Consider the following 71,168-nt stretch of genomic DNA (forward strand, 5'->3'; position numbering starts at 1 on the left):
CAGGTTGGATATAAAAACCAAACACGTGGGCCTTGGGGTGGCTCGCTATCGCTCGCCTCCTGGCTTCACCGCTCCTGGCTGGCGGCCAGCTCTCAGAGTGCCATTTTGGGATTCCTGATCAGCGGATCGGGTAGGACTCATTTAAAACTTTGTCTCCCACTTTTCTCCCTGAGCTGTACATTTCCTCATTTCCCCTTCCCCTGTAAATAAACCTTTTATTAACCTTTTGCGTGTGCCTGCAGTAGAGCACTGATAAGTCCTTTTAAGCGCGCGGGTGAGGACCCACAGTCAGGCACCCCGTTTTGTATCGGGGTTGCTCTACAACAGAGAGGACATGTGGAGACAAGCTTGAACCTACTCATAGATGAAATTGGAAACCCCACTCCCCACACATCTTCACCCCACCCACCAGGAGGAAGGTAGAGGTCATCTCTGCCCCTGCTTCCATGCACAGCTATGTCTTTTAAAGAGAAGTGGTTCTACACTCTCCACCAAGGACCACAAGTAGGCAGGAATTGTCCCCATCTTTCCAGACCCCCTCACTATTGTTCCCTCTTCTGTCTAACCCCGGGGTGATCATTCTAAAAGTCTGATTTGACTCTACCTAAAATTTTTCAGTGGCTTCCGATCAACTAGTAATATAGTCCAAGATCACTAGTGTGTCCCTCAGTACCTCATAATCCCACTCTGCTTCCTCTCCCACTTCTCCCACCACTCTGTTTGGGTTTAGTTGTTACTTTTAATACCAAGAATACCTCTCCACCCCTTCTTGCCTCCCTAGGTAAGCCAGGTTAACCCTAGGGGAGAGACAGTAGGAGAAATCACAAAAACAAAGTCCTGGATAACTCAGACTGAGCTGGGTTTTAGTGTTGGAAATGTAAATTGATACAAAAAGGAGCTCATGAAAGTTCTTGAGCAGGGTGGAAATTTGCTGAACACAGACAATGGTGGAGGGCTCCTCTAGAAACAATGGATTCACCTCTCCTTTCTCCCCTCAGTTTTCCTAAATTAATCCTCAGACAAAAGAAGCAGAAGCATTGGGTGGAGGAGGGTTAGGGGGTTAGTAAGGAGAAGGGAGAGGGGAGAAAAAGATAAAGACTTCTTTCTTGAACCAAGGAAGATCAGAAGAGGCGAGCACGAGATATCATCTACCTCCTCATCACCTTCTTGAGCAAAAAGTAGGAAAAAATAGAAATAGCAAATTTCCCAGAAAAGGTAAATTTCTTGTCCCTTTTAGAAGGGAAGAAAGCAAAAGAATACAGATACACTTGGCCCAGGAGGTAGACAAATGATTCCTTTAGAATACAAGGAATTTACAAAAATGAACAGAGACAAGTTTTCTTGGGCTTTCATCATGAATACCGTTTTTTCTCCAATGACTCTGGATCACTGAGGGAGAGGGAAGCCTCATGCAGTCATCAGGGTTCTTCCTCATTCCCCACACCTTCTTCTACCGCCAATTGAGAGTAAGCTCAACAGGAACCCCCCTTGCCTGACACCAGTTTACTCCACAGCCCCTCTGTCCCAGTTTCCAAGGATCAGGCACGTCCTAGGCACTGGGGGCATACATGATTAAGACATGCCCTTAGGGAGATTTTTGTGCTCTGACAATTGCAGTGCTGTATCAACAAAAAGTGCTCTAACTGTGATCATATTTTCTGAACCCCAAATTGTGACATGTATCCCAATTTGTATGGTATACTTATAGGGACCACAGAAGAGAAAGTTCAAATCAGATTTGAGCTGGAAATCCTGGGCCTGTGAGTTCTGGAGCTCTAACATCAGCATATTGAGAGTGAGAAGTTTCAACACTTACATCTAGATGTTTCCTTGTCACCCTTGATGAAGAGCGCAATATTTTATTCCTACTGTCATCTTTGTTATTATTATTATCCTTTGGCAGAAGAAGTCCTTTCCCCTAGAGTCCTTCCTACATCACATTCCTGGGGACAAAAAGGAAGATCCTGTTTATTTCCAATCAAGGGAGTTGATTCTGGGGTCGGCCAGAACCAAGGAAACAGGAACTGATTTCTTAAATCTCCCAACTGTTTTTTGTATCAGTAGCTGAGAAAAGGGCAGGGCCAGTTAACAAAGTTTTATGAGCATTCCCACCTATCCTTAGCCATAATGCTATTGAGCCTGGCATCCTTTCTTTCAGGCCCAGCCTCTGGGCAGGTTAAAATGTTGCTGTAATTAATCATGCCCCAGTCCCAAGTTCAGACTCACCACATTCAAATTTCAATTAAAAAAAAAAGCTGGATGCCTGCACACAAATGCTCTTTGTTGCTGAGGCAGCCTCCTTTCACCCCAAAGGAGTGGGTTTCTGTCCCTCTCGGCAGTTTTTGCGCACATGTAAGTGATAGAGGAAGATCTATATGCTAAAATACTGCCCCACCTCTGAAACAGAACACATTAAAATTTTAGATATATATATGTATCTAAATATACATATATATTTATATATATCTGCATTATATATATATATATATATATATATATATATATATATATAATGCAGTCACCATGCTTGGCATAAGTATTCCCTGCATAAATGTTAGTTTCTTGCTATTATTTAACAGTTATTATAATTGAACAATTAATTATAATTTAACTATTATTATTATTAACTCTCAGTGCCTCCAATTACCCTTCTTCTTAAAAGATTCTGTTGTTGTCTCCATTAAAATGCAAACATTAACAGGGAGTAGGGAAGGGAGCAGGTTTGGGGATGGTGAGTGGGAAAGGGGCCTCTATTTTTTACTCCATTTTTTCTGCAATTTTTGCAAAATGCATATATCGCTTTGGCCATGAAGAACAAGAAGGGACGAGACTGCGATGGAGTGAGCAGCAAAAGAAAATTGACAACTGAAATTGTTATGTGCTAATCTCTCAGTATTATTTTCACAAACCCTGAGAAGAGCAACGAGACACAAGTTGTATTCCCCTTTTGGTCTGGACCTTGCTGAACACTCTGCATCCTCACCTGGATTCCAGAAGGAATCATCTCTGATATGGGGAAAGGGACCCATATTCGACCTATGAAACAGAAAGGGAACACTGACCAAAAGAACCCGCTCAACCCGATATTATTCAGTGGGGGAGAGGGGAGCAGCTTATCAGGCCCTCCCAGGCCCTCCCCTTCCAGAATCCCAAAGGGCTCTGAAAGGTTCCACAATTTCGAGGTTGAGGAACCGCCCCCCCCATCTTAATTTAAATATGTGAAAGGCAGAATGATCCTGATTCATTCTGTAGGTGGTGCCTTCACATTTAAATTTTTCTCCCAAGTAACCCCCATCCAAACTCACTGCTTTAGAAATCTACACCAACTACTGAGGAAACTGAGGCCTGAAAGAGTAAAAAGGATTTGCCCAAGGTCATAGAGGAAATAAGCAGCTGCCCCCAGACCTGTCTCCAATCTCCTGAAGAAAAGAAAACAGCATTCCTCCTACACCCCAGTAAGGACAGTGGAGAGATTAGGAAGGAGACCAGAAAAATGCCATTCCCATCTAATCGCTTCTTGTCACGTTGTCACCATTTCCCTCATATGGAGCCCCACACTGATGGATCAGAAATAACATTTTCAAAGTTATATCTGCGAGGAAATGGCTATTAATGTTCTTCCTCTCCTTTTAGAGCACTGAGAAATACATATTAATTTTCTCTCTACTTATATTGCCTATTTGCAAATTGTATTCACTACCCAGTGTTCCAATTTGTCCTACCCCTGAAGAGATTATGATGAATAAATGTGTTCCTGGAAATAAAATAAAATAAAAAATTTGTCAGTGAGATTTATTTTTATAATTATTTACAGGAATTATTTTAGAATATATGGGGGGCAATAATAATAATGTGCACATGAGGGTTCTGGCGTGATTTACCAATATTAATTCAGCGTCTTCCCACTTCAAAAGGAGCCCCAGCTCTCTCTGCAGCTGTGAGCCAGGGGCAGATCAAATGTCATTGGCACCTGGCACCACCAGTGCCAGACGCTGAGGGTCAGTTGAAGGGATGGCCCAGCCTCATAGTGGCCAGTGCCCTGATCTAGGAGTGCTGGAGTCAAGGCCTAGCTTCCTTACTAACCAGCTGGGAGCCCAGGGATGAATCTTTTTACTCCTGAGGTCCTCAGTTTTCTTCAATCTAAACTAAATGATCTAAGAAGCTATGTATTACTAAAATAAAAGCATGATTAAATATGCATATCTTCCCAAAATAAAGAGAAAGAATGTACCCAGTTTAAATACTGAGCACCTACTATGTCCCAGGCACTGGGAGGACAACAAGGAATAGGACAGAGATAACTTTTATTCCTACAAGGCTTACCTTCTGGTGGGAGGACACAGGTAACAGTAGATAAATATTTCGATTATGTGAAGCACATAATTTCAAGGAAAACTGACAGATGGTATGATGACAAAAGCAGACAATGTGGGGGGGGGGTGATGCTGACTTAAATATAATGCCCAAGGTCTCTGCTAGTCCTTCAGAAACTTTCTCATGCAACATTCTTGATGAGCAGAGTGTGGGCGACTTTGGCCTAGTCACGGCACTTTTGTGATAAAGAAACTGCATAGCCCAGCATAGCTGTGGGATGTTCTGGGAAGATTCTCCAGGGGAGCAACATTTGAGCAGAAGTCTCAATGATACAAAGGAGCCAATTCATGAGAAGACCTTGGAGAAGGGTTTTCCAGACATAGAAGGGTTTTCCAGCAAATGCAAAAGCTATGAATGTTCTCTTAGTTTCTAGTTGCCACCTTGCTTATGCTTGAGGGGTAAGCGTGAACTTCAGTGTTTCCAAGGGCATATTCTGGTAGAGCTGCCCCCGGCTTTGGATTGTTCCTCAGCTCCAAAGTTAGAGCCTTGTGATACAGCAGCTGGAGGCAGAGGAATCAGGGGCACACAAAGGTTCAAAAGCCCTATAAATATCTGTAGTTTTCTTGAAGAGGAAAAGATAGAAGGATTGCTAACCCTTGTACAGAACCGGTAGACTCTCACAGATACAGAAAAGTAAACAAAAATACATGTAAATGCAAAGACACACAAGACATGCCAACATTAGATTGATAGGTTCCATCTCAGGGCTACCATCTGAATCCTAACCCCAAATTCAAGGCATACCCTAGTCTTTCATCTACTATAATCACTAACAGTGGCCAGTAGAGAATATAGGCATTTTAGACCACCAGCACTTACTTAGAAGCCAGAGAGTTTATAGCTTATGCTGAGGTATTAGAAATTCATTCATTTAATGTGCTTATTCAAAAAATATATATATATGTATTGTGTGCCTGCTGTATACCTGACACTAATCTAAACTCTTGGGTACAGAGCACTAAAGAAAACAAAGTTTATGTCCTTGTAGAGCTTATTCTCAGTCCGGGGTAGATAATAAGTAAATACAGAATATGTCAGGTAGTGGTAAGTGTTATGGAGAACAATGCAGGACAGAAAGGGGATAAGAAGTGCCAGGGGTAGATAGGATGATCAGGGAAGATCCCACTAAGAAGTCATATTTAAGTCAAGACCTGCAGGAAGAGAGGGAGAGCCAGGTAAACATCTAAGGTGGATATGCTCCAGGCAGCATTAACAGCAAGTGCAAAGGCCCAGAGGCAGACGTGTACCTGGCAGGTTTGGGAAGGAGGTTGTAGGGTAAAAATGGAAGGCAGATCATCGAGGACCTAAGATACTGAAGTTAGGGCTTCAGCATGTTCTCCAGATGAGATGGGGGTCCTTGAGCAGAGGATCCACATTTTGCAAACATTGTTCTGGCTGCTATTATTGCCAGAATGAACCATGAACAGGGAAGGTTAGAAGTAGGGAAAGCAGATGGCAGGCTATCCCAGGAATTCTGGAAACAGTGAACAAGGCCTGAATGTATCCTGAAGAATTTTCTGATGGATTTGACATCAAGAATATGAGAAACAGGGCCTCCCTGGTGGCGCAGGCGGTTGAGCACAGCACTATGAAGCTGTCCACAGCCTCTGCAGTGCCGGTTCGATCCCCACAGGCCACGGAGCAACCCACAAGGCGCAGTAGACCTCTCCTGTCTCACCCGCTGCTCCCCTCAGCAATGTGTTTCAGCCAATCTGCCTGTTCTGTTCCCCACTCTGTCTCTGGTGAATCCTCTCACCCTCCCGCATATCTTGCCTGTACCCCAGTTCTTGTATAAATACATCTTTAAAAAAAAAAAAAAAAGAGTATGAGAACCAGAAGAGTCAAGGCTAATTCCAAGATTTTGGCCTGAGCAACTAGAAGGATGGAGTTGTCACAATGAAATGAATGAGAAAATTGGAGGATCCCTTTTGGACCTGAGAAGTTTGAGATGATTTTGAGACATATGAGCAGAAAAGAAAGAGTTGGATACACCAGTATAGAGTTAAGAAAACAGATCAGGACTTACATTAGAAATTTTGAGCCTTAAGCTTTTAGATGACATTTAAGAACAACAACAACAAAAAAAAAAAAAACAGGATAAAAAGTCCTAAGAGTGCTAAAAGTTAGAGGTCAAGGAGGAGGGGAGGACCAAAAAAGACTGAGAATGAGCAGCTGGAAAGGTCAAAAAGAAACAAAGGAAAGCCATGCCCTGGAAACCAAGAAAAAGAAAGTAATCCAAAAAAAACAGGATTGCAATGTAATGACCAGGGATCATCCAGGATGTTGAAAGCACTAGGTGAGAGAAAATTCACATGATCTCAAAGCAGCATTCCACAGATAGCCCATAAATTACAAAGGGGAACTCTTACCTTTAGTGGAAAGATTTAGTGATCACAACCCTACCCAAGAGCTCAAAGGGCTCTTTGAGCATCTCCAAGGGCTAGACAACTTGACAATATGGCCTGTGATGTGACAAAATGGGAAGGACATTCCACCCACATGCTGTTCTTGCCAAAATGTTTAACCAGAATCTACTAGTGAGGAAATGACAACTCCAGAAAATGGAATAGTCTTCAAAGCAGTTGGGTTACACTATCCAAAATGTCAATATCGTGATGGGGAAGGGGAGGGCAGGGAAGAATATTCTATATAGAAATGGGCTAAAGAGACCTGACAGCCAAATGCAATGCATGATCCTTTATTGGATACTGGAACTGGGAGTGGGGGGTAGGGTGGGTAACAGCTAAAAAGACATTTTAGGTATAATTGGGAACATTTAAATTTGAACCATTTGATGACATCAAATTAATGTTACTTTTCTTAGATGTGCTAATTGTATTGTAGTTTCATAAAAGAATATTCTTTTCCTTAAGAGATGCAAGCTGGAGAAGCTAGGGGTAAAAATTAAGATACCAACAGCTTTCCAATGCTTCAAGGAAAAAAAAAAGCAGGTGCATATGAAAGAGAAAGTTCACAAACATGGTAACATTAGCAGCTGATGAGTCTGGGTGAAGGGAATTGTGCACTCATTATCCTGTTCTTTAAATTTTTTCCTGTTTGAAAAATGTTATAAATAAAATGTTAAGAAATTAAAGAAAGAGGGAGGGAGCAATGTGTCCAGTACTATTTAGAGTCAAGAAAATCAAGGACAGAGAATTAACCATTGGATTTAACAACATGGCCGTCATTGGTAAGATGGTAAAAACACAAAGAGGGAGGTCTAGGGACGATCACAAAGAGTTCTGTAGGCCTCAACTTTGAGCACAATTGCAGTAAAGTGGTTTTTAGAGCAAGTGGTCTAGCAGTTTTGGGGAACATGGGTTAGGAGGGAAGGTAGGATCAGGAAAATGTCTGCAAGAGCATCCAACCCCCATGAAGGCTGGTGAGGGCCTGGAGGGAGAGATTGCTCCCAGCTACCAGGATATGTTGTTTGGGAGCTGAGGATGCAGGAACCAAGATGGTACCATTCACTAAAATTGCAGATGGAGGGGGGGATTTGATACATTTTAAAAGTGTACATGCCTTTACCCCTCCAACCCTATGAGTCATTCTGAACCTCGCTTCCTATACCTGCCGCTCCTTTTTGTGCTGGGGATCCTGACTTAGGGTATGAAGGTGACCCAGCAATGCTATTGTTTATGAAGTCTCCTCATCCTGGGAATCCCCCTTCCCACAACCCATTCCAGGTGTTTGTTGACAAGCTTTTTCCAGTGCTCCAGTCCTCCATGACTACTATGGGGTCATCTGTAAAACCTCTAGGCTTCACAATGTGCCCAGCGCTGATGCCTGCTATATGGTGTCGTTATGTAATGTTATGTCTGTCTTAACTTCCCAACTAGGTGGTCAGCTCCTTGAATTAGGAAAACCCATTTTATATCTCAAAATAGTCCCAGTGTTGCCCAGAATAGGTGAGTTATGAACTGGAAAAGAAGGGGGAGAGAGGAAGGAGAACATGGGTCATAGTTTAACACTCCCCCTAGAAGCTGACTGAGCTGACTCCAAGTCCTGGGGACCACTCTCTGCTTCAATGGATGGGGTGGAGTTATTTAGAGACCATTGCTGTGAGACCACTCCACCCCCTCATCCTGAGTTAGAATCCCTGGTAGCAAGCCTCCCAGAAACAGCCCACAGTGCTTTCTCCAGAAGCTGTTTGCAGTAAGTGACTCACCCAATTAAGAGCATCTACATAACAAAGACTCACCGGGCTGCAGAGGTCACAGAGACTGTGAAGTGTGTCTTTAGTGTGTGCAGCAGAGAAGGTTCACTAATTACCAGTCATTTCCACCCCTCAAGAGCCTGTCAGCCTTTGAGATGCAGGGGATAAAAGAATCCCCAAATTCCCACCCCACACCAATCACTTCTCCCTCCCCAGCCCTCCCCTGCATTTCAAACCTGTGACTAATAAGTGCCAGGGATGGGCCTCTGCCCACCTGGCTCAGAGCCGAAAGGAGGGAAGGAGTAGAAAATCGGTGGTCTCTATTAGGAGCCTTTTTTTTTTTTTTTTGGTAAAAAGGCAACTGGGAGGGGCAAGTAAGGAAAGAGAGTTCTGAAGACAAACCAACCTCTGTTAAACTACCAAACAAAACTTGTACTGTTTTCTCTCTGTTTATAAAGGTAATAAATGTTTGCAGGAGAACTATAGGTGTGCAAAAGAGAGTTAAAATCACCCATGACTCCACCCCCTACTATGCCCAGTGGCTGGACACATAAATACCTTTGCAGTCTACCTTCTAGTATTAAGTTTGGGTATGTGATGTCCCTGCTCTTTCATAACCAGTTGTTTTTTTGTTTTTTGTTTTTCATTTAATAATGTATCACCAACATCTCTCCCCACAGGTACATGGAAAGGATGTTAGAGCTAGCAGGAATACTGAACTGCGCTAGCAAAGAAGGGGCATTTGGGCATTAGAGCATAATAGAGAGGAATTAACAGGATTTCTGAAAGTTGAAGGAGGCCATTGTGAGGCAGAAAAGAACTATGACCTTCAAAACTTTGGCAAGTGGTTTCCCCTCTATGAACCTCAGTGTCCTCTTCTGTAAAATGGGGATAACACTACATACTTTATAGGATTGCTATGACGATTATGGCAAATCATGGTTGTAAAAGGGTTACCTGGGCATTGTTTTACTACTCATTTTGATAAGTGTTCATTTGTGCCTATTTTTTACTTAGTACTCTGCTAGTCTGTGTTGCAAATATAAAGAAAGCATCTGGCTCAGACTTGGAAGAGCTTTAAATCTAATTGGGAACTTGTGTGTGAACAGACAAACAAAGCTCACCAGTACACATTTAAATCACTAATAAAAGATATCCTCAATTAGTCAATAATTAAATGCCAGATAAGTGGCACAGGCAGCATGCCAGGGGATCAACGGTAACAGAGAACACAGGGAAAGAATAATAATGATGACCACTTGGAGCACTTTCTATGTGCCAGGAACATGCATTGTCTCATTTAATTTATCCATTGACCTATGAGGTAGGTATCATTATTATATCCATTTTGCACAGGAGGGAATTAAAAAATCAGAGGTTAAGAACTTTGCCATCAAGCCCTACATCCAGTAAATATGACTAGTACTGTTCTCAAGAACCAAGCAGTTGGTTCTTAAGTCATCACAGGCTGCTGCTCTATGACCTACATTGATGAAGGCAGGGAAGGAGAAGCTGAGCCCCAAGTCAGATGGTACTAGAAGGAACCTCAGAAGCAGTGAAGAGGGTCTGCGGGTTCAAGGTGGGAAGACCCCGCTGGCTGGGTAGCTTAACTGTGGGACAGTGCAGAGTAAGCTTTGACTTTGAAGACAAAACATGTGTTGATAGAAAATGGGTTGTCCAGGAGAGTTCAGAACAATGCAGGATCAATGAAAGCAGTGTTTGGGAAGTAGGGCTGGGAGGAGACTTCTGAGGAGGCTCTTAGATGGAGGTGGGGATCACTAAGGAAGCTCCCAGGGGAAGGTGGACTGCCATCCTTCCCAGAAAGCCCTTGCACCCTGACTTTTTATCTCTGTAATATTTTGGGCTAATCTACTTTTTATTCCCGTGACTTTCAGTCTCACTTTGGCATGTTTACTAACTCCTTTTGCACTCTGGTTCTGCAGGCTGTAACTCATTCTTCATTCATTGCATAGTGCTTACGAAACTCCCAAGTCAAAGGCAGAATCAAGCTACAGAAGCTGATGGCTAATTATGGTTAAAGAGGAAGAAGTCTGAAGATGATGCTGAGGCTACAGCAGAGCTGATCCTCACCAGACACCCCAAATATGCAACCCCCACCAGTCCTGGCAGACCCACTCTCCTCATTATCAGCTATCTCCTCAGGTCACTGCCTCAACTTCTCACTCACAGAGTCCTTCATGCCTGCTTAGAAGGCTGGCCCTACACCATAAAGTGGCAAAAAAAAAAAAACCCAAAACTTTACTTCTAAAGAAGCAGGGCAGGAAGAAGGGGGATATACCAAAGTCTTTGGCTCTTCAAATGCAATTCAGCAAATTTGAATATGGCACAAGAACTGTGTAGCAGAAAGAATTCCCAAGACCTATGTTTCAGTAACAACAGTATAGGGACTAAGAAGAATAAATATTTTTAAATGTCTTCACGTAACCAATACTTTTTGAACATCATTAATGTATATGGTAGACTGTGCAGGGGAAAAAGCAGGGTGACATCATTCATACCCTTATTTAGTATTTGGAATAGTGGGAGGGGTGGAAGGAAAGAAGTAGAGACTGAGATACAGAGAAAAAGTAAGAAAAAGGCAGAAAAAGCAATGCACCCAAAGGCATGAAGCATGTTGGCCAAGGTCAGGTGTTTGGGAGAGTATAGTGTGTAGGGAACACCTCCTACTTCTTCCTTGATTCTACCCCTGTACTTGCATATAAAACTTCAAGTGCTTTAGACTACCACCTTCCCAAAGAAGGATAGTCCAAAGATATTCCTATGCCATTGGTTGCATTCCACATTGAGTGAAGTAGCATGCACTGAAACTCTTATACTCTGCTGAGAAGAATCAGAGTTGAAAATCAGCTAAGGTGATCACTCTGGACACTGTCCTTTAATGCCTTACAAACCCTAATCAGACATAGTGACAGCCATTGAGGCTTGTGTGAGAGAAGTCTAGAAGCAGAGGAAAAAAAGTTTATACATTCTCAAACCAGATGGGATAATGATTCTTTTCTCACTGGGTTTTGATATGAGGTAATATTCTGAAGCTACCCAGGATTGTATCTAAGACCCAGAGGCATTTGATAAAATCATCTGAATATTAAGTATGTTCTCTCACTCAATTTCAACATGACTGGTTCTCTTTACTGAATTTACCACTTTTCCCATTGAGTTTGCCTGATTGGGATGGACATAATTAGCTAGACTGTTTGGTGTTGGGGTCCTTGCCAGTACCCCTCATAGGAAACCAATGGCACAACTCAGCACTGTGGCCATCAGACCTGTTTAGAAGAAGTCACCCAAAGAGCCAGGACATGCAAATCAACTGAAAGGAAAGGATCTCTCATAAGACTATCAGAAAGCTCAGAGAATTGATAAGATTGGAAACCCAGAGTTGGAAAATAGACCAGAACCAAGAGTGGCTAGGAAATGGGGGGGTGTTGTCAGCCCTGGTATGGTTAGGTAACTAGCTCAGTGACTGCAGTTATCACACCCAATGCAGCAGCAGTGGTCACCTCCAAGTTGCCTCACCTAGAGCCAACACCACTGCGCTGGGCACAGTATTGCTTCTGGGTTTTTCTCAGAGTCTCTTCTGCTGCTTGGTAGGGCTTCCAACCTCCCCCAATCCTCTGCTCACCCCTTGAAAGTCAAGGATCCTGTTGGTGGAACCTCAGCTGTCAGGAGCAAGAGAAAGAGGATACAGCCCCTTCAGCTTCTGCAGTTGGAAGCAGGCCCTGCATTATAACAAACAGGAAGGGTATTCAGATGCTGGGCAGACAAAAGTGAAAAACACTGCGTGTTCACTATTCAATTATTTATAGTAACAGTGAGGATAACAGTATGACCAGGTGACGCCAAGTGACTATTAGCTATCCTAAAATTCCAAAGCCATCCCTCAAGACTATTTGCTGCTTCTGAGGCTATGTCAAAAACTACACTTGAAGGCAAGTTTCTAAAAGGTTTCTAAAACCTTTTTTTGACCACCATAGTGGTATTCCAAGGTGCAACACAATTGGAAATATGATTAGCTGAAAGGGACAGGCAAAGGATATGTTGGACTACATTAAAACTCCCAATTTTATTTTATTTTTTTAAAGATTTATTTATTTATTTTATACAAAAACAGGAGTACAGGCCAGATGTGCAGGAGGGTGAGAGGGTTCACCAGAGACAGAGCGGGGAACAGAATAGGCAGACTGATGAAACATACTGCTGAGGGGAGTAGCAGGCACGACAGGAGAGGTCGGCCTCGCCATGTGGGACCCTCGCCAGCTTACCAGGATCGAACCAGCGCTGCAGAGGCTGGGACAGCTTCACAGCGCTGCGCTCAACTGCCTGCGTCACCAGGGGAGGCCCAAAACTCCCAATTTTAAAGCAAGCGGGTTTTATTTTTCTAACATATCTCTAGTTTTAGAAGTGTGGGATAGCTGGATGCGATTCAGTGTGTCAGTAATGTCGGAATTAAGTCTCTCTCTGCTATTCTCTTGGACTTTTCCTCATGGTCACAAGATGGCTGCCACGACTCTAGATATTTTACCCAAGTTCATGGAAGGAGGAAGGAAGAAAAAGGGGAAAGGGGCAGGGGGCAAAACATCTGTATCATCTCTTTTGACCAGGAAAAGAAAAGTATTTCCCAATATGCCCCCTCCTGCTTTGCTATCCCCTTACTTTTCTGCGTGCCTCATTTGATAAGACAAGGTCATGTAACTATCCCTAACTGCAAGGATAGCTGTGAAAGATGAAAACTACATCAATCATGAACCACTGCCTGGGCCTCAGATGAGAGAGAGGGGAAGAGATGGATATTGGACAGCTGATTCTAATTTCTTGTATCAAATTTGGGCATTGCAGGGAATAAGTATGGGAGATTAGTATAATGGGGAAAGGTGACAGAGGAGTGGGAAAATATAGAGCATGTGAGGAAATTAGATATGGCTGGGGTATAGAGAGCTGCATTTTTGGTAGTCTATCTTACAGAAACAAAATCACCGATTGCAAGGATATACACACAAGGGATTCTATTAGTGGGAAAAAATCTGAACAATCTATATGACCATCAACAGGGGACGGCTGAATAAGCGTGGTATATCCATTCTATAGAACACTATGTAGCTTTAAAATGAATATCTCTGTATCTGTAGACACATTTGTTATCATAAAAGAATGAGCAAACTACAGAGCTCTAATACAATCATTTTATATAAACAAGAAATAGACCCAAGTATATGAGTGCAGCTCATATGAGCATGGTGAGCATGGAGACAGAGAGGGAAGTAATAACCCAGCTTTTTTTCAATATTTTATTTTATATAATTCTTACATCATTTTTGCACAATGTATACATTTTCACTTTGGTTATATTCCTCATACAACTGCACCCCCCCCCCTTATTTTGACCCTAATCCTTCTTCTCCCTGCCCCTTCTCCCCACCCCAGTGTGTCTCTGGTCCATAGTTACTTGTTGATTGTGATTTTTACTTTGTATTAATTAGTCTTTTTCCTGGTCCCTTATTTAGGTTTTCTAAATTCCTGCTATGAGTGAGACCATCCGGTATTTTTCTTTTTCTTTCAGACTTATTTTGCTGAGTATTATCCCTTCTAGCTCCATCCATGTTGCTACAAACTGCATGTGTTTATCTTTTTTGATTGCTGAGTAATATTCCATTGTGTATATGTACCACATCTTCTTGATCCAGTCATCTATTTTTGGGCATTTGAATACCCCAGCTTTTTAACACTGGTATCTCAAGAGTCCGGGTAGGAAATGGAGAGAAGATCATAATGTTTTTCTTTATATATCTTTGAGTGCTTTGCTGGTTGAAGTTAACATGTCTCTTTTGTAATTTTGGAATGCAACTTAATCAAAGCTTTTTAAAAGTAGTTTGGAGCCAGCTGATAAAGAATCAATTGTTATATGTAGATGATGGAGAGCCACTGAAGATTTCTGGGCTAGGCAATGATGTGACCAAGAAAATTAATCTGGCAGGAATATATATATATATATATATATATATATATATATAATGAGTTAGAAAAAAAAGGGGCTGAGGATGGAGAGAACAGTCAGAAGTTTCTTGTAGGAGCTGCTTCACAAGTTAATAAAGAACTGAACTATGATGGCAATAATTGTGATGTGAGGAAAAGGAACGGGGGCCAGTAGAGCTGTGGGACATGCATGTCTAAATATTGGGGGGAAATAAATAAATAAATAAATAAATAAATGTTGGGGAAAATGGTCATGGGGGAGGGTAATTTTTAATTTAATTTTATAACCAGCACATCTAGCACTTTGAATAAATGGCTGGAAAACCATAGCTACTTCTCCTCTCCCACCGCCTCCAACATTCACTGACTTGACATTTATAATACAGAAACCCACAATTGGTGCAATTTTTCCGATGAGACTTGCCTTATCTCCCTTATTAAACTGAAAACAATTTAGGTTCTGAGAACACAGAGAATACTTACTGGTGGCCCCTAAAAGTGCAGTGAACCCCAAAGTTATCATTCATTCATTCAGCACAGTTGATGGTGCATATAAATGCTCTTCATTCCTTGAAGGAATAGCCCCGTTTTCTACTCCCTTGGAATTTCCATTGAATGAAGGGGATAGATTCTCAATAAGTCCCCAGTGATAAATGTTCTGAGAAAGAGTTACAAGAACCCTAGCCAAGTACCAGGTGGGAGGTTGGAGGGAAGTGGTGTTTAAGCTGAAATGTTGAGAGAACAGTGAGTGAGGTAAAGAGAAGAACAGAAGGTCATTCCAGATAGAAAGAAAAGTATTAGCAAGACCCCGAGGTGAGGTGAGGTGGGGTGAGGTGAGGAGCAGCATGGCACATATGAGTAATAAAAAGCAGCCTCTGATAGCAGGAGGTGAGGAAGGGGAGACAGAAGACAAGCAAAGGCAGAAAGGTGGGCTGAGGCAAATCAAGCTGCAGAGACCTTCCTGCCAGGAGCTCAACTTGATCCTAAGAACAATGAAAACCTAGCGGCTTTTAAGCAGAGGACAAACATGGTCTAATTTGCTTTAAAAGAAAAAAAAGATCATTCTGGCTTCTACGTGGACTACAGGGAAACAACAGGAAAGACTTATTGGTCAGGTTTACCCATCAGGTCCAGAGCTGCCCAGGGGCTGAGTTGAGCACACCCCAACTGTACCTTTCTCCTCCTCTGTGTGGATCCTGCTTCCAGTCAGCACTGGCCGCAGCCTCAAGTGGAGGTGATTAGCAGAGGGCGGACACTCCCCCTGAAGGTAAGTAAAAGCCAGGCAAGATTCCTCCGGTGGCAGTGATGGCTTGGCATGCTGGGAATTTAAAGAAGAGGTGAGACCATGGATGAAACAGAAGTGAGGCAAGACCCATTTCTTCTCTCCGTGCACAATTTATCTATAAAACAGGTTATGCACAAAGTGAAAACTCAAAAAGTGTTAGCTTTTTGCTCTTCCTAAAAGACGGGGTGGGGGCGGGGGGCAGGGGTGTGAGGGGGTGCTGTAGGCTCGGATATGGATTCCCAGCTGCCTGAGGGGACTACTGGTCGGCTCCCAGAGAATGCTTGGGAGCCCCGGGGGATGGGCAGGCCTCAGCGCTACCAAAAGACCAAAAAGTCTGACCAAAGTCTTACGTGCGAGTTTTCAGGCTGAGGTTGCTGATGTGTATATGCGTGTGTTCCTGTGACTTAAAAATTCTTAGAACCCCCAGGTGGGGGGAAAGCAGCAGCCCACCGCCCTCCCACGAGCCCCTGCTGATGCGCCAGGCCTCGGGAGACTTTGGAGCTCCCGCCGCCCACCCGGCGGGGCGGAGCCTGGAGAGCTGAGGGAGAGCCGTGGTGGCGGGGGCGGGGCCGGCGTGGCGGGGGCGGGGCCGGCGTGGCGGGGGCGGGGCCGGCGTGGCGGGAGGCGGGGCCGGCGCCGCAGCCCGCGGCCCCGCCCCTGGCGGAAGTGCCACCCGGCGCACCCCGCCCTCCCGAGGCCGGTTCCCCCAGCTCTTCCCGGGGCTCGCGTCCCCGGCGCAGCTCGGCTCCTAGAGCGAGTTCCGCCAGGGCCCCGACGCCAGGTCTGAAGAGGAGGCCCTGGGTCTGCTTATCGGCCCGTCTTCGGCTGTGCTCTCTGTCCCTTCCACTCCCCCGCCCTCCCTTTCATTTCTGTAACCGGCGCGGCGGCAGGCGCCGCGGGGGACCGCACAGGTAAAGCCTCGGCTAGTAGGGGCGCAGGTGTGGGTGTCTCCCGGGCCGGACGGACTGGGGCGAGTCTCATGGCAGGTGCCTGGCTCTTTTCCAAAGCGACTGTACGGACCGCGGGGATCCGGGAGGGCGGGTGCGGACCCCAAGAGAGCTGCAGCACTCTGAGGAGGCCGAGGGGGCGGGGCTGAAGCCCCCCAGGGCCTGGGGGCCGGGTTATTTGTGTCCCCGCGTCCTGCGCAGGCTCCGTTGTGCGGAAGTGGGGTGCGCTGGGTGGGTGGGGTGCGCTGGGTGGGTGGGGGCGGGTGCCGGCCCGGGCACAGGAGGGTTAGCGCCCCCCCTACACACTCGCCGTGGTGACTGGGGTCTGACAGTCGCCCCGCCCGGGCGCACACAATCTCAGGTTTGCAGAATGAAAATCAATAAAATCGATGCAGTGCAAAGACACGAAAACATGTTGGATTGTTATTATTTGCGTTTGTTAAGTTATTTTTATTTATTTATTTATTTTTACTTCTTTCTTGGAAAAGGTGACCGGCTCCGAACAGGGCCTCAAAGAGGGTCACAAAATGCTCCCCGGTTTCCCGACAGAGGCAGGGGCCTGTCCTTCGTACAAACTTCCTCCAGTTGCTGTGCCGGGTCTGGCGGCGGCCGCGGTGCACTGGGCTTCCGGATATGGCTTTGCACCGCGCCTCATTGTCGGCCCTTTAGGGAAATGCCCCCCCTTCAGTCCCATTTCCCGGGTTCATCACCCCCACGTCCCGGGGGCCGCGCCTCCTCCCCTCCTCCGAGCTCTCCCCGGCGCTTTAAATAATGATATTTGCATGCAGGGAGCGATTCATAAATATGTCAGGGCCGGTGAAATATAGGCAACATTTCAAACTTTCTATTTAAAAAACATGAATTATGGCCGCGGAAAATGTGTTCCCATTTAAAGGCGATACGAAGTATTTGGTGTCTCGTCCCCGGGCCCATCCATCACGCAGACAATAAAGAGAGTTTTTCGCCCTGACACCCGCGATTTATGGGCGCCCTTCTCTGCCCTCATCACTCACCCGCCGCGGCCGGCCTGGCGACAGGTCCCGCGGAGAGACCGGCAGCCGCCCCCCCTCTCGCCCCGGCCCGCGCGCGCACTTTGCGCCCTCGCCAGCCCCCCAAGACTGCGTCTCCCGGGGGCAGACTCCCGGGAGTTGGGAGGTCGGCGGTGACGGTCGGAGCTGCCAAGGGGGAAACGGAACCACAGTCGTGGTCTCACCTCTGAGCAAAGCCACTCATGGCCTGGGCAGAGCGCGGAGGAGCGGCCCAGTGTCCCCGCCTCGCCCACGGATCGCGGCACCGCGCCGGGAAGTTTGCAGCGCAGGCGGCGGGAGGTTATTTACGAGCGGGTTCGAAGTGAGGTGAGAAGAGTGGACAGGGAGCTCCCTAGGCCAATTTCTGGCCATTCGGCTCCTGGGAAGGCACACTCGTCCCAAGCTTTCATGAGCTTCGCCGGGCGGAAGCTTCTGGGCAGAGCTTTCTGTAACTTTCACAAAGCTGTCTCCTCTCTGGTGTGATCCCCACAAACACACCGTAGGCGGATGCGGCATCTTGGAAATTAATTTTTTTGGAAAGGGATCGAGGAATTGGCGAGAAATACGGAAGGGAAGGCCCCCCTCCCTAGCGTTTCGCCTCGGCCAGGCTCTGGCGCCTGGTGCCCTGTTCGCCCACCACCCTACCTCGCGCGCGCAGAGCAGCGCGCTGTCCTCCCGAAGCCGCCAGCAACTCTGCTGCAAACTTGCATGGAAGAAAGTTCGGACTTCATCTGCTGCGAAATTTGCTTTCAGTTTTCGCTGCGGGCGGACTCAGTCGGTCGGGTTCCCCAAGCATCCGCGGGGTGGGGGTAGGGGACTACCGGGCACCGCAGGACAGCGAGAGACCTCTAGACCTGAGAGCGCCGATAGTCCAGACTTGGGGGTCGGACTTGCAGCGGTTCAAGGATGAGGAGCCACCTCGCGTGGCGAGTTGGGCCGGTGCGTCTGCATATACGCGAACCGCGAGCGTTTTCCTGCAGGATGCCTGCGAGCTGGATTTATTCTGATACAGGCAACGCAAACCTCAGCCAGAGAAATCCCGTCGATGCTAAAAATGACAAGGTTGAATTTATTAGATCGAGAATCATGTGTAAGTGCAGGGAGATGGCAATTATACAAACAGCTCCATGTCCTGTGTGAACGGAAGATCGGTTCTGGCTTCAAGGGCATGTAATATAACATCTGAATATTTAGATCTATAGAAGGACGTTAAATATTATTAAATTTTCTGTGTGTGTACAGAGTTAAGTTGGAAAAATTCTATTGCAAGTGTCTTTTTACAGTCCCTACTTGGATATAACATGGGCTGAAGAAAGCGCTTAGGTACAACTAACCACTCAGCGAATATTTCCAATAGCCAGAGTGAGTTCCACATCGCTGAGGGGTGCGATATATGTACCTCTTTAAATATCTGCGGCGTGGCGGAGGTGAAATAAACCCATTAAAAAACAACAAGTGCTCAGATCGCTGAGCCACTTCATAGAAACAGTATTTCTGGGTGTGGGAGTAAATATCCCTACCAGGTGGGCTGTGGAACATGCCCACAAATAGGGGGGCTTTCGGAAGCCGGGGTAAGGGCCACAAACCAGCATCTCCTAGCGCCCAGCACATTGAGGTGGACGCTTTGCCATCCGCGGCCTCAGACCCCGGCGTGACTGCTGGGGTAAGCTCGGCTGGGACAGCCAGCACCGCTGCGCCTTGGGGATTTTCCCCAGCACACGAGCCGAGAGGTAGCCTTCTCCAAGCGCCAAACCCCGCATTTCGGGTATCAGGGTCTGGGGTTACTATCCCAGCTCTTCCCCCTCATGCACTTCAACCACCCCCTCAATTCTGACTCCACCTGGCCCTGGCTAGTACCATTTGGGCCTATCGATTTGGAGTGTGAGCGCGGAAAAGGGCGGGTCACGCTTGGTTCCGAGGTCCTCCGAAGCGCAAAGCCTGAGGCCACCGGGGGAAAGACCACGATTTCGCGCGGGGCAGGAATCCAGGCCCCTCCCGGCCCGCCGAAGGCCAGTATGAGGCCATAGAAGCGGTTATCTGGGTATATTTACTTATGAAATGTCGGGCACCCCCTCACATACTCCGGGCTGTGGCCCAGATCCCCGGTGGGTATCCTCCGCATATTTGCAAACCCCAGGCAACGCTTTCAGCGAGGTCCGCGATGCTGCAGCTGTGAAATTCCAATACCAAATACTAATTCCCGAACAGGACCCTTGTAACCGTCTACCCATCTCACTGCCAGGCTTTCTCTTTTTCTCTCGCCTCCTTCCAAATGCACCCAGCCCATCAACAGGCATCGAGCTTCAGCTTGGGAAGAAATGAGGAAGTGTTTTTGTTACGCGTTACTGGGAATTGCACACACTCCTGAGGCAGCCTTGCCGCAGAGAAATAACCCCGGCCCTGAGAATACTCTGCTTTGGAGTGTGGCTGCGCAGAAGTGGTATATACGGTACACAGTGAAGAGGCAGAGAGAAAGGGAAATATTTCCTGGCAAGTATGGAAAGAGTAAAGGAAGGGGGTGGGGGTGGGGAGAAAAAGGTTAGGGAGCCAAGGAAGAAGCAGGAGAAGAATTTAAAGACAGAGAGAGAAGAGAGGGAGGAAAAAAGAAGAGTCAGTGAAGTCGAGCCCAGAAGAGTACAGGCCGCAGCGGGGCCCCGAGCCCAGGCCAGCCCTTGACTGCAGCGAGGTGATTACCTCTGCGGCCCCTAGAAAAGGCGAGGGCCTCCAGGGACCGTCCCCCACTAGCCCCGAGAATCTGGGCCTGGCTCCCAGTTCCGAGGGGCGGGCCTGGGTCCTGGGGCCTCCGCGCATTCTTTCTCTCCCCCTTCTGAGAGACCACAAGGCGGGGCGGGACCCGAAGGGGAGGCCCCCAGGGGCGCGCGCCAGTCCGGGACTGTTTGGGCGCTCTGGGCCAGGCTTTCCAGCTCGCCGGGTCTGACCTGTCAGGCGGATTATCTTCGAGGGAGATTAATAGGGGAGGCGGGCTGCAATAATAATCGTTTTGTTTGATGTGACAACTCTGATAGGCGTTGATTTACTTACAAACTGATAGGCTTTTAATTGAGCGCCTCCGCCGAGCCCGAGATGAAAGAGAAGCGGCGGTGAAAGGCGGCCCGCCTGCCCTCCGGCCTCAATACTGATTAGCCATCTCGACAGTGAATAGTTCAAGGCATTTTCAAACTTTTTTCCTCAGCTCGCTCCCTTTCCTTCTCCTCCCACCCCCTCCTCAAATATCTGCCAGGCCCACTCTTTTTTTCTTAGAAAAAAACAAATCATTTCCATTGTGTGCAAATAAAATCCGCAGGACATCCACGCCAACCGCCGCTGGGGGTTGGAGGCTTTAGGCCTGGCGCGGGGTAATTAATAACTCCCCCACCTCCACGGTCCGCAGGGGCCTTGGGGATTTGGCCTCCCAGGCGAGGTGCGCAGGCTCCGACGTTGGCGACTCCTGAAAGCCCCCGGCTCTCAGGCCCCCAGGCGCCCCCGTGCGCTCGGACCTTCCCAGTTGGGTTGGGCGAAGAGAGAACGCGCTGGGACCACCACCCGCGCGCTCCCAGCACCGCGCCGGCCCTCAAACCCGTGCGACCACACCGTGGCACTCCCATTGCGGGCATTCGTGGAGCACACTCCGGTTCCCCGGAGCTATGGGTACTGGGGGTGCGGCCCTTGAGCCGCCCTAATAAAAAGAACATTGCTAGAATCCCAGGAGAGAAAAATCTGAGTCTGGAGACTGAAGGGAGGGACGGGGGATGGGGGTGGGGTGTAGGGGATAGAGGCCAGCGGTCTTCTCCAGTCCTGGCTGCCACAGAATTCAGTGCCTGGGCCTCACGGGGAAGCCACGGCGACATGAGGCCCACTGCTGGGCTCTGGAAGCAGTTGATCCCGGCCAATACCTGACTGGCGCGCACTCAGTGACACAGACACTAACACACCCGCAGGCTACAAGCGGCCTCAGACACGCTGCCCTGCAGAGACAGCTTAGGACTGTCCCGCCCTCAGAAACGAGCACCTGGGGCTCACGCCCCGAAGATCACTCAGACAACGTTTACAGCCTTGCGTGTGGCCTCACGTTGACTCACCTTTCTCAGTTTTTGCACAGGCAGACCCTCCAACCCCTTTGAACATAGGTGTTTGCCAGGCGTTCTGACACCTACACACAAGCACACAGCCCAAGATACCGCCTCATTCCCCTATTCTATCTTCCCCAAATTAGCTGTAGTCCAGTTACCACCCCCAGGAAGTTTACCAACCTAAAGACTCAAAGGCTTAGATTTAAAAGCAGAAAAAGAATGCCTACGAGACAATTCTAAAACCCCAGAAAGTTCTCGTTACCTGCGTGGAGTGGGAAAGAGACAAAAATGAGGGAAGGGGGACTAGGACGGCGAGCGAGAAGGTGAACACGCCGAGTGCAGATACCAGACCCGAACCCGGCGAGTTTGGGGCTCAGCGCAGGGTGAGCGCCGGTCGAAGCCGACTCCGCAGGCCCGGCCCCCGCCCCCTGCGCGGGGACAAACTGGTTCCTGGATCCCACCGCTCACTGCCCCACCATTTATCAAAAGGACTTGACAACAAAAGAAGAGCAGAGGAGGAAAAGTGGGGGAGGGGAGACTCAAAGTCCTCCAAGTCCTTCCGAGGAAGAGGACGCGTCCTCCCCTCTCTCCCTTCCAGTTTCTGGCGGTGACCCCCGAACTCGCTCCGGACGCTGCCAAAGCTCTGAGAACTCACACAGCGGCTTGGGCACACGTACACACTTGTGCACCCAGATCCAGGCACACGAAGGCACCCACAGCGCCTCCCCTCTTCCCCTCAAACAGCCCGAGTGACTGTGCAAATCGAGGGGAACGCGGCAGTCCCGCTCCGCTTCCCTGGAAGCGCCCTTGTGCCCACACGCAGTCACCCGCTCCCTCCCTGGTTCCTTTCCTCTGCTCTCCCGGCGCAGGTCAGTCCCAGCTCGGCGTTCCAGTAAATTCAAACTAGCAACCTGGAGTGACCCCAGCTACCTAGTCTGCGGGGCTGGCGCGGGGCGGAGGGCCGGGGAAGAGGGCCCGGGTGAGGCTGAGACTTATCTCCCCCAGACGCCCAGGCCCAGGGCTCTTCTTGGCAGCATCTCAGGGAGCTACGATCCTGGTGGGGTCAAAAAAATTGGAAGGGGGAAGTGTCCCGCCAGTGACCTCCAACGTGCAAGGTTACGTTGTTGGTGGGGCTCTTGGAAAGAAGTCTCCGAGTTTGGGGTCGGGACACTACAGAGGACGAGGTCCGCGGCAGGCTGGCAGCCTGACATCCGCACGCCGCATGCCCACGACGGAATAAGTAAGGGGGGGGCGGGAATCGCCCGTGTTAGACGTCACGGCCCCCCGTCTCCGGTACTCGGAACCGCTCCGCACCCCGCAGCCTCCACGGGTCCAGGTCCCCGGAGGTGGAAGCGCGTATCTCTCGCCCACACACCGGGGTGAGACGCTCACCCTAGGCCCGCGCTCCCCGCTCGGCGCCCTGGGGCGCACCTGCGCGCTTTCCGCTCACAATTCATTTTCCTGACACTGAGCGCCTCTTCCATTCCTTTTCTTCGAAGCCCCCTCCCCTCACGCCCTGCCTGCTCCTCTCCCCCCCCTCCAGGTCCCCCTCGGTCTCTTCTTTCCTCTGTGTCTCTCCCTCTCTCGCTTTCCCTTCAAGTCGCACCCGCCTTGTAATCAGCAACAAAAGCTGACATAAATCACGGGCGGATTGACAAGAGCTGACAAATAACTGATTGATTGCGGTCGAGGAACATTGACAATTGATGGAGGGGTGGAGATGCCCAAAGAAATGGGGGGGGGGCGGAGAGGCGAGGAGAGGGTGGCGGGGGAGCGTAAGAATGGGGGTGGGGGGCGCGAGGGGGAGACAGAGGAAGCACGTGACGCGGCTCCCGCCCCAATCTGCGCGTCCCCGGGCGTCACGTGGCGGCGAAGGGCGGAGAGCCCCGCGCGCGGCGCCCCGGAGAGCCGCCACCGCCTCGGCTGCCCACCCGGCTTCTGGTTTCTCCGCTGCCGAATCTTGGGAAACCAAAGCGGGCGGGCGAGCTTCTTCCAGCACCCGCGCCCCAACCTTTCCTGATCCTGGCGGCCGTGCCTTAAGAGATCCTAAGCACCGAAGAGGAGAGAATATTCGGTGTGCGGACCCCCGTGGGCGCCCCTGCAGTTGGCCGTACAGTTGTTGTCCAGACCCCCGCAGGTGCGCCTGGCGGGCACCTCTCGCTCCGTCCCTCGCGCGCACCTTCCAGCCAAAGGTTTCCGTTTATTTTCGAGCTGGGAAAAAGGACAACCAGCCGGGGAAAAAAGAGGGAGGCGGCAGAGAGCAAACGTAAAATAAATGTCCAGCTAGTCCTCGAAGCGCAGTCGAGGGAGGGGACACGCAGCGGGGCGGCGAAGAGGGAGCTGCCCATTAAAACCAGCGCTGAGAGTCCTGGCGGCGGCGACGGCGCGGGACGCGTCACATCCCCTTGACCCTCCAATCACCTCGGGCTCCCATTTGATTGGAAGGCGGCAAAGGCTTTAATCTCCCCCTCGGTGCAGCTGCTTTTGAAGTGAGTTTCCTCGCCAGAGCCCGGGCTGGACAGGCAGCGGCTCACATCGCGGAGCTCAGCGCCGGCGCCGGGCCGCGAGCGCGCAGCGCGGGGCGCAGCCCGAGGCGGACGCCGCGAGCGACCCTTCGCTCCAGCAGGCGGGTCGACGCCTCCCGCTCGGCCACGGCTCCTCCGCGGGCCACCCAGGATTATTCGCTTCTGAGTGCAGGCGCCGAGAAGGTGTTCTGGGCGCCGGTGGCCGCCGCGCCAGCTCCTCCTCCTGCTGCTGCTGCTGCTGCTCCTACTCCTGGGGCGAGCGCGCAGCCCCGAGACCGCCCCGCGCCTCCCGGAGCCCTCCCCCCGCTGCTCCCATGCGCGCGGGTGGGTCATGAGCACAGCGCCCTCGCTTTCTGCCCTAAGAAGCAGTAAGCACAGCGGCGGCGGCGGAGGGAGCAGTAGCGCGGACCCTGCCTGGACCAGCGCACTCTCTGGAAATAGCTCCGGCCCCGGCCCCGGCTCGTCCCAGGCCGGCAGCACCAAGCCTTTTGTGCACGCCGTGCCCCCCTCTGACCCTCTCCGCCAGGCTAACCGCCTGCCCATCAAGGTGCTGAAGATGCTGACTGCACGGACTGGCCACATTTTGCACCCGGAGTACCTGCAGCCCCTGCCTTCCACTCCCGTCAGCCCCATCGAGGTAAGGACCCTCTCCCAGGATAAAGCTGGGACTGCCACCCCGGCTGCTGCCCCGTGGGATGGCTTTCTTCTGGAGCTTGGGGATGGGACTGGGGAGTCAAAATGATTCAGCTCCGGGGTGGGGGCAGAGGATAGTGCACCCGCACCTTAAAACTAGGGCGGAAGGTGGGGGTGGGGGTGGAGACTGGGGCGTGAAAGGTAGGGGGTAAGACCGCTCAAACTTGTTTCTCCCTTTGGTATGAAGGCCCTACCCCGACCCAGAACCAGGCCCCCTCACTCCCGCTCGGGAAGACAAACCGGAGTGCAAAATACGACTCCAAAGTCGTAGTTCTCCGTTTTCCCCGAAACTGCTACTTGTATACAGTCTCCAAGGCACCAGCCACCCAGGCCCCTACTCCGAAAAATGAGGGAGGAGGGGAGGGGGGCACAGTTCTGGGTGGAGGGGTCAGAAACCGACACCTTCTGTGAGTTTTTAAACATCCAGTTAGCACTTGGGCGAGGCAGAAAAGATCCTGCTTGGGAGGGGCCTAAGGGGTCTTGCCACCTTCCTCAAAGGCGAGAGAGAGTGTGTGCGTGTGTGTGTGTGTGTGTGTGTGTGTGTGAGTGTGCGTGTGTAGGGAGTGCCGCCTGAAAAAGCACCTCGGAGCTGGCAGGATCCTCGCGGGCCATCGCGCAGGAGCGCTTGAACCCCAGAAGCCAGGATTCTAAAGGCTTTTCCCTTCTTTTTCTTTGCGCCCCCGCGCACGCCTGACCCGCAGCTCGATGCCAAGAAGAGCCCGCTGGCGCTGCTGGCGCAGACGTGCTCGCAGATCGGCAAGCCCGACCCCTCGCCCTCCTCCAAACTCTCCTCCGTCGCCTCCAACGGGGGCGGCGCGGGCGGGGCCGGCGGGGGCGCCGGGGGCGACAAGGACGCCAAGCCGGGCCCCCTCAAGCTGAGCGACATCGGCGTGGAGGACAAGTCGAGCTTCAAGCCCTACTCCAAGCCCGGCGCGGACAAGAAGGAGCCGGGCGCCGGCGGCGGCGGTGGTGGTGGTGGCGGCGGGGGGGTCTCGGCGGAGAAGTCCGGATTCCGGGTGCCGAGCGCCACCTGCCAGCCGTTCACGCCCAGGACAGGCAGCCCCAGCTCCAGCGCCTCGGCCTGCTCGCCGGGGAGCATGCTGCCGGCGGCCGCGGGCGGCGCGGAGGGCAAGGACGACAAGAAGGACCCCGACGCGGGCGCCGGCGGCGGCAAGGGCTCGGGGGGCGCCCCGGCCGAAGGGGGGCCCGCGGGGCTGGCGCACGGCCGGATTAGCTGCGGCGGCGGGATTAACGTGGACGTGAACCAGCACCCGGACGGGGGCCCCGGGGGCAAGGCGCTCGGCTCGGACTGCGGCGGCTCGTCGGGCTCCAGCTCGGGTTCGGGTCCCAGCGCGCCCACCTCGTCCTCCGTGCTGGGCTCCGGGCTGGTGGCGCCCGTGTCGCCCTACAAGCCGGGCCAGACAGTGTTCCCTCTGCCTCCTGCGGGCATGACCTACCCGGGCAGCCTGGCGGGGGCCTACGCCGGGTACCCGCCCCAGTTCCTGCCGCACGGCGTGGCGCTCGACCCCACCAAGCCCGGCAGCCTGGTGGGGGCGCAGCTGGCGGCGGCCGCGGCGGGCTCTCTGGGCTGCAGCAAGCCCGCCGGCTCCAGCCCCTTGGCCGGGGCGTCGCCGCCGTCCGTGATGACAGCCAGCCTGTGCCGGGACCCGTACTGCCTCAGCTACCACTGCGCCAGCCACCTGGCAGGGGCGGCGGCGGCCAGTGCCTCCTGCGCGCACGACCCGGCCGCGGCGGCCGCGGCGCTCAAGTCCGGATACCCGCTGGTGTACCCCACGCACCCCCTGCACGGCGTGCACTCGTCGCTCACGGCCGCCGCGGCGGCCGGCGCCACGCCGCCCTCCCTGGCCGGGCACCCCCTCTACCCCTACGGCTTCATGCTCCCCAACGACCCGCTCCCCCACATCTGCAACTGGGTGTCGGCCAACGGGCCGTGCGACAAGCGCTTCGCCACGTCCGAAGAGCTGCTGAGCCACTTGCGGACCCATACGGCCTTCCCCGGGACAGACAAACTGCTGTCGGGCTACCCGAGCTCGTCGTCCCTGGCCAGCGCCGCCGCGGCCGCCATGGCCTGCCACATGCACATCCCCACGTCGGGCGCTCCGGGCAGCCCCGGGACGCTGGCGCTGCGCAGCCCCCACCACGCGCTGGGACTCAGCAGCCGCTACCACCCCTACTCCAAGAGCCCGCTCCCCACACCCGGCGCCCCCGTGCCAGTGCCCGCCGCCACCGGACCCTACTACTCCCCCTATGCCCTCTACGGACAGAGACTGACCACGGCCTCGGCGCTGGGGTATCAGTGAGGGCAGCGGGGCGCGCCAGCCAGGGAGAGTCAGGCGCCGGGGGGAGGGGAGGAGCCCCGGCAGGGCGGCCACGGGGCAGAGGCTACTGTCCCCCCGCGAGAGGGGAAGACCCGGGCCGGGAAAAGGAAAACAGACATACCGTACCTATCTATCCGAAGCAGCGACCGAGACCCGGAGGGGAATGCCTTTCCCCCCACACACGCAACTCTCACCTCCCCACCCAAACTTTATAAAAGTTGGAAAAATATCATTTGACTTTTTATAGAAAAAAGAAGAAGAAAATAATTGAGAAGGTGTTCGACTGAGGACTGCATCGGTGGACACTGGTATTTATTTATGTTAGCTCCAAGCGGACCCGTGGTTCAAAAGTGCATTATTTAGTTTGAGCTCCGTAGGCAGAAAGGAGGAGGGGGAAAAAAAAATTAAAACTCGAGGGTAAAAATGTGGAAAACAAACCCTCCTGTCCCTTGTAGATTATAAATAAATACAAAACCGCCACAGAACTAGAGGTCTTCTCTTTAATGTTACTTTAAAATTGCTATGATTGTATTGTACGTTCTTATTTAATGTCTGATTGAAACACAAATTTACATGCATGTTTGTTACAAAAAATGAAAAAAAAAACCAACAAAACAAGTCACAATTTGTCAGCTCTGATTTCAAATTGCAATTATTTTTAAGGTGTATACCATCGAAAGAGAATGGGTATTTTTTTGTATGTATTCTGGAAGAAAACAAAAAAAAAAAAAGGAAAAACAATTCTATTCCAAAACCTCATTTGCCTTATTTTGTTCTTTAAAAGGAACACTTAACTATTTTTAATTTTTAAGTCCACCCGCTGAGAAGGGGACAAGTAAGGTTTACGTCATGTACTAAAATAATAGACAATGTATCGCTTTAAAGATTAAAATTCCGTATATTTGATGTATTAAAAGGTTTTACTTCTTATCTTTTTTTATTTTTATTTATTTAATTTTTTGGTTGAAGAGAGAGAAGAACATCATAGTTTGGGCCGAAGTGGGTTTCCTGGGCCTGCCCCTGGTCACTCCTTCCCAGGACGGTGGCCGCATTTTCCACCGCTTTGTTGTGATTTTCAGAAAGAGGCAAAGGCTTTGGAAAGACCGGCCTGTCGTGGGGCTGGCCTTGGGGGACAGTATTTTTAAAGAGGGCTCTCACAACTTGAAAAAACAGTGTCCTTAGCTACAGTTCATTTCGTTTTTAATCTTTCTCCCAGCAGCTGGTTTGTTTAAAGTGAAAGAAAAAAAAAAAACCCGGAGATTAAAAAAAAATTTTTTTTTCTTTCCTGAGAATTTTGGGAGTTGGGTTTCGTTTTGTGCAAAGAGCCGCACGGGCAAGGACTCGACCTCCCCGCCTCCACCGCTGGAAGGTGCCGCCGCCAGGGAGGCCCCTCCACTTTGCAACAAGCATCTCCAGGACGGGGTGGGCGGCCGGGATAGGTTGGGGTGCGGCGGGCGTTTGGGAACCGACTTTCCTGGCCTGAGGAGAGCCCGGCGGAACCCTCGCTCCCTCGGGGGAACGTGAACTCGCTCTCCCTTCCTTCCGCCGGGGGCCGGGGCGGCGGAGAGCCCACCCTCGGGTCCCGCCACCTCCTGGGCTCCCCTCCCCGGAGCTGGGACACCCGGCGGGCCGGCGCCGCGACTGCTCTTCGGCGCTGCGATTTCTCTGCTGCCCTCGCTCTACCCCGGCCTGCGCCGCCGAGAGCGGGCGGGGGCGCGGGACCCCGAAGCCCCTCCAGGTTCGGCCCCGCGAGGGTCCTGGCGCCCCTTCCCGGCTAGCTGGGGGCGCTCGGGCGGGTGCTGGGTGCGGTCTGGGCTGCTGGGTGCGCTGCGTAAAGGCGCCGCGGCACCCTCGGTCTGGGCGTGGATCCCCGCGGCGCGCGGCGCTCTCTTCTCCCCAGCTTGAGCCTCGGCACTGAGCTGCCTGACGCGCCCAAGAAATCCTGCAGACAAGAGCCCTGATTTGGAGGAGGCCGGAGGCCCACCCATCCCTACACACAGGCACACACGCACACACACACACCACACACACACTGAGCGCCCTGGCCTGGCGCGAGCCGTGGTCTTCAGGCTGTTGGGGCGCGCGCCCTCCCGGGTCCGCGGGAGCTCTGGACCCGGAGCAAGCCTCTCCTGCCTCCCCCGGCCACGGAGTCGCGACGCTGAGCGCGCACCCCGAACTCCCCTCTCCCCGGAGTCAGGCGGTTCTGGGTTCTCTGAGCCACCGGCCTCCCCCGGCGCCGGGCTCCCCCTGCTGCTGCGGGAGGTTCCCGGCCGCGCAGAGGCCGCCCTTGGCCTCAGGCCTTGGGCAAGGCAACCGTGCGGCCCCCGCCGCCATTTGCTCGCGGGCTGGTGACTCTTCAGATTTCCCGGCCTCGTCCCAGCGTCAGCCTCGCGCAGCTAGGCCTTTCTTCCAGCTGCAATCCAAGCAACCCCGGCGACCTCCAGGACGCCGCGGGGAGCTCTCGGCTCAGCCTGGAGAGGACTTGGTGGAGTCTCAAGCTCCGGGCGGCCTCCAGCGAGAGGGGCAGCCTCCCACCCCCACGCCCCGGCTCCCCGATGCCGGGCACCGGGGCTGGTGCCCGAGGAGGCGCCCGGCCGGCCGCTCCCGCTCTGGTTCGGCTAAGAGAGGCTGGGCTCCTCTCCTCTAGAACCCCGACCTGCGGGGCCTATCCCCCCAGGCTCTCGACAGACAGCGCGCACCCGCAGCCAAAGGGGCGGGTGGACCTTGGCGGAGGTGGCGCGGCTGCAGCCCCGACCGCCGTCAGCGCCCACCGCTTGGGACAGGAGAGCCAGGCCCCGCTCACCCGCCCACCAGCACCCGCCACCGGCCTCTTGGACCCCAGCCTCGCCCTCCTTTGCGTGCGTCTCCGGACAGGGCTCCGCGGGCCACCTCGCCTCGCCCGCGGGCCCGCTTGGGCAGGGAAAGCCCTAGAAATTCCCCCATCCTGGAATTCCAGGTGTGGAGCCAGCAGGGAAACGAACCGGGCACGTTCGTGTCCTTACGCTCCCTTTTGGTGTTTTATTAACAAAAATCAAAACCAAAACGCCTTGAAATTTTAATGAGACCCTCTTTTCGGAGGAGCTACTCAGAGGCAGTAAAATTCTGGAGTTCATTCGGGAGCCGAAGGTTTGGGGGAGAAAGGGTTTCCCGACGTGTGCAGCTGAGCTGCCCGAGCCCTGGGTTAGTGAGGAGAGGGTGCCAGAATGTGCTCGGGTCCTGGCCGAGGTGCGAACCCTCTGGGGACAGCCTCCCCAGCTCCCCAGGACGCGCCGGCCCGCCCTTTCCAGCCTTCTCCTGCGCCCCGGCGGGCGGGATCCGGGCGCGCCGGCCAGTGGCCGCCGAAGTCCTAGCGGAGCGCGGCGTGTCCGCCAGGCGGCGCTGCGGAGCGCGAGGCGCGTAAGGAGAGCCGGGACCCCAACCGAGCCGGCACCCCAGCCTTCCCGGACCGCCCGCCGCGCGGGGTGATGCCGGGGCCGCCGCCTCCGCGGGGTTTTGCGGAGAGTGTCCTGGAGTCCGCCCCTGTCCCTCCTCTCTCCTCTCCTGCTGAAAACCGCGTCCTTCGCATGCGTGCACCTGCTCTAGCTCCTGCTGGTGTCTTCCCATTGCTCTTGCCCTACCCAGAGGAGCTGGCCCAGGTGCCCTGACCGCCCCCCAACCTGGGGAGCTCCCACCGCCGCTCTCAGGTTCCCAAGGGCCACCTTGTCTGCCAGACTGAGATGATCCCCACCCATTCAGGTATTCATTTCCTCTCTCGTTCACTGATTGTTTCCTGGAGTCCCCCCCTTGCCAAGGGCCTTGCGTCTCTTTGCTCGCCCCCTGACACATATGGAGAAACTGAGGCTAAATCCTGGAACCCTTGGCAAGACCAGCAGAGAAAGCTCACCCCTTTCCCGCCATTCAACCCCTGCCTATGTTTTAGCTCTGGTGACACTGACTGACCCTGTCATCTTTGCTCTGGGAAGGCAGATGGAAAAGCCCTGCTAGGGGACGAACGCCTGTGCTTTGGAAAACGTGTAAACACGGCCCAAAAGGTGAAACCTATCCCTGCAATCCATCTGATGGCCTCTTGTGCACATAATGCTAAGGGGTCCTCACCCAGTGTGGTTCCAGGCCTGGCCATGCTCAGAGTGACTGCAAAAGTTCCCGCTGACCTGCTCACATCTGTTATGAACCATGTCCAATCCATATTAGCCTAGATTATCCCACTTAAATTTCACAGCAATTGCATGAGGTCCTTAGAAAAATTTTAACCCCTGTTTCATAGATGAAGGAGCTGAGGTTCAGCAGGAGGATATTTAGATTAAGTATACATGACTAGAGAGTGATTGAGGAATAGTCAGACCTTTGTCCCTGCTGGCTCCCAAGCCAGGCTAATCCTTCGGACCGGCCACAGGTGAGGTTAAAAACTTCGCTCAAGTTCACTTGAGCTTGGCAAGTTTGGGACTTGAACTCATTTCTATCAGACCCAGATCCCAAATCATTCATTCTGCCCTCTGCTGGGATTCCCCAACATCCCAGGGCTATTGACCTCTCTCTGTCCAGTGTGATGGCTTGTCCTTGAGGTTTCTGGGCTGCAGCAAGGCTCCTGGCCCTTGCTGAGATCAGAGAACCTAATAAGAACACCCAGAGCACCAGGGGCACTTAGAGAGTGAGATCAGCGGAAAGCCACGTGATAAAGTGGACAGACAGAGCACATGTTTGGGATCAGGTTGATATAAATGGAACTTTTAGCCCTTATACCTGCTCAACTCTATGACAGTCTTTCTGGACCTCAGTTTTCCCATCTACAAAATGGGGGCATTGATTTCAATTTAATGGTGGTGTCAGGCTCTTCAAATGAAATTTTAAAATGTGAAAATACCCAACCTAGTGCCTGGCCCATGATGGTTTTCAGTGAAGACACGTTACTTCTGAAAATCTCATGTCATTATGAGCAGCCTTCTTGCTGCAGAATTCACTGTGACCCTCTGTGGCCCACAGGCTCAAATTCTTACTCAGCCACCTGGCTATCACGCTGCCTGTAATCATGGTTCCTCCTCTGATCTGGCCCTCTTTGCTTGTCCTACTTGTGTCTCAGCAATCCTCGCAGTTCAGACCTTCTGCTGGCCTCGGTCAGTTGTGCTCATCATATATTCCATCCCTGAAATGTCTTCATCTGCCTTCTCCCCTGAAAACGCTCTGGAGACTCACCTCTTCCTGGAAGCCCTCCAAGTTTCCCCCCAACCACACACCGAATTTTCCTTCACTGTATGTTCCTTCAGCACTTAATGCAAAGGCAGAAGGTAGAAGTATAAAAGGTGAGCACACTAAGGATAAGAGTACCTGGGTTTGAGTGGTGCCTCTTCATTCTTGTATGGCTATGGATAAGTCATTTATGGCTTTGTGAAACTTGTCTCCAAAACTGTACAAGACTATGAATGCCATGAGTGAGCCCCAGATGCTGTTTAAATGGACAACAATAATGTGAATAAGTAGCATGTGGTATATACACTCACTATTCCATGCATTCATTTACTCCTCTTACTATTGCTGTCCCATTTTACAGATGAGGAAACTGAGTCTTTAATCACTGTACCACATCATGCTGGACTGTGTCCCTGGGAGTTTGTCCTCTGCCTTCTCTTCCTAATTACCAGCAACACAAAACTCCTGTTCAACTCTCTGGCTAGTGTCGCCTGCTCCTGAAATTCCCCCAGTTCTTCCCACTGGATTCCATGCCTTCCTCTTGTTCTTGTAGCACCTGTTCCTCCCACCATTGTACTCTCCTTATGTTGTTTTGTTTTGTTTTGTTTTTTGGGCAATGTAAAGAAAACTGGACTCTGAGGCACTAGGAAGGAGGGACTATCTCTTATAATTATTCCTAATCTGGTGTCTAACTTGGTCCCTGAAACAGGTAGATGTTCAACACATATTAGAGGAAAGGAGCAAACTGGAAGGGAAGAGAGGGAGCAAGAGAGGCGCGTGACAAAGGAAAACCAAAAGCAAAAGACATAAAAGAGGAATGAGGCAAACAGGGGACTTGACTTCGAGAAGCTTTGGGTTTCTGTGTGCATGGCATGAAGCTCAGGGCTGGGCGAGCACCCATGCATCAGTCAGAAATTGAGTTTGCTGACAGCAACAAAGGCCCTTAAACTTAAAGGGAAACGTTGTCTTCTCTGAGTCTGGAGGTGGGCAGTTGAGGCTGAGAGTGGCCGCGGTCATCAGGACACAGGGTACTTTTCTCTGTGCCCGCCCAACCAGGAAACTTTTATCCTCATCTCTGAATCCAACCAAGATGGTTGCCTGAACTCAGTTACCATCTCTACATTCCAAACAAAAGGAAGGAGGAGGGAAAAGTGGTCAATGATTGCCCCCTTTTAGGGAGTCTTTCTGCAGTGCACACAAAACACTGCAGCACTGGGCGGGACTTTGTCACTTGGCCAAGCTTTGCTGACCAGGAGGCTGGGAAATGTAATGTTTAGCTGGGCATAGTGCTGCCTCAAATAAAGTCAGGGTTCTGTTACTCAGGGGCCATCGGGAGGGGTGAGAATGTGGGAGAACATTAGCAGACTCCCCTGTAGTCCACAGGTGGGGTCACCCGGAACTGGAGTCAAAAGAGCTGTCTAAATGGTGCCCTTCCAGGGGGTCCCTGGGTGGAGACTTCACCTCTAAACCACAGGTTATTGTGTTATAGAGCAACCCCGATATTGAACGGGTTCCTGCCTGTATGGAATTAGCTTTGGGACATCCTTTCCCCCCTAACAATTGTTGCTAAAGTGGGCAGGGGTGGCGCTTGGTAAGACCTCAGCAGTTGTAATTCAGGGTTGGTGGGTTTTGTCTCTTCAGGATACCTGGAGTTGCAGGTCCTGCAGGGATTTAAAGTGCTACTTGTCAAAAGTCATTTTTCCCCTATAAAGAACACTTTAGTTAGAGACCTGTTCATTTTGACCCAGCCTCCCCCACACAATCCCAAGCCAGGGAGAAGACATCATCTTTTTCAAAAACAACTGGTGGAAAGGGTATAGCCTTGGAACATATCTTCCAACCCCCTCCACATTATAGATGAAAAACCGAATATCTTCAGAACAGAAGCAGACCAGTGCTAAACCAACTTCGCACTAATCTTACCTTGAATAATTATAGTGTAACTACAGAAAGTTACAAGAGAACACAAACGGTGCGGCTGAGTCATAACCACACTTGAGCCAGTTTGAATCACACCTCCATTTCTGGTCCCTCCAGCGGAGACCTAAGGGCACAACACCCCCGAGTTGGGGGTGAGGAGTGTGTAGGGGGAGGGAGCCGTGGAGAAGGCGGAGGAGACTGGAAGGGGGACGCAACAGGAATGGGTGAAAGTGAGCTTTGTGGTTGCTCTGTTGCTAGAAGCTTCCTCAGCCTTAGATCTCAACAAGAGAGAGACATTTCAGAGTTCCGGCCTGACCTCTTTTTGGTCTCTCTGTGTCTCTGCCATTTTTCTTTCACACACTTTACAAAGATCTCCTCTCCCCCACATCCTCCAGGGGCAGTTCCTTTGGTGTGGGAATTCTACACCCTTCACATCACTAGTTCTTAAGCCTTTTGTGGGTTGAGGGAAGGATGCAGAAACCACAGCCTTTTTTTTTTTTTTTTTAATCCAATAAAAGCTTTGGCCCCTTTGAATAGAAATAAGCACACACAGTGAACATTGGAAAAATAATTTCAGGTAGTTCATGGACCTACAGATTTAAAATCCTCGATTTTGAAAGATATCCAAGATTTAAACATGAAAAGAGCTTGCTCTTGGGAAGCACCCTGAGCAACTCCAAGTTTTTCTTTCTAAAGTATTTCTGACCAAGGCAACTTGCAACTACTCTGTGCAATTAACTGAAATAAACAGCATTTATTTCAAACCTGCCACAGGCCAGTGCTAACCTGCGTACCCCTCACCACAACTCTGAAGTGGGCACTATCATTAGCCCCACTTTATAGATGAGGAAACTGAGGTACACAAAGGTGAAGTGATGTGCCCAAAGTAACAGCCAGGAAGCGCGCAACTAGCATCCTGTAATAGGCTGCTTGACCCCAGGACAATTATTTGTGTGCTTGTCACCACTGCATGATCATGACGGAGGGGTGTACCGCTCTGTACACTGAAGCCTTCCTTCCCCAGCAAGGCGTCAGGCCCCACTCAGCGGTGTACTGGAATCAGTTCACATCTCTTCCCAACTCCTCATTCCGTGGTGCTGTTTCTGTAGCTTAAAATCAGCCATGATGGGAGCATTTACACCATAGCAAAAAGCAAACATTACAAGTGCAAGTTTTTTCCTTCAGGGAATTATTTGTTAAACATTTACCTGCACACCTCTGAAAATGCCTGCTTTAGTCCTGCTCGGATGGCTCCACCATACATGCTGCATCTTTGGAGTTAGACTTGGTAGTTGGCTCCTTCCTTTCAACTCTACCAGGAACCGGCCACACTCTTGCCTCTACCTGCAGGAAGCACCCACACACTGCCCAGCTGGAGCCAAGTCAGTCATGACAATGCACTTTCTTCTGAACTTTGCTCTGGAGAAGCCCTATGGACCAGGCCTGGAGTGTAGGCTGCCCTGCACTGTCTCACCAGCAGCCTCAGACCGCAGGAGAGAAACTCTTATTATCATTAACATTCAGTGAACATTTTCCTTGTGCTAAGCAGTATATATACATAATCATGTTTAATCCTTACAATATCTCTAGGCAATCAGTACCATATTAATCTCAAATTATAAATGAGAAAACCGAGACTCAGAGATCAAGTAATATGCCTCAAGTCCCACAGCTAAGGAGCAGTGGGCTGAGATTTAGAGCTACCTCAATACATAGCCCATGCCTATAAAACCCGTGTACATCAACTCATGGCTGCTGGTCTCAAAGTTGACAGAATGTCCACAGCCGCTCCTTCCCCATCTGCAGGGAGGTATGGGAAGGCTAATCCCTCTCACCTCCCTTGGTGTTCCCAGAGGAAGTTCCCAAGGCAAGAGGGAAGATAACCTTGGTCACCTAAGGCCAAATCAGAATCATGAGCTTCCCTCCAGCCATGAAAAGTGAGTGTTCACTGGCAAGTATGTAATGAGCACCAACTGCATACACAGCAATCTCTTGCGCATGGAGACAGTGAAATGATGACCAGGACAGAGTGTCTGCCCTCAAGTAACTTGCTGTCCAGTCTAGTGGATCACAGAATCAATTTGCCTTCGGATGGACTATGGTAAGGGCTATAATTAGAGGAAGCAGAGAATTAAATCCTATAGGATGTAGAAATCACTGGGGAGGAAGCAACACTTGGACGTGTATAATGAGCAGGCATTTGATGGGTGGGAAAAAAAGGGATTTGGGAAAACAGGAGGATGGACCTGAATCAAAGGCGTGGAGGCAGGATGCCCATGGGGGTGTTTGGTAGGAATTGAGGATAACAGAGGAAGTGAGGGAGAATGTGGGGAGAATAGATGGTGTCTTTGATAAACCATGGGGAGCCATCAGAAGTTTTCGAGGCGGTTCAGACCAGAGGTGAGAGCTGGAAGCAAGAGAGTGAAAGCATGGGCAGTTCTAGTGGACAGTGAGGAGGTAGAAGGGACTGGGCTCTGTGAAAGGCAGGAAAGGGCTGGAAAGGAGAGGGAAAGTAAAATATGATCCTGAGGTCTACAGCCTGTGGCAATAGGATATGTTGCTGTAACAGACAGCCCTCCCGCCCCCCACTACAGTGACTTAAATCATATAGACATTTCTCTCGGGTCTCTGTTATGCAGAGGCTGATGAACCTGCTCTGCTCGAGGAAGTCACTCAGGCACCCATCTTGATGTTTCTTTATCCCCCAGGATTTTGTACTCATTGGTATGATCAAACATGGGCACTAATCCCACCCACGGGAAGGGGAGAAGGAGGCAGCACAAGGCAAGTATGTCCCTTTGAACTAGTGAGGAAGTCACCTGGTCCTGGCCAGCGGGCCACACCCGGGCTGTGAGATGCAGCTTTGTCTGGGCAGCTGCGGATCCTTACACCATGAAGTCAACCCTCCTTCCTCAGCAGGTGGGGTCTGCATTCCCTCCCCTTGAGTCTGGCCAGGGCTGTGGCCAGAGCACCACCACAATGTGTGATGCTTTGTGACTTCTGAGGAGGCCATCCCACCTCCTCTGGGAGCTCACCCTAGGAAACCAGTCACCATGCTATGAGGAAACCCGGCGTCCACAGGGATAGGCCATGTATGATGTTCTAGCAACAATCCTAGCAGAAACCCCAGCCAACAGTGACACCAACTGCCCTCATAGGATTACGTGCCTCAGAAGATTCCAGCCCCCGCCATTGGGCTGTCCTGAGTGAGGCAGTGACAAATCCTACCACAAACCCCACCCAAATTGGCTATTCAGGAACAAAATTAATGCTGGTATTGTTTTAAATCACTAAATTTTGGCTTCTTTTTCTTGTAACAATAGGTAACGGATAACAGGCCAAAATCCCTTTTCCTATCCCAGGAGAATGGCACAAACCATACAGAAAAGGGTGACCCCAGGTTGACTTTGCCAATCCCCATACTTCTCTTTTCCTGTTGGTCTGTGGACCCTCTAGATGGCCACCTCTCTGTCCACCCCCCCCCCACCTCAGGCTGGGCCTTGGCTTGGCCCTGCAGTCCATCCCCAACAAAGGACATTCCCAGAGCAGACCATCTCACACCCCCAAGGCGGAGCTGAGCTTTCTCTGCAGTAAGCTCCACGGGCTTTCCAGGTGCCAGGGAACCAGAGCAGCTCTGTTCAGCGGCCCTCTTCCTGAAAGTTTTGCGGCCTCCTGAACAACTATGAAGAGTGGACTGCTGGGTATGTTGATTTACACACACACACACACACACACACACACACACACTCTTTTTAGACAAATATACATGTATGTGGTGAAAACACTTGAGATCTATTCTCTAAGCAAATTTCAAGTATACAATGTGATATTATTGGCTATAATCACCATGATGTACATGAGGTCCCCAGAATGAGTCACCTTATAACTTTTTAAGTTTGTGCACTTTGACCACCATCTCCCCCTATCTTCCTTCCCCGGTCCCTGACAACCACCATCTAATCTTCGCTTGTATGAGTTTGCCTAGTTTAGGTTCATCATAAAAGTGTTACCATGTAGTATTTATTCTTTTGTGTCTGCTTTATTTCATTTAGCATGATGTCCTCCAGACTCATTTGTGTAGTTGCAAATGGCAGGGTTCTTTCTTTTATGGCTGAATAATATTCCAGTATGTGTGTTTGTGTGTGTCCACATTTTCTTTATCCTTTTACCCATGCACGGACACTTAGTTTACTTCCAGGACTTGGCTATTGTGAATAATGTTGCAATGAACATGGGAGTGCAGATATCTTTTTGAGATACTGTTTCATCTCCTTTGAATATATGCCCAGAAGCGGGATTGCTACTGTTCTGTTTTGTTCTGCTGGTAGTTCTGTTTCTAATTTTTTGACGACCCTTCATACTATTTTCCATGATGACTGTACCAATTTACATTACCACCAATGGTGTACAAAGGTTCTCTTTTTTCCATACCCTTGCCAACTCTTGTTATCTCATCTTTTTGAAATAGTCATCTTTTTGAAATGTGAAGTGATATTTCAGTGTAGCTTTGGTTTGCATTTCCCTGTTAATGAATGATTTCAAGCACCTTTTTTTGTGTGTGCCTGGTAGCCATCTGTATGCCTTCTCTTGAAAATTATGTGTTCAGGTCCTTTGAGCATTTTTTAATCAGGTTGTTTGTGGGGGATTTTTTTGTTTGGTTCTTTGGTCCTGGGGGGGGGTGGATCTGCTATTGAGTTGTATGAAATCCTTCTATATTTTGGATAGTAACCCCTTGTCATATATATATGGCTTGCAAATATTTTCTTCTGTTTCATTTGCTGATTGTTTCCTTTGCTACACAGAAACAACTTATTTTGATATAATCCCATTTGTCCATTTTTGCCTTTGTTGCCTGTGCTTTGGTGTCATAGCTTTTAAAAAGACAACTTCGAGGAGTTTTTTTCCTTGTGTTTTCTTCTCAGAGTTGTACAGCATCAAGCCAGCCTTACATTTAAGTCTTTAACCCATTTGGAGTTCATTTATATGGTGTTCTTGGGACTTTATCCCTATTCTTGGCATCAAATTCTACACCCGCCAAGACTGTGACCCAAAAGCACTCTGAGAGTTCAATACTGGGACCAACGCCTACCAGAGTGAAGATCCATCCACTGATCAAGTAGTTGACTTGCTGACAAACTGACAGGTCAAGCATGTACTCAACAGAGAGCCTGATGAATGACTGACGCTCAGGCTGGCAGACTAGCAGCAGAGGACAGGGTTTGCACCTTATATCTTTATCTTGACTAACACTTAGCACAGGGCCTGGCTCAGAGTAGATGTTCAATAAACGACTACAGTATTAGTCATCTAGTCCACCCATCTACAAGAGAGGCTGGGAAATGAAGTCTTAATTTTACTAAAATCAATTACAAATCAGGGTTCTAGTGTGGGGGGAAAAAACTGAAGAATGGTCATGGGGTGGGGGTCCCTTGTGGGCTCTGTTAGCCTTGACTAAGGGATGCAGACACTTAAGGGCCTTGTCTCAAGTGCAGAGGTGAGAACACAGGGAGCTTTGAAATGGAATCACCTCATCTGCAGAGCTTGCAGAGGGCCACAAGAGCTTCCCTTTGCCCACTGGTGTACTAGAGAGATGCTGAGCTGAGAAGCAGGAAGAGGCCACCTTTGCCCTTTGGAATGATTGATTTCTGTTTCCAAAGGCCTTACCTTAACAAAGCATAATCTTACATCTTCCAGGATTCTGCTCTGCACACAATCTTGCCAATTTCCCCATTCTAGACCTAACTTCAGTGCTCTTGATTACTGTGGATCCCAAATTCTCTGTAGAAAGAATCCATTCAGAGTCCTGGGAATCAATTCAGGAGGAGGAAACAAAAGTCCTGGAAATTCCCTCTCTGTGTCCCATCATGGCAATGGCCTACCCCTGAGTCAAATAGCAAGTTCTGCACCAGCAGCTATAGGCACCATGACTGCCCCAAGCCCTGTCACCAGGGTTCACATCCAGTGCAGTCACTGCCTGGCTCTGTGACCTTGGGCACATCCATCATTGAACCTTCTCCCTGAACCTCAGTTTCCTCCTCTATAATATGGGATGAGAATAATAATACCAACCTCCCAAGGCTGTGTCAGTGATGAGAACAGCACCTAACAGTAGTAAGAACTCAAACTCTGGTGTAATTAGAAATGTAGATGGTTGAATAATACTCAGCTATTAAAAAAGAGGAAACATTGTCATTTACAACAACAGGGCTGGACCTTGATTGTGTTAAGTGAAATAAGTCAGAAGGAGAAAGACAAACACCATATGATTTCACACATTTATGGAATATAAACAAAGCAAACGAACAACAACCAAAAAAAAAAAATCCCTTAGATTCTGACAACTGAATGGCATTTACCAGAGGGGAAGGAGGACCTGGAACAGGTAGAGTGGGGTGCTCGGTGGGTGGTGGATGGCAGGTGTGGTGGGTAAACCAGTTGCCAAGGTAAGAAAATGTACACCTGATATCTATGGTTTTGTAATATTACCCCAATAAAAAAATAAAGAAACTTAGACAGTCATTTCAGGCCTGTGTTTTCAGTCTCCCCCAGCTTTTGGAGGGGATAAACAATCCTAGTTTTTCCATCTGATGTCCCTACCCTGTCCTCCACACACAGAGTAGCACAGCCAGCTCAGGCCAATTTGGGAACAGAGTCGGCCTGGAGTGGACAGGTGGGTGCTTTCCACACTTCTCTTCCTATCCAGGTGCCAGGCGCTGTCCTTTCTTCCTTCTGCTTCAGTCACGTCCCAGCCAGAGTCATGGTGTTTTGGTGTGGGTGTGCAATGCACACCTCCTCACACTACCTCAAAGAAGCATGGAAGGGTCGTGGACCTAGTGCACACACCCCCTACACACCTCACATTCAGATTATCCCTCTTCCAGAGCAAAGGAAAATGGGGTGCAAATGAAATTTTCTTCCAAGCTTCCCTTAATTCCTGGAGTGTCATTTTTCTGCATATTTATGGTGATCATCCCTGCAACAAAAACAGTGACTTCACTGTCTAAATAATAAGGTAATTTGTTACAGCTAATTACTCAAGGACTTCCTTAATCTCAATTAAAAGATCTGAGAGGATTCCTGCCCCCTCTCATTCCAGTGTTCTCGAAGATCCCCCTAATGTATTCTGGATCACAGATTAGTGGGGAGCTAAGAATGGTCCTTGCTGGGCAGACCTGCTAAAATCCATCCCGGCAACGTGAAGCAATGATTTATTGTGACATGGAATGTGGGACATTTCCCCAGCTTTTGTGATTGTGGTAATGAAGCTGTAAACCAAATAGCATGAAATGAGGCAAGGCCTTACAATTTAATCAGCTCGTAAACAGATCTACTGCATCAAGCAAATGACATTATTATCCATCCGAAGTAAATCATGCTAATCTCGGGAGATAAAATCAACATCGTTAATGGTCACATGTCATATTCATCAACACTAAACCATCCCCTTTGACAGATTAATCCTAACTACAGCTCCCAGGATGTATGGTAATAGGGCTTGTAGCATGCATTTCACTCCTCGCCAGGCTAACCAGCACTCTTAGGCTGCTATTACAAATAATTTTTTTATTGATTTACATATTTTAAAATGCATTTAAGGTGAGGCGCCATTAAAAACCCTGTCACCCACCCATATTTCTTCCCTACATTCCCAGACTTTATTAATAGGAACGGGAAGACAAACGCAGTAAGCCTTATAAATACTTGTTTAGGGCACTGTTAGTGGTAATTAAGATCAGGACTGGTTTTTTGTTGTTTTTTTTTAGGGGGAGACAGGTGAGGAGCACAAGGGGTGACAGAAAGAAAGGACCCTCTGTGGTTCGGGGATGAAAGGAAATTGCAGCTTCCTGGTCCTTAGAGGTGCCAAGAAGAAGGGGAATAAATTCTCCCCCAAATCTGTTTGTTCTGAAAGCCATCCCTCTCCCCCTTGCTCTCACAGCCTACCTCCACCCTGTCAATTCCAGCTTATGGAATGCGTATCTGGGCTTGCACTTCCGTCGTCGTATCCTGCCTGCTGACTTCAGATGCCAAATGTATTTATTTATCATGAGGCTGACCTAGGATGAATGCTCCTGGAAAAGTGTCCACTATTCAAAATGTCACTTCCCCTCAACAGGCCGTGCATTATATTGACAGGCATACTTTAGAGGCCCCTGAATGACGAGGATGGATGGAGGCTGCCATAACAGCCCACACTCTGCCCAAGCTGAGTGAGTGAGTGGGTGAGTGAGGGGCTGCCCAAATCACCCACACCCTCCCCAGGATCACAGAAGCACTGGGAGCAAGTTTGTGACAGGAGATGCACCACGTAGGCTGTCAGGACATATCTCGATGGCAAGCTGACAGCCCCCCAACGACATCCTAGCCAACCTGCCTATGGGCATAGGAAAGATGTTGTCCTCCTGATCAGAGAGGGTGGGGATCTCAGGGCCACCATTTTCTGCCATGAAGACCTTGCTTCAGACAATGGGATCCCCAGTGCAGCTACTCCGAAGTGACCATTGTGTCGTGCCCACATGCCCAGACTTTATCAGTAGGAAATCCAGAAAACAGATGGATTTTGAAAGAACATGTACCAGAATTGAGCTATCGAACTCATTTGAAGCACTTCTCTTGATATAATGAAAAGACTCCATCTCCATTTAAGTAGACTAAGGCAGGCCCAGACACTTGCAGCGTCACCCCAAACAGGCTTTGTACCTACACTTTCTTCTACCAAGATTTATTTCATAGGTTTGGCTTTTGGAGTCTGAAAAACTCTCCAGTCAAGGTCTATGTTTGTAAAGTCACATCCATCGATTAGAACAACTAATGAAATGATGCAGAGTGTAAATTAACATCAGGGTTTAGGTAGCACCAGGTTTCAAGTGGTTGGAACCCACTGAGCTGTAGGAATCGCTAAAGATTTTGTGTCCAGCATTTCCCATCATCCTTACTAAGAGCCTTGTCAGCTGGCTGCTCTGTTCATTGGGGGCCAAGGAAAGGCCTTTCCCTGGAAATGCTAGGTCTGAGTTAGTGTGGTTCAGGGAGGTGGTTATTAAACTTTAGCGTGAGCCAGAAGCACCTGGAAGCTTTATTAAAACACAGAAAGCAGAAGTCTGAATGCATTTCTGTCAAGGTCTCAGCTGGTGCTGGTATTGCTGGTCCTGGGAACACACACTGAGAACCAGATTTTGGGGGCAGAAACACCTAAGCCAGTCAGGGGCTATAGGGGGCAAGGGAGAGAGGTGTAGGTGGGGATCATTTTACACTCCAGTCATGAGTATCAGACCCAGAGTTAGGTTGTGGCTGAAGCTGGGAACAGAAACAGTCCAAAGTGGGACTTCTATGTCACTGAGGCCCTCCCTGTTCGAAATTTCTGTGACTTTGAGAGTGCAAGTGAGCAAAGCAGCCTTGGTAAGCCAGGCTTCAGAGCCCCACAGGTCAGACCTCCAAGATGCATGTGTCTGGGGGCCAGAGGCAACTGCACGCCAGCTCCAGCTCTGCCTTGCTGTGTTCCCTGCTGTCTTTCTCTTCCTCCTGTGCCTTCCCCTCCTGCCAGCTCTGCGAGAAAGGGAGGGCTGCACTGGATTCCCTCCTAAATCCCTTCCATCACGGTGGATATGAGGTTATGCCAGTGTTCCCCAAAGAGTACTTTGTAGAACCCTTGTTCTCCCAGGAAAAAAATGGATTCCTTGGCCACATTAAGTGTGGAAAAGTTTTCAAAACATAGAGCCCCTCTTGCATATATAATTTCTACTTACATATTAAGGGCTCTTAAGAGTCCTGAAGTCAGGAAACCTATTTAACTTTATTTAACCCAGCATTTCCCAAACTTGTCTGACTATAGAACCTTTTTTCTAGCACTGGGGTTCTATAGAATTCAATTTGGGAGACTCTGGTCAATGCTAAGTACTGAGGCAAGAGGCAGATGAAAACGTCTATCTGGAGATGGCTTTCCCCTGTGTCCAAAGGTGCAGGCCACCTCCCCTCGGTTCCTACACCCTGGGCCCTTGGCACATTTACCGAGTTTCAATTCTGTCATGTCCCAGGGACTGAGCTGGGCTCTCAGTGAACAGACAGACAGCAGTTCCCAGGAGCAAACTGGGGTGCCAAGAGAGAGCCCAGGTACTACCTTGGCCTAGCAGCAATGTTAGAGATTCTAGCCAAACCTGAGGCCTTTTGTTGCTCCTTCTCCATGGGTTGACATCAATTTGTCATTGGGTTCACAAATAGATGTGCTTTGTCCAGTTCCACCTATCTGTAAAGCACACAAACATGTTCATTCATTCAACAAAAATATATTGAGTGTTTATTTCATGCCAGATTCTTTTGCAGGTATTGGGATATAGTAGATAATAAAACAGGCAAAAGTCTCCGTGGAGGAGCCTGTATTTCAATGGAAAAAGATAAGCAGTGAATAAATAAAAGATGTGGTGTGTCAAATGGTAACAGATGCCGAAATAGACAGGATAGGCAGTGTCAGGGGAGCTTTGCTATTTTAAATGGGGGTGGGGTACCAAGAAAGGCTTCACTGACCTCTGTGTGAAAACCTGACGGTGTGACGAGTGATCCGGTGGGAGAGTATTATAGGAAGAGGGGCAGCCGGTGCAAACCTCATGGGGTCAGAGCATGCCTCACAGCCAGGAGGGCAACACAGCTAGAGAAAATGGGAGAGGATAAATAGCAGGAAAGGGTTGGAAAGGTAATAGGGGGCCATGACCCCGAGTGGGATGGGAAGCCTTTCGAGCAGAGAACAAGACACAATGTGGGGCCTCCCTTGGTGGCGCAGCGGTTGAGCGCTGGACTGCGAAGCTGCCCCCAGCCTCTGCAGCGCTGGTTCAATCCCCGGTAGCTGGCGAGGGTCCCACATGGCGCGCAGACCTCTCCTGCCAAGCCCGCTGCTCCCCTCAGCAGTGTATTTCATCACTCTGTCTGTTCTGTTCCCCGCTCTGGCTCTGGTGAGTTCTCTCACCCTCCTGTGCTTCTGACTGTACCCAGTGCTTGTATAAATAAATAAATTATTTTTTTAAAAAAGACACAATGTGACTTACCATCTGATATTACTTAATGGGACATACATTTCAGCATATGCAAAGTCCCTGTGGACAACCAAAGCAGTATCAGTTCATAAAGCCACAGGTTTCCTTGTGGGGCTCACATGCCCTTCTGCTGACAGCGACATTCAACCTGGCATGAAAAGGTAGACATGATAGAGATAGAGAAATGTGGGTAGATGGAAATGAGCAGGAAGTTCTGAAAGATGAAACTGTTTTACATTTAAGTATGACCTTTCATGCCAACTACTGTTTGATGCCCACTCACTTAGAGACTCTTTATAAACTTTGAAATGATCCTGTAAAGTGGGACATTCCTATCCATGTTTTACATTTGAGAATCTTGTGCCAAGTCACACACAGAACGCAGGGCTTCCAAATCCTCTCATGGACATGGGAAGGAGTTCTGTCGTCCCACTGGGGCGAGTGGGTTGGTTCCTTACCTTCTTTCATTTTCCCTCTCTTCTTCACTTCCTTTTACCTAATGTTCATCAAGCCCCTACTGGCCTAAGGCACTGCGTTAAGCTGACGACAAGGGGCGACAAGGATGAACAAGACAAGGTGTTGTCTTCTCTATTGGGCAGATGTGAGAAGATCTAAGGAGGCAGGAGTAGAAAAGTGCTCAGGGTACCATGGGGACCCAAGAACATGAACACGATCCAGGAAACCTGGGCCTGAGTAGTGGGGTTGTCACCCACAGCAACTTAACCCCGAAGTGCAGTCACTCTGAAAACACCCATCTACTCTCATCCAGTCATGATAGATTTGCAGTGAGCATTCCATTTTTGGAGTGAACCCCTTTAACAACCCTGTTCTAGGATGAATGGATTTCCCAGCTACCTGGGCCAGGCTGTGGCAGAGCGGTGTTGCTCACTGAGGCCCACAAGTGTCTGCTGAGAAGCTAACGGCTATTTTGATGCAGTGGGGAGCCAGGTCTCTGCCTGAAGAGCCTCCCTCTAGTTGAGTAAACAAGCCCGATCACACCGCTCAGTGCAAACGCCACTAAGTGACTTGTCTCTCTCCCTCTGGACCACGTCATTTCTGATTTTGTAAATCCAGCAAATTCACGTTTCTTGGCAAATACAAGTCTATCTTTCTTTTGCTGCATCTGTAATCAGAAAAACAGACAGTAAAAACTCCTTTAATTGAAGGAGAAAACACTAAGTGATGTAGGCAGTCATGTTGAATGGACAGTTGCCAGGCAGTAGGAGGTAAAACAATAGTTGGGGCAACTACTGAGAGAGATGGAATTTTCCTGGCCCTCCATGAGCAACCTAAGGAAAATGGACCTGATTTTCTCAGTGACCTTCTACCCCATCCATCCCTTTCCTCTAAACTCTGCCACCCCAATGCATGGCCATATGGTCCTCAGATAACTGCAAATTTAATACAGGGTTACGCCCACCCCAAGCACAGCAGAGTGGTCCAGAGCTGGGACCAAATGGATACCCGACCCTCACTGAGCCAGTTACAATGGCCCAGGAATACAGGGGGAGGAGAACTGTGAAAGACATAGGTGTGACTTTAGGTGTTCAGTCAAGGACATGTGATCTGAAAGCTGTCACATTCAGACACACAGACTGTGGAGCAGTTTTGGCAGTGAGAGAAAAGACAAGCAGGTGCACAGAGTGGGGTGGGGATTGTGTTAGCTCCTTCCCAAAGCTCTGCAGAGCTCCAGATCTTTCTTGATGTACAGCCCAGCCCTCAAGTGGACACTATGGGCCAGAGGTGCTGATTCAGCTTCTCTTCTGGAAGCTCAGTTTCCCGGGTGCTGCCTCTGCTCCAGCAGGGTCACCCCAGTCCTCACAGCCTCCCCACAGCTCATCCTCCCACTTCCCCATTCTCTAGTGTTGGGAGTGAGATATTCTCTAAGATTATTCTTTTTTTCTCTTCTCCTACCCCTTTGAAAGTCAGAAGGCAGATGAGCCTTTTGTTTCTCTTTCTGCTGTCCCATCTCTTCCCTGTGGCACCTAGCATAGAACAGCCTAGTTTGAAGGGTCTGGGGGTGGGGAAAGGTAAGGAGAAAGAAATAGCTAAAATTGTTAAAAAGGAATTAGTAGCTTAAACATATCTTATCATGGAACAACAGCATTTTTTAAATGTGCTTTTTTCTTTCTTTCCTTTTTTTTTTTAGATTTATTTATTCATTTATACATACAAGCACTGGGTACAGTCAGAAGCACAGGAGGGTGAGAGAATTCTCCAGAGCCAGGGCAGGGAGCAGAGCAGGCAGAAGGACCGAAGTACACTGCTGAGGGGAGCAGCGGGCGGCAGGAGAGGTCTGCGCGCCATGCGGGACCCTTGCCCAGCGGCCGGGGATCGAACCGGCGCTGCAGAGGCTGCGGGCAGCTTCGCAACCCAGCGCTCAACCGCTGCGCCACCGGGGATCCCTAAATGTGCTTTTTTCAAAAGCACACCAGCCTCTGAATTGTACTGCCAGCACCTTCCCAGGCAAGCATCCGTGCTCCATGAAGCCAGGATGTTAATGCCAAGACCATCCATCGATTTGTGTGCCAGAATAGACAACCGTTTCCTTAAGAAAATTTCTTGTCCTGGGCCTCCCCGGTGGTACAGCGGGTTGAGCGCAGGGCTGCAAAGCCGTCTGCAGCCTCTGCAGCGCAGGTTTGATTCCCTGCCAGCCAGGGAGAGTCCCACATGGCACAGCAGACCTCTCCTGTCTCGCCCACTGTTCCCCTCAACAGTGTATTTCAGTCTGTCTGCCTGTTCTGTTCCCCGCTCAGTCTCTGGTGAATTCTCTCACCTTCCCATGCTCTGGCCTATACCCCAGTTCTTGTAGAAATAAAATAAATCTTAAAAAAAAAAAAAAAGAAGAAAATTTCTTGTCTTGCTTGCAGTCTCTCTTCTGGTCACTGCCCTACAGAAATAGGCTGGTCATTCATGTGAATAGATCTTGATTAGTTTTCTTATTTTCAAAAAGGTAGTCAACCTGACAGCCCCCCAGGTTGACTTAACATGTTTTTAAAATTATTTTATAAAAGTGACACCTACTTACTGTAAAAATGTTACAGAAATGATTAACTTAGGTGAAAATTTGTTCTAATCTTAGTTCCCCAGGAGAACCACTTTTAGACATTTGATCTATATTTATACAGATCCTCCCTTCAAATGTTATTTTTTCAGTAATACGGATCTGCTTCATTCTTTTTAACCAAAGAATGATTGACTTGATTAACAAATTATTTTTCCAATTCAAAAGTAATATGTAATTATAGTAAAAGTCAGGTAAAATAAAATTCTCTCACCTGTGCTTAAACACCACCACCAATTTTTTACATATCCTTCCAAAAATTTCCTATACCCATGTATTATTATTTAATTTGTAATACAGCAATATCATACCTTATCTACTGTACTGAAACTTGTTTTTCTTTTAAACCTAACAATATATCTTACACAACTTTTCCTGAGGTAAGATAGCATCTTTCTTATTCCTGTTGATGACTCCATGGTATTCCACTGTATAGATGCTCCATGATTTCTGCATCTAGATCCAATTCTCAGTTACTTGCAACACTTGCATTTCAGGTCTTTGAAACAAGAGCTTCAAATGATATGCTTCACAGCTTCTGACAAAAGCAGAGCTGAAACAAACACTTTGCATGGAGAATAATTTGGAGATGAGGTTAGTCTTTGCATTTAGTCTTGGCAATTTTTTTCTTTGCATAAGAGAACTGGGGTGTAGGCCAGAGGTGTGGGAGGTGAGAGAACTCAGAGACAGAGTGGGGAGCAGAACAGGTGAGCCGATTGAAATACACTGCTAAGGGGAGCAGTGGTCAAGACAGAAGAGGTCTGTTGTGCCATATGTGGGTTAGCTCCCTGGCCAGGGATTAAACTCAGGCCACAGCACTGAGTTATAGCACTGAGGCTTAACCCCTCGGCCACCAGGGAGGCCCAGTCTTTACATTCTTTCAATGTCTAGGTCTCATCTGTGAAAGAAGCCACCCATCAGTGAACATCATATTTGGTCCATATAATTTGGAAGTCCTTGTTCATGACCCCAATTTCCAATGTAGGGACCTTCTTGAAGTTGTCCCTCCCATGGGAGGATGTCATGAAGGATGTCGGCCACAGCATAACCTACCTAAGGTCTATGCAAAGAAAGTCTTATTTCTTCTAAGGAGCAGGTCTGTGTTTTCTTTCAAGACCTTTGCGATGAATCGTGTTTCTTATTTTCCTTTGGCCTCCAGGAAGCCCAGAACAATTTCAGTGACTACATAAAACTTTGAGTGCTATTTTTTCCCCTTTTACCTTAGCTACATAATCTTTTATATTTCTCTTGGCTCTTTAATTTTAAAGTGCTTACTTTTCAACTTTTTCTGTTTCACAAAGTTTTCTTACTTTCATTGGTACCCTTGAAAGTGACCTCATTTTTTAAAAAAATGGTAGAATGACCCAGATCATTAGAAAAATGACTTAGGGACATGTTTTCCTTACAAACTCCCTTTGTCCAGATGCTAGCCACTGCACTCCCTGTCCTGTTGACGTGGAGAAGTTCAGAGAGTGGTACGGAGACCACAGAAGCAAGGTGGGCAGCAGGCAGCCTAACAGGAGAGATTTGTCGCTCAAGGTCATCTGGCCAAATTCATTTGAGCTGCCTAGGAAATGAGGTGTGGGGACTGCTTATTAGGGCTCATTGCCTCAACACTAGGGTTCCTGGGCCTTTGCCATGCTTGAGAAGTGGCTCTTGTCCTGACAACACTGCCCCTCCTGGGATCTACTTGGAACTGGCAGGGCTATCATGGGACTTGAAATGCTTTCAGAGCCAGAGTCAGGAAGGGACCTGGCCTTGCACTAAATAAGGGGGGTGGGGGTGGCTGTCCCTAGAACCCAGTGGGTTAGATGCTCTCCTGTCACCTTACATGAGGAATGACTGTGATAAAATAATAACCAGGAACAGTAGGTGACCCAGTTTGAACAAAGGGGCTGAGGATCGATGCTCCACAGCCGGCTGCCTGCTTTGTGGGTCCTTTTACTACAACATTATATATTATATGCAAATCACGGCACAAACTTAAAGCCGCTTTTCATGTCAAGTGGCTTCTTTGAGCCTATATGTTATATTTTACAGATCTTGGACAGTAACATTTTTCTTTTTAGTGCGAAGTTGCTCAAGGTTCATCTGAGACTCTTTTAAATTGCTGCTTTCAGAGAAATAACAATGTAAAATGACACGATGATGTATGGCTCTGTCCGGCCGGCCGGGGCTGCAGCAGCCGCAAACGCCACCAAACCTCTGGGAATGAAGCGGTCTCCGGAGCGCCATTGTGCAATTGTCCTAACCGGATCATTTTTAATTAGTTGCAATTAATTTCAAGTGACAGCGTCCTGCAATATCAAGTCAGAGAGGCTCCAGTGCGTGGGTGGGGTTATTAGGAACAGGCGGCTGGTGAGAGAAAAAGCAGAGGGAGGTCTCGTCACAGGGTTTATACCTACAACAAGCTTTCTTGAGGGCGGGTGGTGATCATTTCCTGAATCAGTAGAGGGAACTTATTCCTAATGATGAAAATGTTCTGATTCTTCCTGGACCGTATGCAGGCCCTGCTAGGTGGATACTTATTACACCCAGTATACATGGAAAACCATGTCTGGATAGTACCTCACTTCAGTCATACAAAGTGGTTTCAGCCAGGCAACCTCTGCCTTACCTTGGCAGAAGGAGACCCTGAGATGAAGATTTGGGCAGGTAGTTTATTTGGGAGGTGATCCTAGGAGTGAGGAAGTGAATCAGGAAAGGGAAGGAAATTAATTGGGGTTTTTAAGTAAGTGAGCCCCAGGGGCTCACTCCCATTGGGGAACTCTGGGAAACAGCCTAGAACACACATCTCAGAGCCATCCCGTCCACGGAATGGAGGGGCTAGGATATTATTGACACAGTAATCCTTTTGGTTGTTGGTGGAAGACTGCTTTGAACTGCTACATAGAGGCACACCAATGACTGGAGAAAGCTGTGAATCAAAGAACTATAGATGCTAGCAGCTGGGAGTCAGACTTGGAGCACCAATACAGTAAGGGCAAGGGCATGGGGTGGGCACTGACAGTGTTTGCTGTAGCGTCTAGGGTCCTTTTTAGTTCTGAAGTCCTATTATTTCCCCAATATCCTTTGGATATCTCTCTGAAGTCTTTATACAGGAAAAAAAGGACAGAGAGGGTGAGTGAGGTAACACTCCCAGGGGCCATTGTACCTTGCAGAGGACAGCAGATAAGAGTTAGATTGCCTGCCTTTCAGTGGCAGACTCTTCCCACCCTGCCACATCCAGGAGCACAGGTGGCCTTACATCAGGCTATTGTGAGTGGACTAGGTTTCTTTTCCTCTGGTTAGTGCTGACACGTGCATATGCTGTGTCCCTAGCAGACATCATTAATCAATTGATCTTGGCACCCTTTTACCAGCATGCAGGGTAGATTCAGAATCCTCCCTCAGCAGGATTGTTATGGAGCAATGGTACATACACAGGAGAAAAACACTAGAGAGTACCTCTCCTGAGCAACAGGAGTTAAGTCTCGGCACTATGAAGCTATCTGCAGCCACTGCAGCTCGAGTTCGATCCCTGGCCAGAGAGGTGACCCACATGGTGCAGCAGACCTCTCCTGTCTCATCTGCTGCTCCCCTCAGGAGTGAATTTCAGTAGATCTGCCTGTTCTGTTCCCCACTCTGACTCTGGTGAGTCCTCTCACCCTCCCACACCTCTGGCCTGCACCCCAGCTCTTATATGCACAGTAAATAAATCTTTTTTTTTTTTTAATAGAGGCATGTTTTATTTATTTATTTGTTTGTTTGTTTGTTTGTTTTGTTTATACATGCACTGGGTACAGTCAGAAGCGCGGGAGGGTGAGAGAATTCACCAGAGCCAGAGCGGGGAGCAGAGCAGGCAGAAGGACCGAAGTACACTGCTGAGGGGAGCAGCGGGCGGCAGGAGAGGTCTGCGCGCCATGTGGGACCCTCCTCCAGTGGCCGGGAGCAGCCGGGGATCGAACCGGCGCCGCAGAGGCCGCGGGCAGCTTCGCAACCCAGCGCTCAACTGCTGCGCCACAGGGGAGGCCCAGTAAATAAATCTTTAAAAAAAAAAAAACTGAAGTGAATTATTGCATCTATTTGGGGAGCTTCTGAAATAACTGGAGACCACAGCATTGCTTCCTTGCTTCAGGCCCCAGGCCCAGTCTCTGCTAGGGGTTAGGATACAAAGACCCACTATGGGAATGTGTGGCCATCCTACTGAAGTCACTAGTGCAGAGCCTGTGTCCAAAGGAGCCAGGATCCCCCTAATCAGCCTTTATTGTGCTGTCATCCATTAACTTGTCTAAACCCCAGCTCTGAGCTTGGCCTACCTTCCCATATATAAAGGATGCCACTTTACCTTCAGAAGCTGCTTTGAAGTCATCCTCCCAACACAGCAGGTTTTTCTTTCTTTTTTTTTTTTTTTTTTTTCAGTCCTTAACATGTCTTGTCTTTGAACTTACAGGAAGTTATTTTTCAATGGTCCCATAATTTGGTGACTTTTTTCCTAGTGATTTCCCACTAGTTTTTTCCTAATGTCTTTTTTTTTAGTTTTTTCTAATTAGTCTTTACTTTGACAAAACTATTTTGAAATTCTGATCTAGAGTCTGGGATCTCTCCATTTTGCCCCAGCTCTCTCAAGATGAGTAATGGGGTGTCTGGACTTCACATCATTTTCCTGTGGACATTTCTCTCATCTTTACTCATAGGGACCTGTCACCACTGGACTGTACATTTTAAGTCAGTGAAATGTACACCACCACCACGCTAGTGTCCTTTCCTCCAGGCCTAGCCAGCATCATAAAAGGCAGCCATTTCAAGACGGTCTTTGGAGGACACAATTGAAAAGACTGTTCATGAAATGATCATGGGAAAGAAGTTAGAAAACATATCACAAAGGGCTTCATTTCAGGGAGAAAGAAAAGTGGGTTTTGGGTGGGGCTGTGGGCTTAAAGTAATCAGAAAAGCCTTCCTAAAAAAGTTGTAGAGGTTGGAATTCTCTGGACCTTAGTTTTCAGTCCATCAGAATATCTTCCTTTTATTACCAGGTTTGTCATGCCCCATTAACTACCCCAGGATGGAAATCAGACAAAATATAACCAACCTAGCCATGTTATTTCAAAAAAAAAAAATCAATCTATTGCCTCAACTATAAAATAAAATAAATAAATAAAATTTTATAAAATAAAATTTCTCCTATAAAATAAAGGAGAAATCAAAGCAAAGCAAATGATACATATTTTGATATGTAAATGCTCAGGAACAATGAAGAAGTCAATGCTTGCACCTAACATAAAACCAGATGATGGGGCAGGTCTCAGTGCCTCCTGACAGAGACGTCCATGTGCTGATGACGTGCAGGCTGTGGGAGATGTGCAGGGGTTTTCCGACATGGCAAACTCTTGCTAAAGTTCTATACAGAACAGACAACCACTTCCCACTCAATCATCACAGGAGTCTCATTCCTAGAAAATGTAGAGTATATTAAAACCATGCAGAAACCCTCCGGGCTTCTATGTCAAAGAGTTAGGCTTAGATTCAGGTCATTGTAAACACCTTTTTCCAGCAGGATCACTGCCAGGCCTGGGCCCTCTCTGATGGTCGTGCAGGTTGTACAATGCACAACCGCTTACTTCATCAAATAATTAAGGTTTTGGGGTATACAACAAATGGGGTGGAATTTTCAACAGCTGCATGAAAAGTGAGAGAAGTCTTCGTTCTATGGAAACTTTCCTCACATTGCAGTATCCAGAGAGCACACTTGTGCCCCCACCCCCCCACTGCCCCATACTAGACACCAGCATTGTAACAACAAAACATCCCCACAAATGTACAAGCTAACCTCTGGGCAGTACCACCCCATCGAGAACCACTGCTGTAGAACCATCTGTGGCTCCAGCCTCTCCCACCATAAGAGTCCTTGTGACATTATGTGAGTTTCAGTCATACAACACTGTATGTAATTCACCATCTCTATATACCACAGTGTGCGCACCACCCAAAAACTAGTTTCCACAAAAACAGACTATGGACTCGGATTGAAAAACCAGAAATAAAGTCACACATATATGGTCAACCCGTCTTTGACAAAGGAGCAAAGAATATGCAATGGAACAAGGACAGTCTGTTCAATAAATAGTGCTGGGAAAACTAGACCACCACATGCAAAAGAATGAAACTAGACCACAACCTCACACCATGCACCAAAACCAACTCAAAATGGATAAAAGACTTGAACATAAGACCTGAAACCATAAAATATATAGCAGAAAATATAGGCAAAACGCTCCAAGACATTCATTTCAGAAACAGCTTTAAAGACCCATCCCCCAAAGCAAAATAAGTGATGGAGAAGATAAACAGCTGGGATCACACCAAACTAAAAAGTTTCTATACAGCGAAAGAGACAATAATCAAAACAAAGAGCTACCCTACTGAATAGGAGAAAATATTTGCACTTCAGGCAACTGATAAGGGTCTGATTTTGAAGATCTACAAAGAGCCCACATGACTCAATAAAAACAAAACAATCCTGTCAAAAAATGGGTAGAAAAGCCAAAACAATACTTCTCCAAAGAGGAAATGCAGAGGGCCAATAGGTATATGAACAAATGTTCAACATCTCTTACAGGAAAATACAAATCAAAACCACAATGAAATACCATCTCACACCACTGAAAATGGTATATTAAAAAACCTGACAATAATAAATGCTGGCAAGGATGTGGTGAAAAAGGAACTCTCCTACACTGCTGGTAGGAATGCAAAATGGTCCAACCATTATGGAAAACTATATGGAGGACCCTGAAACTACTAAAAATGGAGCTACAATATGATTCAGCAATTCCACTCCTAGGGAATCTACCCAAAGGACACAAAAACATTAATTCAAAAGGACACCTGCACCCCTCTGTTTATTGCAGCACTATTTACAATAGCTAAGGTATGGAAACAACCCAAATGCCCAAAAAATAGATAACTGGATCAAAAAGATTGGCATATACACACAATGGAATACTACTCAGCCATCAAAAAAACTCATGCCATTTGCAGCAATATGGATGCAACTAGAAGGGATTATCCTCAGTGAAATAAGTTAGCAGGAAAATGAAAAACATCAGATGATCTCACTTATAGGAGAAACATAGGGGAAACAAATGAGGGATCAGGGGAAAAACCCACAAAACTAGCAGGCAACTATAAATCAGAGACATTCTGCGGGGAGGGGGAGAGAAAGGGAACAAAACAGGGGAGGGAAGAGCACAAGTGACTATGGTGACAGTTCACCAATATCTTGGTGGTGGTAATTTTATGGGACTTACACTTGAGAGCAAAAATCAAACTTGTACAAAAATGAGCAGTGATGTAAAAATATATAAATAAATTTTAAAAAACCCTAGTTTCCAGTTGTCACTAAGAATTGACCCCCTTTACCCATTTCACCCAGACCTCACCCCCTCAGTGTGTCTTGACTCCTCTTTATAGCTTCCCCCATGGATCTTCCCAGCCCAGCCCTTCTGGCCTCATTCCTAGGCCAGCAGAGGATACACCTGGGCTTCCTGCCTCCGGCCTCAGCTCCTCTAAGCCAGCCAAGAAAGCCACCCAGCACAGCAGTATGAAGACCTTCCTCTCACCACTGCCCTCAGAACAGGCCCATGCTGACAGTGCTCTCCCCAGGACCCCATCTTTTCATAGTTATCTTTCCTCCCACCCCTCCCATTCGTCACACATCTCCCACCTCCACAGCATGGAGTACTATAAGGATGTGACTGATGCAGAATTGAATGTAAGCCTTCTTTCACAGCCTCCTCCTGACTGATGTTCACTTTGCGGGACTGGAGTACTCCCCCAAAATGCTGATAATTGCCTAGCATTCCCAACAAGGCCAGCTAGATCCCAGCATTCTCTTTCTTGGCCAAGCAGGTGCCATCCCGCCTTCTTCCCTATCTCTGCTGTCGGAGCACCTTACTCAGCAGCCTTCCCCAACGTGCACATGCTGTTCAGTAGGTGATCCCATGCTGTGCTGGGCTGTGCTGCGCTGTCATGTTCCGTATTCACCCCTATCCTGTGTAGAGCATCCCCCCTTCGCCTCTCTGTCTCCACCATCAGTTCAGCAGAGGCCAAGAAGGGGAGGAGATGAGGCCAGCAGGACAAGTACCGGGACTTTAGAGGACACTGCCCAGTCCCTCCTCCTAGCCACCAGCTTCCTCTGTACAGAAGGTGCCCCCATTTTTACCTTGCACTAGATCCCCAAGTTCCTCCTCTTTCTACGGGTCCCTACCTTTCCTTTGAGCTCAGAGGTCCCAGCTGGGCCAAGAGTATGTCCATGAGCAAAGAAGTTTGCTTCTAGTGCAGCTCAACCCAGAGAGGGTGAACAGGAGGAGGGGGTAATACTCCGGTGACCTAAAGTAGGCAACGAGAGCTCCCCTAGGGAGTTCACAATGATGGGTGTCATAGCCTGGGAGCACAAAGGGAGACAAGGGATTGGGGGGCCACCCAGGGGAGATAAAGGACAATTTGTCACCCAGACACTCTTGTATCCTCTCTTACCTCTTATGCTACTCTGTAGCAGGTGACCTTTAACATTTACCCCTTCATGGCTAAAGCACAGATGCAGCCTAGGAGCAGAGCCTGAGGCTTAACTTTCTCTGGAGGGACCCAGCTAACATGACCCAGCTAGAGGTTGAGTGTAAATCAGTATAATCTGAGAATGAGATTTTGAAAATACAGATGCCCCAGCTCCAGTTGTAGAATTTGGCTTGGCAAACAGGATCTTGGCTTTGAGGGGAGAACTAGGAAGTTGTTTTTAATTTTTGAGGTTACTCTACAAAGGGTCAGAAGAGAGTCTTGGTTGTTGAGCAGATAAGATTGGTCACCTCCTAGTCAAGGTCTTGAGCAAAAGAGGGGAGGTATCTCTAGCCTTATGACAGTCTCTCAAGAGGGATGCCCGAAGGCCCCACAGAGTATCTCGACAACCCACAAACCAGGTCATCCTGGCCCCAAGGCTGCTCTGGCCAAGCCATCTGAGGAGACAGAAGACCCACAACACTGACCCCGAAGGGCCTGTCCACCTCCTATGCTGGGTCAGTCTCCCTGGCCAGGAGCTGTGATTGGGCCTCACTGACTCCCTGTGGAGTGAACATGAACTTGAGTCTTCTCTACTGAACTGCCATGGGGGTTAGAATGGGACAGCCCTGGCAACACATTCCTAACAGGAAAGGGGTGTGTGTGTGTGTGTGTGTGTGTGTGTGTGTGTACGCACACACATGAACCATGTGCACTGCCACTGTGGCTCTGACAAGAAAACAGATATTTAAACCCCTCCCTGAGGGACTGGGGTCAAAATAAGGGGGGTGCAATTGTATGGGGAAAAATTAAAAAAAAACAATAATAAAATAAATAAATAAACCCCTCCCTGTAGCTTCATCACACCCAGGAGTGGGGCCTTGCCCAAGGATCTGGGTGGGAGGGGACGTGGGGAGGGGGGAGGGCGGAATGTGGGATTAAAGAGGACGGAGATTTTATTCTGGCTGCTTTGTATAAGACGAGGTGAGGAGCAGGAAGGGGGAGCCCCAACTCCCAGCTCGAACTGAGCAGAGGTCCCCACCCCCACAGGGCCTGACTCTAATGTCTTCTGATGGGACAAATTGGTGAGCACGACTATTAGCTGGGTGACATCAAAAAGCATTAATCTCTGGTTCCTGAGCAAGACCAGCATCACATTAGTGCCTTGCACCCAGTCATTATTAAGACTTTAGCCCAAGGGTGTAATAAATGTTTTATGGCATGCAAACCAAGGTAATGGAATGCAAATCCCATAATATAGCCATACATTTATTTTCTAATGGAGCAAATGATGATGTATTTTATCTAAGAAGAGCTGCTGATAGGGTCTGCTTGGGAAATGCAAAGTTAGGGACCCAAAGGGTGAGTGGGTGGCCCTGCTAGGGTAGGGGCTTGGGATGGGTGAGGGCGGAGGCCGCGCTGGGACTTCCCAGCTGCAGTAGAGCTTCTGTGCATTCAAACCTCCTGGACAAGCCGATTGCTCTTGATTTCGTGTCCCCAAATGCCCTCCTTTTGGGGCATACATAGAACATTCTGAGGCTTAATTACATTCCCTTTGCAGAGTACCCCCTTCCCCGGAGTTCCCTCCCAGCTGCATACCAATAAGCTACTCAGCTTAGTGGCTTTCCAAAAATATGACCCCATTAAGGTGTGAAATGTTAATGGGATTGAGGGGTGCAGGGCAATTTCTCCAGTGAAGTTAGGATGTGGCATTGGTGCTGTTTTTATTAAGATACCAGCATTGTTCAGTCACAGCCTGGGGCTCATGGGGAGGCCAGGCTGGCTACCTGGGTGGCTGCAGCCTTGGAAGGCTTTGGACAACCATGTCCTCCTAGGACTTTCTGACTGCTGCTGTTTTGGAAAGAACTTTCTGATTATTCCCATGGTCCAAAAGAAGTATGGGGTCGTTTCTGTAGTCACGGGGACATCTCCATTCCCAAGAAGCTCCTCAGTGATCTCTCTTGTCCTGTCCAGGCCCAGGTATGCAGCACCCAGCTGGGCAGGGTGCTTGATACTGATACCTAAGAACCTATTCTGTAGCTGGATTCAGGGCACCAAGAAGTTCAAGACCTTTCCCTGCCTTCAAGGTACTGATGATCTAACCTGAGAAAAGAAATTAACATCAAGACACACATGATTTAAGGTCCCCTGAGTGATGTATCTGAGGAGTTTTCTTGTAGGATTTCTAGAGGGAAATTTGTTCTTCTTTACTTCCGAGCCCAAGACCTCTCTGGAAACCATGCTCCACCAGATCCACGGTCAGGGGAAGAAACAGCCCAGCTTGATCCCTTCTTTGTGTTTATTGGAGCCAGAGGTATTAGAGTGGTGCTGTAGGCCATGTGCCTGGCTTTGTTCAACCCAGATGTCAGTTGAGACAGAAAGAATAACCCAGAACCCTCGTACAAACCAGGTCCCAATGACCAATACAAGTTCTCCTCAGTGAGTGTAGATAACAGTAAGCTGAAGAAGGAAGGTCCAGACTTCTACATGAAATATTTACTATATAAAGCTACTTAAAATGAAGGTCTTCCAGAAACCACCCACTTAATTTTCCACTTAACCAGGAATTATTTCACCTCTAAATGCACAAAATCACGCTGGTGTATTGTGTTGAGGTTTACATTAATTAATAAATATCTGAAACTTGGGCAGGGAGAAGGTTTCTAAGGGAGAAGAAAAGACAGCCATTGAGGAAAAAAAAAAGGGAGGAGGGAGAGTGATAACCCCTGCTGGAGAGGATCCATGATGTGCATATTGCTGTGGGCTGGAGGTGTGAAGACCCCTTAAAAGTGAAAAAGGAGAACTTGGCTTTTTCCCCCAGAAATTTCACAGTAGGTGCTCAACTTACACAGGCTTTTGAATGCCTGGCCTCATTTTAAGCCTTGGGAAGCATCTCCCAACTGAGGGCAAGACAGTCACTAGTAGCTCCAGGCCAACTTCCCAACAACCCCAATGGGAAAAAGAGCTTCCCTATCCCAGCAGCTGCAGCTACGGCTCCCATAGGCCCCACTTCTGTCTCAGGCTCATCGCTGAGCTGATTTCTATGGCCAACAGGCTAACCTGCCCTCACTGGCTGGCTCCAGGCATGACTTTGTGCTGAGAGGGGAACCCCAAACATGTCACCCCACCCAGAACCACATAGATTTAATGACAGCGAAGTGAATTCATCACAAGATGATCTGGGTATTCAAAAAGGAGGGATGGCTCCCAGGCAGACAGATTCAAGAGCAGTAAACCTAATAAATGCAGGTACTTCTAAGACTGGCTGCACCCAGACCTTCTGTGCTCTCCTAGTACACCCTACTGCTGAAATCATGGTAATTTCTCAGCACCCCCTGGACGAGTGACATGTTTTTTGCTCATCTTTGGCCACCTAACCCTTAAGCACGGCTTAAGGGTTATCGTCACTAGGTAAGAATTTGCTGACGTTAAGAAAGAATGAATGAGGAACTGTGCTGGGGCTGGGCCCCAAACTTTTATTAACTGTGAGGTTAAAAGCTATCGAGGGTCAGGGGCACCGCAAAAGGGCAGAGGGAGTGAGTCAATTAACACCTGCCTTTTTATTTCCAAATCGAATTGGTGCATGAGGTTTAGGGATGATGTAACCACTCAGCAGCGTCAGGGTAGGATTTATGAGGCCTGGTATGTGCAGCCATGGTCTGAGAAGGCAGCTGGTGAGAGGCACTTACCCCGCCTGCCCTTACTTGGAAGTTTCCTTAAAATAATTGTTGTAAGACATGAAGGTACCTTGGCAGTTATAAACCCGTCCCACAGCACCCACTGTAGATCAGAGTTGAGTGGATCTGGGCAGGTTTATATGGGTGTCCAGATCAGGAGTGACTTTGTGCCGAGAGGGGAAAAGGAACAGGAATCTGTGGGGAGGGGAGAAGAACAGGGTAGGCAGGACAGGAGATTAACTTAGTCCTAGACACTGGGTCTGGGGACATGACCCCATAGGAGTCTTCTGAGACTGGTTTGCATTTGAGTAGGGAGGGAGTAGGGAGTCCATTTGTTAAAGTCCATTCATTGTCTCCTACCTGACATGAGCAGGATTAGCCTCTGCTCACATTCTGAGAATAAAGCTTGTACGGCGGGACTCACTGACCACTCCATGGTCCACTGTGGGGCTTAGGAGAGAAGGAAAAAGGCAGGCTTCCCCTCCAGCCCTTCCCACCAGTGCCTGGATCCAAATGATGGATTTTCAAGTGGGTCATTAAATGCTGATTAAAGTACTGGAGGAAAGAACAGGAGGGGAAAAAACCAACATCGAGTGTTGTACATACATACACACTCCCACCCCAGCCCCCCTTCTCTTTTCTCAAGCTGCCTCGAAGTTCGTTCCAACCCTCCACTGGAAATGCTATAAAAGGCCAGGTTAATTAAGTCCTATATATTACCAGCACAAACACTTCCAACTTTATTCCGGCGGCTCAGTGAGTGAGGAGGAGGCCAGGCAAGGTCCAGGCAGCTCAGGGTAATAAAACAGAAGACTCAATTACCTTGTACATTTGCAGTTTTTATAAAATCATTTAAAGTTCTCCCAATGAAAAGCACAGTGGAGAAGGATTGGAATCCTGAAATCCAGCAAAAGCTCAGGGAACCAGGGATTTTTGAGCAGCCTTGGGTAAGAAAGGCATCTAGGCCATGCTCCTTCTTCTGGGCAGGGAGACCCCCTTCATGGGGCAACGCAGGCCAATTATGGACAAAGGGAATGGCACTCCCTGACCATGAATTAAGCATCCATAGGTCTGGAGCATTATATTGTGCTTTATAGAGTTGGCTCAGATATTAACCCCATTTACAGATGAGGAGACGGAGGCAGCAGAGTAGGTCTTTGGGACCCAGCCAAAACTGACCTAATAGCCACCGCCTGTTGTACTGACTCCTGCCCCTCTCTTTAAGCTACCAGGCCTACTGTCTCTAGGGCACAACTCCGATGTCTCTGGAGTCCACGGGTCTGGATTCAAATCCCAGTTCTGTCACTTCTTAGCTGTATGACCTAGGAAAATTACTCAACCTCTATGAACCTTAGTTAAGTAGTTCCTCATCTCTGAAAACAATTTCAGTCCCTTCCTCAGAGAATCAAGAGGACTAAATGGAATAGCATGTAAAGCCCAGAGCCTAGGGCATGATGCATACCGGTTATTACTGTGGTTATCATACTTGCTATACCTCGACCTGTCATGACCAGTTCATATACTTTCCAGGGTGACAGCCAGTGAGCTGCTTATACTAGTCATGCTCCTGTGCCAAAAAAGGGTTGGAGGAGATTTCCCAGCTTCTTCCTCTCCACCACAGTGACCTAACTCACAAATGAATTCTTCTATTTCCAAGTCTCACCGAAGGGCAGGAACCTCTTTCCTATTAAGGAACCCAGTTTTTTCCCATGAGGGCAACAAAAGTAAGAAGTATATATAAGTAAGAAATGCCTTATTATTTTTTTTGGTCAATAAACAGAAACTGTTCAAGATGCCTGCTCTTTCAGAAATGGAAGTATAAAATATCAATTCAATAGCAGCCCCTGTAGGGAGAAATTATTCTCTGGGCTGCAGCCACAGTGACCCAAAGGAATGTTTCCCACAAGGTTGGTGAGAATTAAGTCCAAAGTTCCCTCATTTTGATGAAGCAGACGGGGTCCAGTCAGGAGGCAGCGTCTGGCACATGGTAGACTCTTGGATCACTCTGTGTTGACTGAATAAATGACGGGGTAACTTCTGGACACCTCTTAGGTCCTCCCATGTGAAGACCTTCTGCTGAGCTGGGCCCATGCGGCACACTATGTCTTCTAAACATGGCCACAGTAATATTTCCAGTCCCACCTGCTCTTCTAGATATTTGACATTCTCATCAAAAAGTGGAGTCCATTTCTCCTCCCCTTGAAATGGGGCGGGATTTTGTGGGACCTCAACAAACGTATGTCAAAGATGGATTGCCATATGACTAGCAAAAGTAAGTCCAAGGAGGCAATATGGCTTTCACCAGACTCTGTCATATGAATCTGCCCACCATATTGTGAGGAAGCCAAAGAGATGTGGAGTGATCACATAGAGAGAGTCTGGCTGAGAATCCCATCAAAGTTCCCAGACAACCACCAGGACCAGCCACCAGCCATGTGAGTGAACAAGCCTTCAGATGACTCCAGTCACAGGTGATGGGGCCACTTTCCACTTTCAAATCTTCCACTGGAGGCCTGTACATATTAGAGCAGAGACAAAACATCCCTGACATGCTCCATTTGAACTCCTGTCCCACAGAGTGTGTAAGTATGACACATGGTTCTTTTATTCCACTATATTTGGGTTAATTTTTAACCTAGCAATAGATACCCAGAATAACCAAACATGCCTTTCAATACCAGGTTCAGTTCTGGGGGTTACTATGGAAAAGGGTCATTGGTCACATGAAGAGATTCCCCAGCATTGTAATCTGCCCGAGCCCGCGGACTGATCAACGAGGTTCTCGGGGGAGAGCAGCGACCTGAAAGAACAGGGGTACACCACGGAGGGAGACACGTACACTCTTGGTTCAGCTATCGCAGGTCTCTTTTACTTTCGGTTTCGGCGGGGCTTTATAGCTGGGGACCGGAAGCAGGCCAACAGTGCCTAGCCAATGATCAAACACATAACCTTATTTGGTGCGCCGGAGGCCATCATGCGCACTGGGCCAAAAGAAGCACAGCCAATCACGGAAGGGGGAAGTATCCTGATGCCACGAGGTAAGGCGTCAACAGTAATCAGGCTGCGAAGGACCTGGAACCCTGGCCTAGATGCTGAAAGTTGGAGATGGGAGCCTAGGGTAGAGCGGGTGGGATGAGGACTCAGTCGTGAGGAAGGAGTAGGCTTATTCTGGAGGCAGTGTGTGGTACAAGGGAAGAAATAGATTTTGGAATCAGATGTGCCTGGACTCCATCTTTCCTTTTGCCACTCTCACCAACTCTGCGACTCGAACAAGTTAGTTCATTTCTCTGAACCTCAGATACAACAACAATGTCTCCCTTGCAGGACTGCTGGTGAGGTTTAAATAAGGTCTGCATAGGTCGTTCACCTGGTACATAGATCCTTAATAAATATTTTCATATAGAGTCTCACAGTACCCATGCCAATCCTCAAATAAATAGGAGGTGATTATGGAAACATTGCAGGAATCACTTGAGGGTGAGGAATAGGAAGGAGGATTAAAACTTCACTCTCCTTGTTTCAGGGTTTTAATGTGTAGAAAATAGTCATAAGGAGTTAAGTGCTGATTGGAATCTCAGCTTATACCTAATACCTTGCCAAAGGAAGGGCTGCAGCCAGAGCCTACAGTTTTCTCTGTGAGATCTTTAATTAGGAATTCAGATTCCTTAATAATTTTTGGATTTAGTCAAGACTTTCTATTCTTTTGCCAGTTTTGGTAATTTGTGTTTTCTAGGACTTTGTCCATTTTATCTCAATTTTCACACATATTGGTATTAAGCTGCACAACTGCCCTTAAATCAATCGTCTATCAAACCTTCAAAAATTCTGCCATGGGGTCACCCCCTGCACTCCTGTCTAGTGGTGATGGAGATAGGATTTTTAGGCGTGAAAGGCCCACAGGCATGTCTTCCTGGACTTCCAGGTGCCAAACGGTGAAGGCACTCTCAGCATTAACAAGTTAGGACTGCTGTCCACAGTGTACCCAGAAAGTTCAAGAGAAAGCCAAATTCCTTCCTAGCCTAAGCTCTGGAAAACAGTGCAAATGTGCTCCCGGATGATCAGGGTTAGGGGATGTTGGAGCCATCCGCCCACCCCACTTAAACACCTCCTTCCACACCTTCTTCTTTCCTCACCCGTTCCCCCAGCAGAGCTGGCTTGGTGACATCACTTTGGCAAAAGTCACGCACATTTCAGTCTCATCTCAATTGCTAGTTTATTTCCCAGTGAGGACAAGCAGCATCTAGCAGACTAGGAAAGGGGCTGAGGGGAGCTTAGGGGGTGGCATGGGGCTATCTGTCCCAGAGTGACCTCGTGTGCTTATGCTAAAGGGAGAGGGGGAAGCACATAACCTCAGCAATGGGCTGCAGTGGGGAACCTGTTTGGGACGTACCCCACTGTTTGCCTTTCCTAATGGCCCCCTTCCTTCTGGGTAGCTTCAGAGAAAATACCCAGTATGGGATTGGTGGGTAGTGACCTCAGGGCTGGAAGCCAGGGGCATGGGCTCAAGTCTCCCATGGCCCTGCCTGCTATCCTGTAGTCCCCCTCCCTGGAAGAGAAGCCTCCCCTGAGCTCTTCTTCCCACTATGGGTGATTTCCCTGAAGGGTCCTCCCTCTGGCTGCCCAACAGAGGGGGAAAGAGGAGGAAAGAGCAGCTGCTGGGCCTGTCTCAGGGTCAAAGGGCACTGTAGAATCGGTCAGGAATCAGCTACCCAGTCAGCCCTGGAACCTGATGCTTTGAAGGATAAATCAGGGCCCAGGAGGACCCTGAAAGGGTTAAAGGAACGTGGTACAAGAGAGCAGAATGAGGGCCCGGGCCACTGCTGGAAAAAAGCTAGCCTTGTGCATGGATAATTAGAATGGAACATCAGTAAACAATGCCTTTTCCCCTCATTAAGGACAAATCTGTATGTATAATGTGCCTATTTTCTCTTTCATTAACTTATAAATGGCTACTACTTTAAACCTATTTAACAAGCAGTTTTGACTTGCCAGTCAGCCCAGGATCTGAGTGTCTTCTCCTCTCCCACATAGACAGAGGTGCCAACCTCAGCTTGTAGCTGCTGTGGGAGAGAGACTGTGGGCAAGTCCCTCTGAGGGGCCACAGACATAGCTGCAGTGGCTTCCAGAAGGGTGGGCAAGAGTGGAGAGGCATCCCAGCCCCAGCTCAGCCTTCAACCCCTCCCCTCTTGGGGTTCTCTGAAGATCCCCTCTCATTGTCTGTGCTCTTGGGGAGCTGGAGGACCCTGACCCTCAGGAACCCCTGAGAATGTAGCCCATCCGCCAGCATGCCTTAGGATGCCTGGCAACAAGCTGGGTCTAGAGCTCCCAAAGGTGAGATGTTCATTCCATGTTTTGAGTCACACATTCCAGCAGAGAGGGCAGCAGGCACATACAGGAGAGGGCTGCGTGTGTGAAGTTCACACAGTGGCATCTTCACTGCAACTCAGGCGGGCTCTCCAGATGAGCCTCATCCACCGTGTGGAAAGTCCCTGGGACTTGATATTAAGGCTCCCTCCTAAGGCTAGGCCCTTTGGACAACTCTGACAGGTCCCTCCCAACAGATTAGGAGAACGCCTGGAGGCCAAGACCAGGTCTCTTCTCATCAAACTGGGGACCCCCAGGATTGGGACCAATTATTAGTCCCAGGGATTGAAAAATTCCATGAGTGAGGGACCTGTGCAAGGGCAGAGCCTTGCCTCCTGGGCTTTCTTGGTAGCCTCCCAGGACCTTAGCTAAAGATGGCCTTCCGTACTCCTCCCTCCCTTCTGGGGGCCCAAAGTGGGCCCCAAACCTGTACCAGGACTTGAGAGAAATGGAGAAGGGAGAGAGGACAAAAAATCCCTGCCCTCAGGAGCACCCCCCGCTTTTTGATTTTGCAGCAACGCTATCCCACACAAAGCAATGGTCAGACAAGGGAAGGGGCTGAAAAGAACGCTACCAAGCACCCACTGTGGCAGCAGGGGCAGGTACAATGGCTGTTGGAGGTGGGACATTTTCCTCAGTCAACAAGCAAAAATTTAGAGTCCCAAAGAGGTAATGCAAACTAATCAAGGCCACACCATCAGTGGTAGAGCTGAGAGTGGAACTATCTGTCCAGCTCTAAAGAACAGGCTATTTCCAAAGAAGAGGGTCTGTAAAATATGTATCCTGTTGTCATCTCAAGTGAGAGAAAGAGCCGTGAGCAGGAGAGGCAAGAGAAGAACCAGGAGACCAGAGAGGTGATGCTTGGGAAAGGAGCTCCTGCTGGACCTCAACAGCGGGAAAATGTGGAGGGGTCGAGGATAGACCTTGTACCTAAACCTTTCCTGGAGAGAAAGATCAGGGAATCCTCAGGCCTTGTGCTCACAAACTCAGTTATTCCTCAAAAATGCCATGTCCTGATAAAAACTTGAAGTTCAGACTGACTTCCAATGCGTGTTAGGTGATTCCACCTCTGGAACATTATGCCCATCATCAAGCTCACTAGCTTTGGTAGTAATTCCAGGGAACTGGAAACAACTCAAATATCCATGTATAAGGGAAGAGAAAAATAAGATATGGTTTGTCCCTGTGTGGAAGGCTCTTTGGCAGTTTATGTGGGTTTGATATGGTTAAATCTCCAAGAAGTGGTTCAATGAAAAAAAGCAGCTTACATGCTGATATAGTGAAGTACCAATCACATAAAAGAGAGAAACTGCCAACAAAGTGCTTTTCAGTGGCTACATATTGTACCTAAAGGGTCTGTGAAATATGCATCAAACTGATAACAGTGGTTACTTCCGACTGGGGTGGCCCATCCAGGATGGAGGTGACCCCGGGCCCAGGTCTGCCCATGATAGCCTCTGTGTTCTCTGTTGCTGGTATAACTAAGAACAGCAGTGAAGTGTTCCGGTTGGCTAATAAAATATATAATTATCTTATCTGTAGCATTTAATTTTTTTACCAAAAATACGTATTAGTTGATCACTTGTGCCATTTCTAACAGTATATCAGGCAAAAGATAAAGTCTTCCAGGCCCCCAGTCCCACTGCTCAGAGGTACCTACTGTTCATAGTTCTAACATCCTTCCTGAAATTATATATCCATATGACCATATTACTTTAAGGCACAGAGAAAGAGACATAGAACTATGCACACACATTATTCTGAATGCTTTTTAAACGTAATTTTGTCAATCTCAAGGTCATTAAGATAACCTGACTAACATATAGCACCTCAAGTCCCACCCAAGGGTGATACAGTATCCACAGAAGCAGTGGGGCCCATGTGTACTTCCAACAAGCTTTCTGGATGATTCTGATGTCACTAATCCATGCTAACTTTTGTCCATGGAACATTCATTCACGCATGCATTTATTTAAAAACAATTAAGAATCCTTGCTCTGGGTTTGGCCCTGGCTAAGCCTGGAAACACAAGGCAGTCCCTGCCCTCCAGGGCACCTCAGGGCTCCTTCCAATGGGAAGGAGTGGGTTGAACTGGCACCGAGTATGGCCTAATCAGACTGCCTTGTCCTGGCACTTGCTCTTTCTGACTATGTGACCCTGGGAAAAATACTTAGCCAGTCACTCTCTTCCTCAGTTACTGGTTTTTAAAATGGACCTAATAATCCCCACATCACATGACAGGCACTCAATATCACAACCACTATTATTAATAATTATAATACATAATTCATAATAAAATTCATGTAATATCCTTGCCCAGAACACTTAAAATTAGTCTAATGATGAGGATATGATCAGACATATCCAAACTCAGATGTTTTAGAAAACTTGCTTATTCAAAATGTCAGTGTTGTGAAAGACAAAAAAGTATTCTAGATAAAAGAAAACTAAAGAGACATATAACTAAGTGCAAGGTATATTCCAGGTTTGCAGTGTGCACATGTGTGTGTGCACACAAAGAACATTACAGGAACAATTGGGGAGACAGGAATATCAACTATGTTATGTCATAATGATGCAGTAATGTTAAATTTCTTGAGAGTGACAATTGCACTATATAAATGCTCATGTTCCTAGGAGATGAATGCTGAAATACTTAGGGATAAAGTGTCATGATATCTACAGATAACTCTTAAAAGTCAGGGAAATGTTTGTGTAGGGAGGGAGAAGAAAAAAGGGAAAATATATAGCAAAATGTTAACAATTAGTATATCTAGGTGGGAATATGGGCTTTCTTACTCTATTTGTCCAATTTATTTTGTAGATTTGAAATTTTTCAAATTTTGGAAAGTAAACTGTAATGGTTATATAAAATGATATGCAGGAAGTGGGTGGTTGGGAAGACAGAATTGACTGGAGGGAAAGCAGGCTGGGAGCGGCAGACTTCTGGGGATGTCCTATTTCTCTAATCAGATGTGTGCACTTTGGGAACTGGGGTTGTTTGTGTTGTCTCCTCTTTTTGTATGCATATTACATGACAATAAGTACATTCACTTTGAATAATCACAACAAAGCATCCTCCACAACACCCTATCCTCGATCTGGGTCTGTAAATGGAGACAGGTCCAGGTTGGAGGGAGGGCTGCGGCTGGGCCACCCTTCTCTGACAGCATGTCACATCTGAGAGGGGAGGCAGCAGGACCTGCATCTGATGACAGCCTGTCCCTTGGCCTGGCCCCCTGGGGAGGAGGCAAGCTGCTTCCAGGAGGTGCCCCAGCCTGCCCATCCAAGCCGCGTGGGATGTCTGCTGCCAGCCCCTGCGGCAGGAGGTTGGCCTTGACTCCACATTTCTCAGGCCTCACATTCTCCTCCCTTGTCAGCCCTGTGGGCCCAGATGGATGTGGGATTAATGAGGCATCTCATCATGTGTGAGAAGTAAGTCCAGGGGTCACATTTTCCTCTCCTTGCATTGTTTCCTCATGTGCTTGATCTGATCTGCTTCACGAACTGGAGACACAAATGTGGTCATGTCTCTGTGTTTTGCAGATTAACTGCTGGAGTCTTCACCTGCCTAAATTAATAGGAATGATAACAATGGCTAACACTTACATGGAGCTTACAACATGCCAGATCCTGTTTTAAGACTTTAGGTTTGTAATTTGTTTAATGCTCCCAGCAACTCTCTGAGGTAGGTCATCTTTTTTAACCATTATACAGATTGGGAAACTGAGGCTTAAAGAAATAATTTGCCCAAACAAGAGTAGGTACATAATTTGCCAGAACCCAGTGCAAAATGAAAGCTGGGTGGGGTGGAGTCTTGTTTAAAAATTATTTTCAAAAAGTCAAGCACTAAGCCTCCTGTGAGACCACGCAGGTTTGCAGCCCATGAAGCCAGAACTGACACAAGGTAAAATGATACGCAGTAGAACAAGAACTTGAACCTAAGATGCTTAGTGCTTCAGGACCTGTCTCTAAAAGCCAGTGGAGATAGAACCGCACAGTCATATCAGTCTGCTGCCACAGGGGCCACTGCTGGAAACTGGTCCTGCACAGTTCACCTCCATGGTCACGGAGCTCACAGCTCAGTGCTGCCCCTGCTGGAGACACACAGCACTGCAGGGCCCCACACTTGACCCCACTGTACTACCCTTTTATTTCTCACTCTTCTGTGCAGTCAAGAACCCACAGCACAAGCATAGTAAGAATCTCTACCCTGCTACCTGCTGAGTGAGCACCTGCCTCCCTAACCAGCACCTGATATTAATGTGGGTGACCTATTTAGGTTCCCCATGTCCTAATGATGAATTTCATCTCTGGGGTTCTTTTCTCACCAAAGAATCTCAGGGGGCCCCGACTCAGTTATCAGAAAGGTGCTAGTTAGCTTCAACCTCAAAGCAAAGGGTCAGTTAGGGCCTTGACCTCAGTCCTTCCAGGAGGCTATCTAACCCATATGCAAACATCTCCACTTCTGTACTCCAAAAACCTCCTTAGAATCACAAAATTCCTCGTTGGATCCTTTCTCCAAAGTGATCTCTTAACTACTCCTCTCACAGTTGCATAACTAAGTTGAATAACTGAAATAATTATTTGCCAGAAAATAGTTTTACTTTACTAAGCACTCTACTACATGAGTTTAATGCAACTGATATATCGATGTTGTGCTCAGATTCTTTAGTGACACAGGTGGCTAAAAGGATTGGAGAATGAGACTATAAAGGATGAAGAACTGGAGCAGAGAGAGCTAGTGGTATTTGGGTATTATAACCTCACTCATCTGAATTACTCTGGGTACCACAGGCATGTCTGCCCTCAGGATGACACCATCCAGCATTTCCCCGCTGTATTACTTGAAATGTACTTGGCGAACCAACCGAGGACTAAACAAAGGTATTAATTTCATCTGACAAATCTGAAGATAGGATGGTTACTGGCCCTGATGTACCAGGTCATGGCTGGTATCATAATTCTCTTGACCTTTTTCTCATGGGAGCTGATGGCTGC

General features: G+C 48.7%; 1 protein-coding gene, 2 long non-coding RNA genes and 1 pseudogene across 3 annotated transcripts; 2 read left to right on the forward strand and 2 right to left on the reverse strand.

Annotated features, from left to right (window-relative positions):
* Positions 1 to 12,185: 12,185 nt before the first annotated feature.
* Positions 12,186 to 16,265, reverse strand: LOC129145033 (uncharacterized). Its single transcript, XR_008550027.1, has 3 exons — positions 16,157 to 16,265; positions 15,695 to 15,839; positions 12,186 to 12,270 (listed from the first exon to the last, which is right to left on the reverse strand). It is a non-coding gene; the product is annotated as an uncharacterized LOC129145033 (long non-coding RNA).
* A 7,849-nt stretch (positions 16,266 to 24,114) lies between these two features.
* Positions 24,115 to 28,880, forward strand: ZNF503 (zinc finger protein 503). Its single transcript, XM_037495831.2, has 2 exons — positions 24,115 to 25,013; positions 25,771 to 28,880. The coding sequence occupies exons 1-2, from the start codon at positions 24,708 to 24,710 to the stop codon at positions 27,388 to 27,390; spliced, it is 1,926 nt and encodes a 641-aa protein (XP_037351728.1). The 5' UTR covers positions 24,115 to 24,707; the 3' UTR covers positions 27,391 to 28,880.
* Positions 28,881 to 40,844: 11,964 nt separating this feature from the next.
* Positions 40,845 to 45,561, reverse strand: LOC129145030 (uncharacterized). The gene is made up of 4 exons (XR_008550017.1): positions 45,543 to 45,561; positions 45,028 to 45,148; positions 44,661 to 44,749; positions 40,845 to 41,485 (listed from the first exon to the last, which is right to left on the reverse strand). It is a non-coding gene; the product is annotated as an uncharacterized LOC129145030 (long non-coding RNA).
* Positions 45,562 to 59,365: 13,804 nt separating this feature from the next.
* LOC119234629 (cytochrome c oxidase subunit NDUFA4-like) lies at positions 59,366 to 59,643 on the forward strand (annotated as a pseudogene).
* The last annotated feature ends 11,525 nt before the right edge of the window (positions 59,644 to 71,168 follow it).

Source organism: Talpa occidentalis, unplaced genomic scaffold (assembly GCF_014898055.3).
Source record: "Talpa occidentalis isolate TD23 unplaced genomic scaffold, MPIMG_talOcc4v2.1 talOcc4.8, whole genome shotgun sequence".
NCBI classification, from domain to species: Eukaryota; Metazoa; Chordata; class Mammalia; order Eulipotyphla; family Talpidae; genus Talpa; species Talpa occidentalis.

What these genes read in the sequence shown, in the direction of transcription:
- ZNF503 (XM_037495831.2), top strand. Translation starts at nt 24,708, where the DNA reads ATGAGCACAGCGCCCTCGCTTTCTGCCCTAAGAAGCAGTAAGCACAGC. An exon ending in CTCCCGTCAGCCCCATCGAG is followed by an intron (nt 25,014 to 25,770) that starts GTAAGGACCCTC and finishes CCTGACCCGCAG; the next exon opens with CTCGATGCCAAGAAGAGCCC.